This window comes from Salmo trutta, chromosome 34 (assembly GCF_901001165.1).
Source record: "Salmo trutta chromosome 34, fSalTru1.1, whole genome shotgun sequence".
Taxonomy (NCBI): domain Eukaryota; kingdom Metazoa; phylum Chordata; class Actinopteri; order Salmoniformes; family Salmonidae; genus Salmo; species Salmo trutta.
In genome coordinates this window covers 20,437,218-20,507,433 of record NC_042990.1, presented here as the reverse complement: position 1 = coordinate 20,507,433, position 70,216 = coordinate 20,437,218, and the positions used below count along the sequence as shown (strand labels likewise).

Here is a 70,216-nt window from a genome sequence, read left to right as displayed (position 1 = left end):
TACACTGATTGAAGTGGATTTAACAAGTGACATCAATAAGGGATCATAGCTTTCACCTGGATTCCCCTAGTCAGTCTATGTTAAGGAAAGTGTTCCTAATGGTGTTCCTAATGTTTTGTACACTCAGTGCACGTGTACATGGTACAATAAATTGGGGAGAGAGTCTTAAATATCACATACATTTGTACACATGCACTGCATACATGAACTGCAGCAAAGTTGGTTCCTGTTTCAGTCATGTCTTTGGTCATGTTCGCGTGCGTCAAACAAAAACAGCCCAAATGATTGGTTGCCAATAGAGCAATGCAGACGATGGTTGCAGGATGAAGTCAGTGAAGAGCAACTGTAGAAACTGTTCATCCTGCAGCCATCACCTGTATTGTGGGAGGATCTATTGTCAACCAATCATTAAGGCGTTTTTGTTTGACCCACCTAAACGTGACCAAAGACATGACTGAAACAGGAGCCAACTTTGCCACAATTCAGGGATACAGTGGATATGTACAAATTAATGTGATATTTGAGCCTCTCTCTCTCACTAATTGATTGAACAATGTTCACACATACAGTATATTTTCAGTTTGCAAGTGATGTGTGATTTGGGGTTGGAGACTGCCATGTTACAGTGAGCCTTGCTGTAGGAAAACCACATCAGTGTTTGACTTTCGGCTGTTGCAGATGCACCTCCCCCGACTTCACTCCTCAACTTGTCTACAGTCAGTTGCTTTCTCTCTCTCTCTCCTCTCTCTCCTCTCCTCTCTCTCTCCTCTCCTCTCTCTCTCGCTCCTCTCTCTCTCCTCTCCTGCTCTCTCTCTCTCTCTCTATCTCTCTTCTCTCTCTCTCTCTCTCTCTCTCTCTCTCTCTCCTTCTCTCTCTCTCTCTCTCTCTCTCTCTTCTCTCTCTTCTCTCTCTCTCTCTCTCTCTCTCATCTCTCTCTCTCTCTCTCTCTCTCTCTCTCTCAGCTCCTACATGTGTGGGTCAATACTTAATAGATTTAGAGGTCACTCCGATGGATGCTTCCCTCGGATATGATTTAAAAGGGCAAAAGGGATTTTAGTCCATCACACTACAAAACCAAACTATACAATAGGACCACCACTGACCATGCTTGGGTTGAAATATGTTCAAACATGTACTGCCCTTCAAAACTACTCTGAATCCTCAACCTCAGACTAGATATGGTATAATATCAAACCAGCTTGTGGTCACCTTCCTCATGGTCATACATGTCAAATACAGCCAGGGGAAGGGAGGAAGAAAGGAGGAGGAGGCTTATTGTGCCAACCCTCCTCTCACCCCTGAGTTTTCCCCTCTCTCCTCTCCTCTTCTGGTCATGTAGCACTTCTCTGTCTCTCTCTCTCTCTCTGTCTCTCTCTCTCTCTGTCTCTCTCTCTCTCCTGCCTCCCTCTCTCTCCCTTGCATGTCTCTCGGTGGTGAGAGCGAGGTCCAGGGCTGCGTGTGTGTGCATTCTGTTTAAAGGTCCTTGCTGGATGAATGATCAGAGATCGTCACCTTCTAGTTAGTACATTCACTTTCCTGTTCAGGGTTTCTGCCCTCGTCACTGAGCATCAGGGATGAACTGGTACCAGAAATAAGCCTGGCTACTTCACACACACCGGACCATTTTTCTTCCTTAAAAACCTTCATTGTTAGCCAAATAATGGACATTTTGTGCAAAACCCTACATTTTGACAGGCACACTGGGCTAAAAATGGACCAGCCTATCTAGCATTTGCCGGAACTGCCCTGTGGTCAGTCCGCCGCTGCTGGGCATAAAAAATAACAACTCGAGTACACTGATAATCTGAATGCTTCCAACAATTTAATGGATCTTATTTACCAACATTTCGGTCAAGCGACCTTCATCAGGGTGTTTTATTACTGAGCATGCTGACATCTCACATTCTGGAGGGAGATCATCATTGTATAAAGAATGTTACAGGTAATCAATAAAGTATGGCAGAGATATTCAGTCTCTTTGAAAGCCACTGATTCTCCAGAGGGAGGAATGTCTAATCTACTCCTCAGAAGAATGCATGCATCATGGGATAGCTGATCCCAATGCATCTTGGGATGGCTGATCCCAATGGACCACGAAGAGGGTTGTCTATCTGGAAATGAATATGAATACTTTTTAATGTATTAATTTCTGAATTACGGTTTTAAATGAATGCAATATAATCACATGAAAGTGGTTATAATGTTTAGAACTAGCGGCTAAGTAGCGTCTTTGTGTCCATCGAGTGACGGAGCCTGTATCTGACAGCCTATGGAAGAACAGTCAAACACACACACACACAAACACGCACATACACTCCGACACCAGTGAATGGCAGCCCTGTCATGGTAAGTGGACTGTCAGTACAGTCTCTCCTTTCTTCTTCTGCCCTCTAGCTATATAGCCTACTGTCTGCCTCTTGACTGTCATCTGGTCATGGCACACAGGGCAGCTCAGCTCACACAGCAGGTGGTCTATACATACATGCATACTACACTCCATGGCAGAGGATGGAGGACAACTTGACTCAGGAGAGTCTATGTCCGCATCCCAAAAGGCATCCTATTCCCTACAGGAATGGGCCCTGGTATAAGGAAGTGCCCTATAGAGGCTATATGTTGTCAGGAGGGCAGTTTACATGTCTGTGATGGGATGGACAGTCACAAGGCTGTGGAGTATGTGTACACACAATGGATCTGTATGTTAAGCCATGATCTACACCATCAGCGGTTATTTCAAGAACAGATGGGGTTTTTGTCCCCATTCTTTCTTTGTCTCTTCTGCTGTGAGTGGGAAAGTCCCCTGTGTTCCTCTGAACTGATAACTAGGAACTATGAAACGGACACGGAACTGCCAGCTGCAGTGTCCTAATAAAGAAAACATATTTGGTTTTGGTTTTCAGTTCTCAGACCAAACGGAGAGCTTTGATTTCACAAGTGCCCTACTGTTAGCATGTTGTTATTCAACAACAATTCTCTGTCCATGACTGCCGTTATGTATAGTCAGAAGGTTAGAATTACAAGAACAAACAAAGCCCCTCAGATCATGGCTGTGTCCCAAATGGCACTCTATTCCCTATTGAGTGCACTACTTTTGACCAGGGCCCATAGGGAATAAGGTGCAATTTGGGACATATCCCACAGCTAAGCGTCTCAGTAGAGCTCTCCAGATTTGCTATGCGTCTGGTATCTGCTGTAGTAGAGTGCTATTTCTTAACGCTCAGATGGTGAGCAGCTTCAAGCTGTCTCATGGAATTCATTCTTCAATACAACTTGAATTCCTCCCTCCCCTCCTTGGGTGTTCTCTGGACAAGTGTGTGGAATGAGAGAAATGTCAGCTGCCTCATTGGGAAACGCCATAGAATAGAAACAACATAGCCTCGCAATGTATGGAAATGATAGGAATTTCCTGTCTGTCTGTTTTGGTCTGGTCTGGCCTAGTGTAGCATAGGGTAGCCTAGCCATATATATGAATGATAGGAATTGAATTCCCTCAGTCTGTACAATATAGTCACACAAAAGAATGCTCACGTCTGTCTGATATCTACAACTGTGATATGTGGTTGTCTCACCTAGCTATCTTAAGATGAACGTGCTAACCGTAACCGTATGAGTGCACTAACTCTGCATCAGAGCGTCTGCTAAATTTCCAAAATGTAAATGGTGGTCTGGAGGTTGGGGTCGATTTGGATGTCATTCCTTCTCCCTCTCCCTCCCTCCCTACCGCCCTTTGTCTGTGCATCCAGCTGGGAGCCTGGCCAGGCTGTGGGGGGAACATCACTCTTCTCTCTCTGTGTTTATTGTGTTGTTATAGCAGGGTGGAGGGAGGTGACAGGGGCAGACAGAGGAGGTAGAGGAAAACACAATAGACTGGCTGGCTGACGTTGGCCTACGCCGTGTGTGAGTGTATGTGTGTGTGTGTGTGTGTGTGGGTGCGTACGTGCGTGCGTGCGTGCTTACGTCCATGCATCTGTGTGTGTCTGTGTGTGGGTGCATTTGTAGAGGGTGGCAGTGTATGTGTGTGCATCCTGTCCCCTCCCTTGAATCCCTCATATTGTTGTGATGGGGCTGTCCTGAGCAGTGTGCCTTTGCTGTAGACCCACTCTTAATCACTTCCCTGCATTGTGTGTCCCTGCTGAAGGAAGGGGATGGAGAAAGACTGCACTTCCTTTCAACGCAACACAACTGTCGCCTGGTGGCTTTCTGTTTAGGAGAAGTGTATTTTCTGAGGCAGCTGCTGGGGGTGTGTTTTGTACTGTATGGATGTAGAAGTGGTGAGGGAGGGAGGAAGGTTTAGTAACAGGAGGAGGAGGAGGAGAGGAGCGGTGGAACATCCCAAGGGTGTTCGATTTGGAGAGAGGACAGACAACAAGATGGAGAGAGACAAAAAGGAGTAGGAGGTAGAATGTAAAGAGGGAGAGGGGGAGAAGAGGGAGAGAGGGAGAGGAGAGAGAGAGAGAGAAGAGGGAGAGGAGGGAGAGAGGGGAGAGAGAGAGAGAGGGAGAGAGGAGAGAGAGGGAAGGAGAGAGGAGTGAGAGGGGGAGAGGGAGTGGGAGAGAGGAGTGAAAGGGGGAGAGGGTGGAAAGGGGGAGAGGGGAAGAGGGGAAGGGGGTGAGAGGGGAGAGGAAGAAGAGGGGGAGAGGAGGAAAGTGGTGAGAGGGGGAAGAGACGGTCAATAACTTCAAATTCCTCAGCGTACACATCTCAGAGGATCTGAAATGGTCAAACCACACAGACACCGTGGTGAAGTAGGCACGACAGTGACTCTTCAACCTCAGGATGCTGAAGAAATTCGGGCCCTCACAGTGTTCTACAGGAGAACCATCAAGAGCATACTGTCGGGCTGCATCATAGCCTGGTACGGAAACTCCACGGCCGTGAACTGCAAGGGGCTTCAGAGGGTTAAACACGCAGCCGAACGCACCATTGGATGCCCACTGCTTGCCCTCCAGGACAGATTCAGAGATTCAGAGTGTTTAATAGTCACATGTACAGGGTTGCAGGTGTGATTGCAGGATACAGTAAAAGTCTATTGATTTACTCTGCCTCCACCCACCCCAATGGAAATGTGTTTATTCATACTGCTACGGTTGTTATTATGTATATAGAACTATTTATATTGTTGTTGTTGTTGTTTTATTAACACTTGTATTGCTTTATTTCACATAGTCGTGCATAGCCCATGTTGGAGCTCGGAGGATAAGAGTTTCACTGTACCCTGCAAACACACCTGCAACCCTGTACATGTGAATCTGAGTGTGAAAAGAGGGGGAGATGAAAACAGAGAGAAGCAGGAAGTTGTTTGAGGAAGACAGAGTTTAAATAGAGATACCAAATGAAAAGCTGCTTGTTGAAATGCTATCTGGGTAGCATCTTCACTCAATAATTACCACTCAGCCTCTCTCTTTTTCTCTTGTCTTTCCCCCTCTGTCTCTCTCTCTCCTTTTTCTCTCTCTGTCATTGTTTCTTTCTCTCTCTTTCACACACGCACATACCACACAGACACACACACACACACACACACCAAACACACAGATCATCGCCCTTTGCCTGCATGTCCTCACACTAACGCTACCCTCACAGAAGCACGTGTGGCACACTCTCCATGAATCATTAACCATCTGCTGGCTAGGAGGAACAAGGGAGGGGAGGGGAGGAGAGAGGGGAGGAGAGAGACAGGGAAGAAGATTGTTCTCGTTACTAAGTCTTCCTTTTGTTTGGCATGTCTTTGACCCAAAACAAAGGGTCTGTTTCGTTGCCTGCAGGAGGACAGCACAGGGTGGCTGGGAGGGGAGGGATGGAGGGACGGAGAAGGGAGAGAGAGGGGAAAAATTAGACCCAACCAAATCATGAGAAAACAAAAAGAGAATTACTTGATACATTGGAAAGAATTAACAAAAAAACTGAGCAAACTAGAATGCTATTTGGCCCTAAACCGAGAGTACACAGTGGCAGAATACCTGACCACTGTGACTGACCCAAACTTAAGGAAAGCTTTGACTATGTTCAGACTCAGTGAGCATAGCCTTGCTATTGAGAAAGGCCACCGTAGGCAGACCTGGCTCTCAGGAGAAGACAGGCTATGTGCACACTGCCCACAAAATGAGGTGGAAACTGAGCTGCACTTCCTAACCTCTTGCCCAATGTATGACCATATTAGAGACACATATTTCCCTCAGATTACACAGATCCACAAAGAATTAGAAAACAAACCCGATTTTGATAAACTCCCATATCTACTGGGTGAAATACCACAGTGTACCATCACAGCTGCAAGATGTGTGACCTGTTGCCACAAGAAAATATCAACCAGTGAAGAACAAACACCATTGTAAATACAACCCATATTTATGTTATTTATTTTCCCTTTTGTACTTTAACCATTTGTACATCGTTACAAATGTATATATACATAATATGACATTTGTAATGTTTTGGAACTTCTGTGAGTGGAATGTTTACTGATCATTTTTATTGTTTATTTCACTTTTATATATTATCTACCTCACCTGCTTTGGCAATGTTAACATATGTTTCCCATGCCAATAAAACCCAATGAATTGAATTGAAAAAACTGCCTGCAGTCACTGAGGGACCTAGTCACCGAGGAAAGAGGGAGAGAGGGCAAGGTAAAAGGGGGTATACCACTAGCAGCACATCCTTCCAGTGGATGCAGCTGCTCTCCTTGGCCTGGCCACTCGGTCCTTGCTATCAGGGATACTTGGGACACCCAAGTCTGACGTCACCACATTTGAAGTCGACATTTAAAATGGTTAAGGTAAGGGTTAAGGTAAGGGTTAAGGTTAGGGTTAGGTAAGGGTTATGGTTAGGTTAGGGGTTAAGGTTAGGGATTAGGGATGTCCCAAGGATACTGGACAGCACTAACCCTGGCCACTCCCCACTGACCACCCAAGGCCTGGCCCTCACAATCTGCCAAACAGCTGTTTCAATTACCCACCAGGTTAGTCAGCACAACCAGCACACACACACACGCACGCACACACCAGTGGCGGTCAGTGCCGTTTATGATGAGGAAGGACAATTTTTTGTTCATGAGCATGGCCTTATTTCTATTACAGCATATTGGATGACTGTCATTCATATTCCATTCACCCAGTTCAATGTAACATTCATAGGTTAAAGCTACAACATGACACTCTAATTTTCCCTGTACCCATCATGAGGTTGCTACAACCTAGCCTATGAATGAAAGTTTACAACGTAGGTGCACAAAGGGCGAGACAAATTTGAGGTGACAGTGACACATGGACAGACAGTGACATTCAATCCTGTCTTGCACACTCTTGCCTACACCTAGCTGATATAGGGTGTAATCATTAGTCCAATAGTTGCAAACGAGAGTTTCTATTGTACAAATTCAGGTATGTTAATCCCCGTTTTGTTCCGTTTGCTTCCATTGAAGAAATGTTTTTCAACAGATTCGGCGGAATGAATACACCCCTGATCACACGTAAACACAGTTCACTTTCATAGCAGCCACATTGTATTCATTCTCGCATCTATGCGCTCTCCTCCTCTCACCTCTTCCCTTCGCTTGTGGACTTCAATGCACAACACATCAGTTGTATGTGACCAGGCGAAAAAAATCTTTCCAAGCCAAACCTCTACAAACAACCTACATCGTTGTCACAATATTAGCTAAAGTAATGTCATAGTCAGCATAGCTAATAGAACTAACGCGTTAGTAAACCCGCAACAATCATGCAGTAACATTAGTGTACAGTCAGTAAGCAGTTACACTGGTGGGTCCCGGTGGCATTAAATTAGTAAAATCAAAAGCTTACTTTGACATGGAAGAGTTCCAGTGTTATGTTGGAAAGTCATAGCCAGCTAGCTAACATAGCATCCCTCTGTTTGACCAGGGTGTTCCAGTAGGCTAAACTAGCTAGCTAAGTAACGTTAAGTGAAACCGAAGGTGAAAAAAAAGAGGAAATCTCTATCTCTATTTCGCTCTTGCTTCTTTTTCATTTTAGAAGAAATTAATTTGTTCAAAACTGTTCAACTACTGTCTTTCTCTCTCTTTGAGTCAACTACTCACCACATGTTATGCACTACTGCAGTGCTAGCTAGCTGTAGCTTATGCTTTCAGTACTAGATTCATTCTCTGATCCTTTGATTGGGTGGACAACATATCAGTTACATTTACATTTAAGTCATTTAGCAGACGCTCTTATCCAGAGCGACTTACAAATTGGTGCATTCCCCTTATGATATCCAGTGGAACAACCACTTTACAATAGTGCATCTAAATCTTTTAGGGGGGGGGGGGTTAGAAGGATTACTTTATCCTATCCCAGGTATTCCTTAAAGAGGTGGGGTTTCAGGTGTCTCCGGAAGGTGGTGATTGACTCCGCTGTCCTGGCGTCGTGAGGGAGCTTGTTCCACCATTGGGGTGCCAGAGCAGCGAACAGTTTTGACTGGGCTGAGCGGGAACTGTGCTTCCCCAGAGGTAGGGAGGCAAGCAGGCCAGAGGTGGATGAACGCAGTGCCCTTGTTTGGGTGTAGGGCCTGATCAGAGTCTGAAGGTACGGAGGTGCCGTTCCCCTCACAGCTCCGTAGGCAAGCACCATGGACTTGTAGCGGATGCAAGCTTCAACTGGAAGCCAGTGGAGAGAGCGGAGGAGCGGGGTGACGTGAGAGAACATGGGAAGGTTGAACACCAGACGGGCTGCGGCGTTCTGGATGAGTTGCAGTTCATGCTGCAAGAGCTCTGATAGGTTGGAGGATGTCCTCCGGAAGATGTCATAATTACTGTGTAAGTCCATGGAAAGGGGTGAGAACCATGAGCCTCCTAAGATTTGTATTGAAGTAGATGTACCCAAAGGAGGATGGAAGATAGCTGTCCTCCGGCTACACCATGGTGCTACCCTAAAGAGTGCTGCTGAGACTACTGTAGACGTTCTTTGCAAAATAGTGTTTTAATCAATTATTTGGTGATATGTGATGATATTTAGCATAGTTTTATGTAAAAAGAAAAAAAGAATAACTTTTTAAATGTTTTACCATTTAAAAACAAGAAATTCCATAAGGAGGATGGTCCTCCCCTTCCTCCTCTGAGAAGCATTCACTGACACACACACAACAAGGCTGGCTGGCGGTCAAACCCAGCCTCGGGTATTCATATTTAGTCCTGACTGCCTATGTTGGTTGACCACCAGCATAGTTTACTATGGCTGGCCACAGGCAAGTTGTATTCTGGTCAATTGTTGGCTAAAACCGAAAGTCTAATGAATGGTGTTTTAAACTATTATTCTATGCATGTGTGCTGGTGTTATTATACCCTTGAATATTATCTAAGGATTTATCTAGACTCTCGAGGAGTCCATGGCGAGTCTATGGCAATGTGTTACAATGTGTCATTGTGAACCCGCAAATAAAGCTTTGAGCTGAGTGTGTGAGGCAATGTGTGGCAGTATGTTTAGTGGTGGGGGGTAGAGGCTGGTGCATAGCTGCAAGCTGTTACACTCCTGGCTTAAAGAAGCAGCCTGCGGACTCCTTCCAACAGCACACAGCGGCACACACTCACACACTCACACACACTCACACACAATCTTACACGCTCACACACATACTCACACACACACTCACACACACAGTGGCTGAAGGAGCCCATTGTTGCAGCAGGCAGTCAGTCTGGGTGGAAGGAAAAGCACACACACACACACACACACACACACACACACACACACACACACACATCCTCCAATGGAGTCCATTGTCGAGGGAAGAGAGACAAACACAACAAAGAAAGACTGGGACAAAGAGAGGAGCGGAGAGGGCCACTGAGAAAGCAGGAGAAAAGAGAATGGAGAGAATTAGAAAGCGAGAGATGAGAAAGAGAACAGAGGGGGTGTTGTGATGGACAGGTGGAAGGATGCAGGGAGGGAGAGAGGGAGGGGTGAAGCAGTCTGTGTACTATGTGTACTGGTATATTGAATGAATGTCTGGCTATGTGTCTTTCTCTGCTTTATAAGTGGAGAGGGCTTTCATACGTTGTCATTTAGCATGTACGTAGTGGACCACTGATCCTTACTAATGTGATGTATTCCTATAGTAATGTATTGACTGTCTATGGATTGATCACTTGCAGCTTGGGTTCAGGGTTAAGAAACGGTTCTACACCTATATCCACCCTCATGACACCCCCCAGAACAGTATTGTGGATGGCTAATACTTCACCATGCACTGTCAGATACCTGGCCTATGGGCGCTGGTCAAAGTAGCTGACAAATAGAATAGGGTGTTGTTTGACACGCAGCCCTATTGTAGTCATAGGAAAGCAGCAGCTGGGGGTAGCACAGGATTAGAGCTATTTAAGGACCTGCACGTCTGGCTCTGACTCCAGGCCCAGGCACTTTGTAAAGCACACACACGCATGCACACACGCATGCACACACGCACGCACGCACGCACGCACGCACGCACGCACGCACGCACGCACGCACTCATAAACACAAACGACAAACACACACAAACGACAAACACACACACGTACACACCCACACACAACACACACACCCATCCCCCCCTCCTATAGCTGTAGTGTTCATAGAAGAAGAGGTCAGTGAGTACAGTAGCCCAAGGCCCAGATGGTTCTACTTCCCTCTACCATGGAGGATGATGTTATATAATCTAGCCCAGAAGACCAGCCATGTCTGTCTGCCTTCCTGCCTAGCCTAGCCTAGATAGAGAATAGAAAGTGAAGGACAGCGAGAGAGAGAGAGAGAGAGAGAGAGAGAGAGAGAGAGAGAGAGAGAACAAGACAGAGAGCTTTAATTCCATATGTGTTTCAGTCTCACAAATCACCTGTAAGCTATGATGAGGTAGAAGAGTTCTCACAAAATATCCCAAATCCTGTTTAACTACAGGAATTCTCCTCAGCACATCTGGTTGGGGAGAGGAGGAGTGGGAGAGAGGGGAAGAGGGAAAGAGGGGGATGGGTACTATTGAGTAATGGAGGGATGACAGTCTGATGTGTGTCCTTGTGTCGAGGTTAACACAATGTCTGTTGGACATAAGCTGTAGTTCTGACTAAAGCATGCAGAATGGAGATGTCTGTCTGTCTGGTCTGTCTGCTTCTCTCTGTTTAAAGGAAACACACTGCACAGCAGACATGTACACTGTGCTTAATTGAGCTTGTCTGGCCAATGGAGCCAATGGAATAGTACCAAAAGTGCAAACCCAGCTCATCGGGATCACCAGGGCAGGTTCAAGCAAACTCGCAGTATTTGAAAGAGTTGGAATAGGGAACTCAGGTCTGCCGCACAGCCTTCCTCCCATGGGACCCTGCGTCTTCCTTTCCCTGACACCCAAGTTAATTATGTAGCTTAGAGGGTTTCTCCCTTTGGGGATTCAAACCTCTTTCAACATGCTTTGAAAAAGACTTCACTTGCAGAACTTCACTTCCAGGATGAGAAGCAGACTGTGTGTGTGTGTCTCTCCATCTTTCAATTTATCTCTGTTACATCTGAGCTGGGGTTTGACAGTTTGACAGGTCTGATCTGCGAAAGGGGTCACGGCCTAGCCTTTCTGTGTTTTGATGCTGTCGTCCTGCCTGCCGCCTCACGCTGCTACGGCTTCAGACCATCACCAGTGAGACTCCTGCTGTGTTTCTATAGCAGGCAACTTTTCTGTTGGGGTCATTGAGCACCTAAAGCTGCAGAGCTGCTGGTAGGAAAATAGCCTTGTAGAAAGCAGTGTGAGTGCAAGGGACTCTTCATTTGTGCCTTCCAGTGCTGTCTCTCCCAGTAATTACCTCACCCCAACGCCACAGAGACTGGGGCTGAGACTGAGCATTATGCAAAACGTTTTGCTACATTTTAATTTTCGCTACAATATTTGCTTGCCCTACTGAACACAACCATGCTCTGTTTGGTAGCAGGACTGAGGCAGAACACATTCAGCCTGACCCAGGGCTGAGGCCCATCATTAATGACCTCCCTCCCTTCTTCAGCCTGGCCGAGGCCTGGCCCAGGGGAAGCGAGCTGGGAGCTGACTCTGAGGCAATCTGTCGCTTGTTTGTGCCTGTGACATCTGCTCCCATGGGGACCAGGATTAGTTTTCTCCCTGAGAGAGAGAGAGAGAGAGAGACAGAGAGAGAGAGACACAGAGAGAGAGAGAGAGAGAGAGAGAGAGAGAGAGAGAGAGAGACACAGAGAGAGAGAGAGAGAGAGACACAGAGAGAGAGAGAGAGAGAGAGAGAGAGAGAGAGAGAGAGAGAGAGAGAGAGAGAGAGAGAGAGAGAGAGACAGACAGAGAGAGCGCACAGGCACATAAACAGGAATGTACACAAACAGGAATGTACACAAACAGGCATGTACACAAACAGGCATGTACACACACATACTCACACCGACATATTGTATGGGTGCGTATGTATACGTTGGGGAGGTTAATATTTTGATGGCCTCTGTAAAGGTCTTGTGGAGACCTGATAATTCTTAACAAGGCACAACAACACACAGGGACAGTGCAGTGTGCCATGTATAGCAGCTCTGAGAGACAGGAGTAGAGAGAGAGAGAGAGAGAGAGAGAGAGAGAGAGAGAGAGAGAGAGAATGAGAGGAGGAGGAGAAGAGTGGCAGGGGGCAGGCAGGGGAGTATGTGTTTTTCCTGAGTGAAAAAAGATAGCGTGCATATTGGTTTTTCAGTATTCATCACACGTCGACACAGCAGTTCTATGTCCTTAATCACGACTTACACACAGTCAGCTATATAACACTGTCATGGCTACCCATCCATAGAGAGACAGATACCGAGAGAAAGAGACCGAAAGAGACAGAGGGAGAGACCGATAGAGAGAGAGAGACCAAGAGAGAGAGACCGAGAGAGACAGAGAGAGAGACCGAGAGAGAGAGAGACCGAGAAAGAGATAGAGGGGGGAGGGTTTGATAGAGAGATAAAGAGGGAGAGAGAGAGAGAGAGATGCCATGTCATGATAGCATAGGAAGACCCTACTGCTGGTTATGAGGGGACCAAACCATTGCTTCACTTCCCATTGATGTGACACACATCAGCTCTCCAAACATACTGGTCAGTTCTGGAGCTGCCCAGTGTCCCGTGGCCTGCTTGCTGAGTCCCAGCCTGCTGGGTGCATGTTAAGCTGCTCAGAACAGCTCTGATGACACACAAGATACAGGACTCTGTCACGATGCTGAGAGAGAGTTGAGTAAGGGGCATGTCTCTCTCACACACACACGTAAAAGACGTCACACTGCTTGCTTAGCTAGTACCACTTCCTCCTGATTCGGCTCACACCAAGGCTAGAACAGAGGACCTCTGCTTTGCTAGCACACGTGACCACCCTCCTGAAGCACCTTACCAGTCGCGCCACATGAAAAGCTAGCTACTCGCTGGCGCAAGTGGTGCCACTTCAGGCTGAGGAGAACGTTTTACATCTCCCCCATGTGCTACACACACATTTATCTCTCTCTCTCTCTGTCTTGTTTTTCCTAGCAAGCAGAATACATTTTGTTCCACGGTGTTGTGCTACGTTCGTATGACTTGTCACTAGTTCTTAGAACCAAAACAAACAGATTTAGGACACAGATATTGTGTTCTCCCTTCTTCCTCTCTTCCTCCCCTCCTCTCGCTCTGTTTTCTCTTGCTGTGAGCTCTGAGAGAAACAGAACATTCTCAACATTCCAGACGTTCTGATTGGACAGTGTGGACGCAGCTGGCCTCATTCACAACCATCCCAATTTTCATCACAATCATCATCATCGTCATCATCATTTCTAAAGCATGACACCCTGAACTCAAAACACAACTGAATACACCCTACTAACCGTAATGGGTCTGGAAGTATAAACAATATCAGGTCATTGTGTGTTGCAAAGTCCTGAGTAACCTTCACTGAACTCCAGTTATATTCCAGCTATTTGACTTGGCATATTGCGTTCTCGACTGCTGGGCGACAAAAAAGTGAGTTACTGCACCTTTATTCCATGTACACCAAGGTCCATAGAAGGTTGACTTTTTTTCTCTCACAAACAAGATTGAAGTCCAGCAACATGGCAGTAGAAGTGTTGAGTCTACGTGGTTACTACATACTACACCCCTGTCCCACACAGCCAACCGATTACTGTAGAAAGGCACCGATCATATGGGTTGTGGACTGTAGATGTAGCTTAGACCTTATGCAAGAGTACAATTTTACCTCATTGAATGAAATGTTTTGTGTTGTTAAGCATGTACTACGGCGCAAAGTGTTAATGAATCTGTCAGATAGCTTATGTTTCATGAGGCTTCTAAGGATTCATGTCACTTGTTCTTCAGTACAGCTGTGACTCATTGTTACCATTGTGCCTATGCAAACATCCTTCTCCATCTCTCTTGCCCAATCTCTTTAACACACACACACGTGCGCACGACACACACACACACACACACACACACACACACACACACACACACACACACACACACACACACACACACACACACACAGTGAAGCTAGAACACTCCCCCCACTGCTGCCCTTGTTTGAAACATATATCCTGCCTAATTCACTGTTATATAAGACACAATTATACAAGCAATTCACGGGGCTCCTCAAAGACCACGCCCACCTAGCGTCACAAGGGCACTTCAAACACATAGCAGGGAAAGGGAGGGGGCCGGGGAGGGAGATAGGAGATAGAGTGTGGGGGGAGAGAGAGAGGGAGAGAGAGAGAGAGAGAGAGCGAGGGGATAAACTACATTGAGAAAAAAATGGAGGGGGAAAGGTAGGGATTCAAAGCAGTAAAGAAGAGGAATAGAGCTGGAGATCCCTCACAGAGAAAAGGGGAACGAGGGAGGAGAGGGGGGAGATATAGGGTGCTAGACTAGTAACCATTAATCATTACAGTTTATGGAATATTTTTCTTCTCTATACAGCTGCGCTCTTCCATTCCTCTCCTGCTCCTCCAGATATGAGTGTCTACATAGTGGCAAGGCAGCGATGCTGTGTCCAAAAGGCTTTTGCTTCCTCTTTGCAATTCTGTACACTGATCACTGTGTGTCCAGCCTTCTCACACCAGCCTAACATTCCAGTAAACATGTGACTGATCCTCCTCTCCCTAGTACCTTCCCTACCCCCGACCATGTGACCGCAAGCATCAGCTAGCCATCGACAAAGTTGATAAGGAATCGGATATAAGCAAATGAGTTAGGGCAGTGCCAAAACTGTTATTATGAATCATAGCTACCACCGCCCACCCGCGCCCACACACACACACACACCATCCCCAAATGGACAGACATATTGGTTTGCATGTCCGTCTCCTTACCACTAAAGACAGCAAATCAAACAGCTGTTGAAGACGGCAGTGATGTCCAATCATCTGGCCTGGCCATCATGTCTAGGAAGGTCACTAATACAGCCAGCGGTAGGAATTTACCCCCCCCCCACACACACACATCTGCCTCTCACAGAGAAATAGTAGTCCTGTGTGGGTCAATTGGTAAAAGCGTGATGCTAGCAACGCCAAGATCGTGGATTGGATTCCTGCAAGAGTCATATACAAAATGGATGCACATACTGTAGCCTACTATAAGACCTCTATACCAGGCGGTGTTAGAGGAAGGCCATAAAAATTGTCAAAGACTACAGCCACCCAAGTCATACACTGTTCTCTCTGGTACTGAGGCGCCAAGTCCTGCACAAAAAGGCTCCTTAACAGCTTCTAGACATAAGACTGCTGAACAGTTCATCAAATGGCCACCCGGACTACTTGCATTGACCCCCTTATTTTATTAGTATTTCTTGCACTGACTCTCTTGCACAGGCTCGATGTACACTCACTGGACTCTACCCACACACTCATAAATACTAAAATCAAATCAAATCAAATGTATTTATATAGCCCTTCGTACATCAGCTGAAATCTCAAAGGGCTGTACAGAAACCCAGCCTAAAACCCCAAACAGCAAGCAATGCATGTGAAAGAAGCACGGTGGCTAGGAAAAACTCCCTAGGAAAAACTCCCTAGAAAGGCAAAAAACCTAGGAAGAAACCTAGAGAGGAACCAGGCTATGAGGGGTGGCCAGTCCTCTTCTGGCTGTGCCGGGTGGATATTATAACAGAACATGGTCAAGATGTTAAAATGTTCATAAATGACCAGCATGGTCAAATAATAATAATCATAGTAGTTGTCGAGGGTGCAACAAGCACGTCCGGTGAACAGGTCAGGGTTCCATAGCCGCAGGCAGAACAGTTGAAACTGGAGCAGCAGCATGGCCAGGTGGACTGGGGACAGCAAGGAGTCATCATGCCAGGTAGTCCTGAGGCATGGTCCTAGGGCTCAGGTCCTCCGAGAGAAAGAAAGAAAGAGAGAAAGAGAGAATTAGAGAGAGCATATATAAATTCACACAGGACACCGGATAAGACAAGAGAAATACTCCAGATGTAACAGACTGACCCTAGCCCCCGACACATAAACTACTGCAGCATAAATACTGGAGGCTGAGACAGGAGGGATCAGAAGACACTGTGGCCCCATCCGATGATACCCCCGGACAGGGCCAAACAGGCAGGATATAACCCCACCCACTTTGCCAAAGCACAGCCCCCACACCACTAGAGGGATGTCTACAACCACCAACTTACCGTCCTAAGACAAGGCCGAGTATAGCCCACAAAGATCTCCGCCATGGCACAACCCAAGGGGGGGGCGCCAACCCAGACAGGAAGACCACGTCAGTGACTCAACCCACTCAAGTGACGCACCCCTCCCATGGACGGCATGGAAGAACACCAGTAAGCCAGTGACTCAGCCCCTGTAATAGGGTTAGAGGCAGAGAATCCCAGTGGAAAGAGGGGAACCGGCAAGGCAGAGACAGCAAGAGCGGTTCGTTGCTCCAGCCTTTCCGTTCACCTTCACACTCCTGGGCCAGACTATACTTAATCATAGGACCCACTGAAGAGATAAGTCTTCAGTAAAGACTTAAAGGTTGAGACTAAGTCTGCGTCTCTCACATGGGTAGGCAGACCATTCCATAAAAATGGAGCTCTATAGGAGAAAGCCCTACCTCCAGCCGTTTGCTTAGAAATTCTAGGGACAATTAGGAGGCCTGCGTCTTGTGACCGTAGCGTACGTGTAGGTATGTACGGCAGGACCAAATCGGAAAGATAGGTAGGAGCAAGCCCATGTAATGCTTTGTAGGTTAGCAGTAAAACCTTGAAATCAGCCCTTGCCTTAACAGGAAGCCAGTGTAGGGAGACTAGCACTGGAGTAATATGATCAATTTTTTTGGTTCTAGTCAGGATTCTAGCAGCCATATTTAGCACTAACTGAAGTTTGTTTAGTGCTTTATCCGGGTAGCCGGAAAGTAGAGCATTGCAGTAGTCCAGCCTAGAAGTAACAAAAGCATGGATTTATTTTTTTTCTGCGTCATTTTTGGACAGAAAGTTTCTGATTTTTGCAATGTTACGTAGATGGAAAAAAACTGTTCTTGAAACAGTCTTGATATGTTCTTCAAAAGAGAGATCAGGGTCCAGAGTAACGCCGAGGTCCTTCACAGTTTTATTTGATACGACTGTACAACCATCCAGATTAATTGTCAGATTCAACAGAAGATCTCTTTGTTTCTTGGGACCTAGAACAAGCATCTCTGTTTTGTCCGAGTTTAAAAGTAGAAAGTTTGCAGCCATCCACTTCCTTATGTCTGAAACACAGGCTTCTAGCGAGGGCAATTTTGGGGCTTCACCATGTTTCATTGAAATGTACAGCTGTGTGTCGTCCGCATAGCAGTGAAATTTAACATTATGTTTTCGAATGACATCCCCAAGAGGTAAAATATATAGTGAAAACAATAGTGGTCCTAAAACGGAACCTTGAGGAACACCGAAATTTACAATTGATTTGTCAGAGGACAAACCATTCACAGAGACAAACTGATATCTTTCCGACAGATAAGATCTAAACCAGGCCAGAACTTGTCCATGTAGACCAATTTGGGTTTCCAATCTCTCCAAAAGAATGTGGTGATCGATGGTATCAAAAGCGGCACTAAGATCTAGGAGCACGAGGACAGATGCAGAGCCTCAGTCTGACGTCATTAGAAGGTAATTTACCACCTTCACAAGTGCAGTCTCAGTGCTATGATGGGGTCTAAAACCAGACTGAAGCGTTTCGTATACATTGTTTGTCTTCAAGAAGGCAGTGTCATCCTCTCAAGATTCGATATAGGCCGATAGTTTTTTATAATTTCTGGGTCAAGATTCGGCTTTTTCAAGAGAGGCTTTATTACTGCCACTTTTATTGAGCTTGGTACACATCCGGTGGATAGAGAGCCGTTTATTATGTTCAACATAGGAGGGCCAAGCACAGGAAGCAGCTCTTTCAGTAGTTTAGTTGGAATAGGGTCCAGTATGCAGCTTGAGGGTTTGGAGGCCATGATTATTTTCATCATTGTGTCAAGAGATATAGTACTAAAACACTTTAGTATCTCCCTTGATCCTAGGTCCTGGCAGAGTTGTGCAGACTCAGGACAATGGAGCTTTGGAGGAATACCCAGATTTAAAGAGGAGTCCGTAATTTGCTTTCTAATGATCATGATCTTTTCCTCAAAGAAGTTCATAAATGTATTACTGCTGAAGTGACAGCCATCCTGCATTTGCGAATGCTGCTTTTTAGTTAGCTTTGCGACAGTATCAAAAAGAAATTTCAGATTGTTCTTATTTTCCTCAATTAAGTTGGAAAAATAGGATGATCGAGCAGCAGTGAGGGCTCTTCGATACTGCACGGTACTGTCTTTCCAAGCTAGTCGGAAGACTTCCAGTTTGGTGTGGCGCCATTTCCGTTCCAATTTTCTGGAAGCTTGCTTCAGAGCTCGTGTATTTTCTGTATACCAGGGAGCTAGTTTCTTATGACAGATGTTTTTAATTTTTAGGGGTGCAACTGCATCTAGGGTATTGCGCAAAGTTAAATTGAGTTCCTCGGTTAGGTGGTTAACTGATTTTTGTCCTCTGACGTCCTTGGGTAGGCAGAGGGAGTCTGGAAGGGCATCAAGGAATCTTTGGGTTGTCTGAGAATTTATAGCACGACTTTTAATGCTCCTTGGTTGGGGTCTGAGCAGATTATTTGTTGCAATTGCAAACGAAATAAAATGGTGGTCCGATAATCCAGGATTATGAGGAAAAACATTAAGATCCACAACATTTATTCCATGGGACAAAACTAGGTCCAGAGTATGACTGTGGCAGTGAGTAGGTCCAGAGACATGTTGGACAAAACCCACTGAGTGGATGACGGCTCCGAAAGCCTTTTGGAGTGGGTCTGTGGACTTTTCCATGTGAATGTTAAAGTCACCAAAAATTAGAATATTATCTGCTATGACTACAAGATCCGATAGGAATTCAGGGAACTCAGTGAGGATCACTGAATATGGCCCAGGAGGCCTGTAAAACAGTAGCTATAAAAAGTGAGTGAGTAGGCTGCATAGATTTCATGACTAGAAGCTCAAAAGACGAAAACGTCATTGTTTTTTTTTTGTAAATTGAAATTTGCTATCGTAAATGTTAGCAACACCTCCGCCTTTACCGGATGCACGGGGGGTATGGTCACTAGTGTAACCAGGGGGTGAGGCCTCATTTAACACAGTAAATTCATCAGGCTTAAGCCATGATTCAGTCAGGCCAATCACATCAAGATTATGATCAGTGATTAGTTCATTGACTATAACTGCCTTGGAAGTGAGGGATCTAACATTAAGTAACCCAATTTTGAGATGTGAAGTATCACAATCTCTTTCAATAATGGCAGGAATGGAGGAGGTCTTTATACTAGTGAGATTACTAAAGCGAACACCGCCATTTTTAATTTTGCCCAACCTAGATCGAGGCACAGACACGGTCTCAATGGGGAAAGCTGAGCTGACTACGCTGACTGTGCTAATGGCAGACTCCACTAAGCTGGCTAACAGCCTGCTGCCTGGCCTGCACCCTATTTCATTGTGGAGCTAGAGGAGTTAGAGCCCTGTCTATGTTCGTAGATAAGATGAGAGCACCCCTCCAGCTAGGATGGAGTCCGTCACTCCTCAACAGGCCAGGCTTGGTCCTGTTTGTGGGTGAGTCCCAGAAAGAGGGCCAATTATCTACAAATTCTATCTTTTGGGAGGGGCAGAACACAGTTTTCAACCAGCGATTGAGTTGTGAGACTCTGCTGTAGAGCTCATCACTCCCCCTAACTGGGAGGGGGCCAGGGACAATTAATCGATGCCGACACATCTTTCTAGCTGATTTACACGCTGAAGCTATGTTGCGCTTGGTGACCTCTGACTGTTTCATCCTAACATCGTTGGTGCCGACGTGGATAACAATATCTCTATACTCTCTACACTCGCCAGTTTTAGCTTTAGCCAGCACCATCTTCAGATTAGCCTTAACGTTAGTAGCCCTGCCCCCTGGTAAACAGTGTATGATCGCTGGATGATTCGTTTTAAGTCTAATACTGCGGGTAATGGAGTCGCCAATGACTAGGGTTTTCAATTTGTCAGAGCTAATGGTGGGAGCCTTCGGCGTCTCAGACCCCACAGCGGGAGGAGTAGAGACCAGAGAAGTCTCGGCCTCCGACTCCGACTCGCTTAGTGGGGAGAACCGGTTGAACGTTTCTGTCGGGTGAATAAACGACACCGGCTGAGCATTCCTACAGCGTTTCCCTCCAGAAGCCATGAGAAAGTTGTCCGGCTGCGGGGACCGTGCTAGGGGGTTTATACTAACGTTACTATCTGTACTTACTGGTGGCACAGACGCTGTTTCATCCTTTCCTATACTGAAGTTACCCTTGCCTAACGATTGCGTCTGAAGCTGGGCTTGCAGCACAGCTATCCTTGCCGTAAGGCGATCATTCTCCTGTGTTTTATAAGTACAATGAAACTCCAACACACACACACACACACACACACACACACACACACACACACACACTCCTTCACACTCTTCACATACGCTGCTGCTACTCTCTGTTTATTATCTATGCATAGTATCTTTGCCCCTACCTTCAAGTACATATTACCTCAATTACCTGGACTAACCCATACCCCCGCACATTAACTCAGTACCAGTACCCCTTGTATATCGCCTCTTTATTGTTCTTTAATGTGTTACTATTTTTCCTTTAGTTTAGCAACATTTTCTTGCTTTTTTAAACTCTGCATTGTTGGTTAGGGGCTCGTAAGTAAGCATTTCACTGTAAGGTCTACACCTGTTGTATTCGGCGAATTTGACAAATACAATTTGATTTGTACGTTGCTTTGAATAAACGTCTCTGCTAAATGGCATATATCAGGAAGATACGTCAACCAACCAGTAGATATACAGTAGAACCAATTGGATATACACTATGCAAGGGAATGATATAAAGGATACCTTGGGATAGTATAATACAATATGTGAAACCTGCAGCTCATGTATGCACCATTATACTGTACTGCCAAGGTCATAGAGGAATATATAGGTTAGGAAGACCCCACACAATGTAACATCCTAGAAGATTTTATGGGATTTGTTTTTCAGCATGAATATGTTTTTGTCCCTCTCTCTTTTCCTTTCCCCTCACCAGCTGCATCACGTTGTTCTGTTGGGCCAGGAAGACATCCAACCAGCTGCATCATGTTGTTCTGTTGGGCCAGGAAGACACCCAACCAGCTGCATCATGTTATTCTGTTGGGCCAGGAAGACACCCAACCAGCTGCATCATGTTGTTCTGTTGGGCCAGGAAGACACCCAACCAGCTGCATCATGTTGTTCTGTTGGGCCAGGAAGACACCCAACCAGCTGCATCATGTTATTCTGTTGGGCCAGGAAGACACCCAACCAGCTACATCACGCTGTTCTGTTGGGCCAGGAAGACACCCAACCAGCTGCATCATGTTATTCTGTTGGGCCAGGAAGACACCCAACCAGCTACATCACGCTGTTCTGTTGGGCCAGGAAGACACCCAACAAGCTACATCACGCTGTTCTGTTGGGCCAGGGAAATGAAACAGTCATATGCTGGCCTTTCCCTCCCCCTCTTTTCAGCCTGTGATATAGATATGAATGAGATATGTGGGGGATGAGGCTTTAAATATTATCACTGTGTCCTTGTCCTCTCTCTCTCTCCCCACTCCTCTCCCTCTCATCGCTCCCCACCCTCACTGCCTCTCTCTCCATGGCAGCAACAGTAGTTTGATTCATGATTTGTGTTATCTGTTCTCCAGGAACCACCAAGCCCAGCTGTTCCAACAGTCACCTTGGAGCAGGAGGCTAAATGTAATTAGCCAATGGATGGGAGAGTGGGAGACGGGGCCTGGGTTTGGCTGTGTATGTGTGTGTGTGTGTGTGTGTGTGACACTCCAATATGACAGTGCGATATCGCACCATGTATAAACCCCCTGGTCGAATGTCATCCTCTCAGAATAATCAAATGAGATTAAAGTCACAGTGGGTGGAGGAGAACAGCCCCACACACCCACACTCACACCCTTCACACACACGCACACACTACCATGACTATTAGCTGGGTTTTGGTTGTTCTGATGTTGATGAGATAACATGTGTGGATACATGTGGCCGTCCTCCTGAATCGGGACCCTAGGGAGATAGCTGTAGATTAGAAAGTGAGAGAGAGATGGAAAGAGAGAGAGAGAGAGAAAGACAGTGAGAGAGAGATGGAAAGAGAGAGAGAGAAAGACAGTGAGAGAGAGCAAGAACACACAGTCCTCACTACCCATCCCCCCTTACACACATACTCACTCTATCAGCCTGGTCAGTGGTATGCTCTGAGCATGTCAAGGTAATCCACACCACCATTAAAGAGCCTCCACTAGGTCTGACCCCTACCTTTATTACAACCCAGCCTGACCCGAAGTTATTACTCTTTTCCCACCCCCTATGTTGTTACCTGCACTTCCCAGTCTCCAGCCTCAGACCAGGGAGGGAGGTTTTCATGAAAAACATTGAGAAAGGGATGAAACCTTGTTCTTTTCTTTTATCACACAAGGCATATGGAACTTAGGCCTAGTACACCATGTGGTTAATCAGCTGCCGTGCTGCTTTTCCATTTCTAACCAGAGGAAATGGCTTGTGGAGGAGGCAGGCAGCCAATCAGCCAGTCACACTGTGGGAGTTTAATGAGATCATTGCCATGGTCAGATTCCATATTAAAATGGACTCATTAGGCGTTACTACCCAGAGACAGGGGCCTGATGATAATATTCACTAGCGTAGGATGACTGTTTCTGGACTAAAGGAATCATTTAGCCCAAGGAAGTTCTGTGGTTGTCACCCCTCTGGTCCAGTCGTCAGTCAGACACTCCAATACTCAATGCCCAGGGTTGTGTTCAATATAGATGAACGTTCTGAAACGGGGAGGTATTACCTGAACACATATTTTCATTGTCTGTTACTAAATGTTTTCCTACTGTGTGCCATATTGGAATATTGAAGATAACCCTGCTCTCCTGTATATTGGCCAGTGGCGACCCGTCATTCAGGGCAGGTGGGACAGAGCCCCACCTGTTTTGAGCATCACCTGTTTAGCAAAAACAAAATGGAAATGTCATGTAATTTTGGCATTATTACGTGTCACATATCAGTTTGCAAACTACGTAAAAAATGTTAATAATTATTGAGTTAATAAAGCCGCATACCAACATGGTGTCTTTTTTGCTTTCTTCAATAAGGCAGCTCCAAAATTCCGGTGTTTGAGCCTAGCTCAGTGCTTTCTGTGGTGGTGGGGCAGCCAGCGGAAAATACTGCGCGTAGGGGTTGGTAAGGTTCTCTAGTTGCGCCATGATTGGCTCAGTGTTCTGTCACAGATGGGGACGCTAAGTCACCGCAAATTCTACGGGGAGAGCTCAAAAATTCAAGCACCTTGGGTGCTGCCATAGAAGTGCCCATCCAAGAAGGCTCAAGGTCATTGGTCACAGATAAAATGATGTCAAATCACGTTATATCTACCATAGCTTTGATTGGTCTGATCATGTCAACATCATACTTTCTAAATCTTAGCTAGCAAGCATGCAGTCATCATGAATCAAGTCGACTATCTACTGGCAAATTCTTTTCAATCCTTGTCATTTGAAGAGAAATAATGAAGAGAAATTATAGATCAAATGTATCGGTGCTCATCGGCCATTGGACATATACATTACACAACAAGTTAGAAATCACAAATTAAACAATAAGTGGTTTGGAAGGAATGAGTGACTAACTGCAAGTATTGCAAAACAATCACTAGCCTGCTATTCAGTGGAGTGGCTGTGTGGTCCAAATCTGGGTTTAAAGGTTTCTTTTCAATCCAGCATGACTTCTGCCACGTTAAAAACAACTTGAAACTTCAAACTGGGAAATCTCAGACTTCATTGAGTTCAAGACAACTGGAAACTCTGAAAAAACTAGCTCTGACTGGGAAAATAAGTTTTCAACAGTCATCCAACTTGGAATTGCAAGTTGGAAACTCAGGCCTCTTTCTAGAGCTCCGACCTGAAGATCACTGACGTCATGATTCAACCTTGATTTTTTTCCAGAGTTCCCAGTTGTTTTGAAAGCACCATAAATCCAGAGAATGCCAGACTTTGATGACAAAGTTGGATGACAGAATTTGCCCATGAAGGACCACCGTACCACCTTCCTGTTCAAGTGAGCACAGCACAACAAGATGAACCCAAACATGTAATGTATGTTGCTGCATAAATGATATGCTGTAGCTAAGAAAGTAATACTAAGTGTATGTTGTGTAGTAAGCTGTTGGTAGCCCATGTGCCTCACCCTAATCATTTGGTCCTAACAGCCCATGTGCCTCACACTTATCATTTTGTCCCTTTTCCTTTCATAATTTAGCCTACTGTTCTGACTTGGTGGTGGACATGTAGCCTTTAGCCTGTTTTAGAGAAATGTCATCAAATATTGAAAGAGCTTTCATTGTCAACTTATATGCCCCCTTTATTTATCCTAAAATTCTGACTTGGTGTACAGGGAAAATACTGTAAGAATGGCTCATGTTCTGAATTCTGTCGCTGTACATTTCAAAAGAGCTGAACAAAATGCATTCGGAAAGTATTCAGACCCCTTGACTTTTTCCACACTTTTTTAAGTTACAGCCATATTTTAAAATTGATTAACAAAAATGTCCTCATCAATCTACACACAATAGCCCATAATGACAAAGTGAAAACATGTTTTTAGAAATGTTTGCAAATAAAGCCTAGCCTAATTTATCTACTTCAATTGACTGATTTCCTTGTATGAACTGTAACTCAGTTAAATCTTTGAAATTGTTACATGTTTATATTTTTGTTCAGTATACTATCCCCCATAGTAGAAAAGTGTACGTATTCTATTGGTCAGCTTGTCGAGAAAGAAATAGCTCAGACTCTGGGACAGTTGTGGGAAGGTAGATCCCAAATCCATATAACCAGTAGGCCTAGGCCACATAAAAATACGTTTACAATTATTGAATCTGATGCAACAGATCAGAACATTTAGCTTAAAATGTTGAGAAACTATTATTTCTTAACATTATTAGCACGTCAATGCGCACAAGGCAGTAGGCTACGCGCAAATCTGCATTTGGCAATGAAAAAAAGTTGAAAACCAAAGAACATGAGAGAAATAGGCTACATGTTTCAATGCATGTGGAAGTCTTATAAAATAATTGCCTCTTCTGATATGGTCGAATTTTGCCTAGGCTGCTTTGAAGCAAGGTAAAACATGCCTCATAATTTGTAGTAAAACATTCAGGTTTCAAACAATGAAGTAGCTATATGTTTTCAAAATGCGTACTGCCTCCAGATCATTGCAAAGTGGTGTGTGAAGCGCTGATGAAGTCTGCCTTCCGTTGTCTATTCATTTGAACCGCGAATGGGAAGCTTGCTTCAATTACCAGTTGAGAAATAAAAAGAGTAGCTCTTTTTAATCTTGCATTTAGAACTGTTGCGCAATGATTGGGCTTATAAAAGCGCTGCCTGACAGGCTCTGTATCTGTATGCTGTGCAAGTGTGATAAATAAGATACATAACGAATATACACACGCACCAATTGAATTCCACTAAATTATGCAAATTAACTCATAGACCGATATGCATGACCACTCAAATGTATTTACATCAACTTCTATTTCCATCAATGAATAGGCTGAAAACCATTATTTCTAAATTGTATTTTTTTCCCCTACACTCCCAGTGTGAATTTTAGTTATCTGCATTTCAACAACAAAAAATGTACCTGCTAATGGAAATGCACACACACACACGGAGCCAGTGTGTTGGAGTGGAGTCAGTCATCATCAGACATCATGTCAGTCAGTGTAGTGCTCCTATGAATCACTATGAGTCACAAGGAGATCATGTAAGATGCACCACTCTGTCCTGCCCAGGAAGCTCTATGAGGGGATGGTTTGTTTTGGAGTTTGCTACATAAGAGAGGGTGGCCTTTGTCTGTTCAACTACACTGAACTGAAACTCACCCTAAAACATGTGCTTTTACTCCCCCCACAAATTATATTAGCCGACTCCTGCTGTACCCTGATAAACTGCCTGCATGCTTGGAAGCACATCAACATGTCACTGGCAAGAAACCATATTGATATAATGTAGCAATGCTCCAAGAAACACACAAACTCCAAAAGGACTCACATAGAATAGAGAACCATTTGTACAAACTGGCTGCTTGTTCATCAGCCCCATACAAAACTAAAGGTGTAATCATACATAAGAAACTCAAAATCACAATCCTTGGCAAAGGTGAAGACCAAGAAGGCAGAATCACTTTCCTTAATTATATCCAAAATGGAACGAAAATTGCCTTTATTAATATGTAAGCTTCATGTTTTATGATTCTCCGAAGAGCATATTGTTAGAATTAATTGAATTCCAACTGGATATTGGGACAGACATGAATGCCATTTTGGACATGTGGGACAAATCTAATAAGACCAACAACAATCCACAGGCAACTAAGGCTCTCCAACATATACTCTCTGATTACAACCTCATTGATGCCAGGCGAGCTCATAACCCTAAAGCCAAAGAGTACACTTTCCATTCAAACAGGCACAAAACACTCTCCTGAACCCATTTAAATACGATTATCTACTACTCTATTTTCTTCAATCACGACAATAGAAATTTGGCATATGAGCCTATCTGATCATCATGCTTACTACTTACTGCCTGTTACACATTTCAGAATTTCCTAAAAGAGCCACAAGATGGTGCTTTAATGTTTCCTTACTACAAAATCATGACTTTCTGTGAAGATTTTTTAACTGAATTGAATGAATTCATAATAATTAACAAAAGTTCAGTCAATGACCCCTGGATTCTATGGGATGCCACCAAAGGCGTTATTAAAAAATAATGCAACTGCATTTGCATCTGGGTTGAATAAATCACAATTAAAGAAGATATCAGAATTTGAAATGTTGTTAACTGTGATAGAGCGTTCTCAACAAACACTAATTTCAGACCTTGGTAGCTGATACTCTTTCCAAAGGCAAGACAAAAGAATTAAGAACTCCTCTTTCAACAGAGGTAGCCACCTCGCTGGGAGACCAAATCACTCTCAATGAACTCAAAAGGACATTGGATAGCATGAATAAAAGCAAATCACCTGGATGGGACAGTATTCCTCCTTAGGTCTATTTAAAAAATAAATAAGTTAAATAAAGGTTAAATTAAAATAAATAAAGTGTTTAAATCAATTAGGTCCACTATTGCACAAAATGATTAACAAAGCCGTTCACAAAAAAGGTAAACATGCCACCCAGTGTTCTCACTATCTTCCCCTATCTTTGATGAACATAGATATTAAACTGTTTTACAAAATGTTGTGGTTCTGTCTAGACACTTACTTACCCAAATTGTTCCACACGGACCAAAGCTGGTTTGTTAAAAAAAATACTTTTATCCCCGGATTACCTTAATTGACTATTACATATCTTAAATGCTTCATCAGAAACAACAGCTTATTTCTCAATACAGAAAAAGGTTTTGACAGACAAGAATGGCCATATCTCTGGTCTGTCTTGGAACATATGGGAATTGGCTCCAATTTCATGAATATGATTAAAATGCTTGATGCCAATGCCTCAGCCATAGTTATAAGAGACAATATCTTCTCTACTCCGTTCAGAATCACTAGAAGCAGCATACAAGGCGATCCAAAATTCATAATGCCGTTTTCTAAATGTATATGGCAAGGTAGGCTAAAGGATCCCGGGAAAAAATTAACAAACCTATAAAAAGGGAAAGACGTAGGAGGACTATCCGTACCAAACATAAATAGTATTTCCAGGCACTAGCATCTCACCCAGTCCTAAATTGGTTGAGACATGATTTACCCCCTGGCTGAGTATAGAGAAAAATATGGTGTCTCCTATTGCCCTGGAAGAGGTGATCTTCACTGATATATCCCTTAAACAATGCAAACTATGCTTTGGTTCTATTATTGCTCCCAGAATTTCTATTTGGCGCAACATTTTAAAACAATGTAACTGGGAATCAAAATGGCATGCTCCTACTCCAATATTTCACAATAATGACTTGCGATCTGGAGGGCTGCCTTTTGCATCCCCCCAACGGTCCAAATGTGTAATCCATACCCATGTCAATATCATGGACAGTAATGGTTTGAGAACATTCCAAGATTTGAAAGATACATACACATTACCAAGCAAATACCTTTTTCTATATTTACAATTTATGTCAGCTATGCTGCCTATGGAGTCCCTTGGGAAACCCAACTACCGAACCATCTAATGATGATATTTAGAAATAAATGATCTGGTCAACTTTTGGAAAGCTCATAGTCTGAGGTAGCCATTAAAAAAGTATGGTCCACAGATCTATACTGAATCTGAACAAAGCTTTATCTGGAACAGAATATGGAAAAATATGTCCTTGGCATCCCGTAAACAGAAACATCAACAGTTTGCTCACAAACTGTTTTTAACACCAAGGAAACAGTTTATGATGAAATTGGCCCCAACTCCCATCTTTTCACTGTTCCCAGAGTTTTTATTTAACTAGGCAAGTAAGTTAAGAACAAATTATTATTTACAATGACAGCCTACCCCAGCCAAACCCAGATGAAGCTGGGCCAATTGTGCACCGCCCTATGGGACTCCCAATCACTGACAGATGTGATACAGCCTGGACTTGAACCAGGGACTGTAGTGACACTTCTTGCACTGAGAAGCAGTGCTTTAGACCTCTGCACCACACAGGAACCCTGAATTAGGTATGCACATTCCTCCATTTGATGTGGGAGTGCCCTGCAGTTAAATACTTATAGGGTAAAGTTTATTTTAGTGCATGAATGTAAATATTCAATTATTTGCATCTATTATGTTACTTAACGATGATAGCTCCTTGAATCTCTCCATAAATCAGAGACGATTACTGCTGGCAGGCAGCACTGCAGCAAAAAAATATGTTGGCTCTTAGAAGGCAATCACCTCACTCTCTCCCCATTTGCCAGCGGATAAAGTTACTATTAGAAGTTATAAAATTTGACAGTGAGAAGGAATGGTGCTAGTCATAGAACAATTGAGGCCTGGACAAATATACTTGACTTTAAAGTCAAGTATATTCCGTTTCTGCATGGCGCAATGGTCTAAAGCACTACATCTCAATGCAAACGGCATCACTACAGTCCCTGGTTAAAATCTAGGCTGTATCACATCCAGCTGTGATTGGGAGTCCCATAGGGTGGTGCACAATTGGCCCAGTGTTGGCTGGGGAAGGCTGTCATTGTAAATAAGAATTTGTTCTTAACTGACTTGCCTAGTTAAAGAATTATCTCAGCAAAAGCCCAACACTTACAAATTAACAATTCATAAAGCCCAACACAAACATGTAAGGGATCATGGATTCACCTGGTCAGTCTATGTCATGGAAAGAGCATGTGTTTCTAATATTTTAGACACTCAGTATATATACCTATTTTAATCTTTTTTACTTTCTTTGCTTTCAGGCCCACGAGAAAGGGTTGATATGGGGAAGGTTTTCTCTGGTCTCAGGGAGGGGTGGCGGGAGGGTGAGGGTTGCCTGATGAGCAACCATAGTTGCTAGGGGGTGGGAAGGTTTCGGGAGAGGGGGGTGGGGGAGTTGGGTGGAGACACGGGAGGTTGGGGGTTGAGGCCCACTTCTTTTCGTTTATACTGAATGTATTATTACTTAAACTCTGTATTTTTTCCCCTTCTTCTTCTTCTTTTGAGTGGCAGCCTACTAGTACATGTTTCATAAATGTATCATTTGAAATGGATAATGTACCTGTAACCCCCCCAACAAAAAATAACATAACAAATAAAAATGTGATAAAAAAAAAATTACTCAAATCTGCCAACCTGCCCCCAGGTAGAACAGATGAGTATGAAAGTGGATGTGATCTTGTGTGTTTACATGTAAACATAATTATAAAGGCCTTAGGTACCAGGGGTAGAGCGAAGAGGCATTGCACCACTATTGTACTCCCTCCATTGCAGAATATATAATATACTTTTCAAAAGATGTATATGCATTAAAGACAACGTTTATTGTTTCCTAATTTATTTATTGCGTTTTTCTGCCATGTACAGCCCGTCAAAGCAGCCACCACGGATTTTAGATGGAGCAATACTGTCACCTGCCGGTTGCCCCACTAATTATCAGCTGTAAACACTTACCTCCACCATCATGTGGACTGTTCAGCGTATTTTTTACATTTTATTTAACCTTTATTTAACTAGGCAAGTCAGTTAAGAACATATTCTTGGTTACAATGACGGCCTACCAAAAGGCAAAATACCTCCTGTGGGGACGGGGGCTGGGATTAAAAAGGAAAAAGAAATAACATAAATACAGGACAAAACACACATCACGACAAGAGACAACACTACATAAAGAGAGACCTAAGACAACAACATAGCAAGACAGCAACACATGACAACACAGCATGGTAGCAACACAAAACATGGTACAAACATTATTGTCGTTTGCTGGTTTGTATCGGACATCATTTGACTATTTTACTCACAATCATGCAATTATTATAAATATGTAGACATAACAAAAATAACAATATGCAATAACGATTGGCATATTGATATAGCTTAAACCCTGAAGAAAAAAGACAATAGTTACATTTCCAGCGTGGTGCGTGCGCAGATCCGACGCAACCGTGACGTACTCGACCACAAGGCCACTCTTGCTTAGTCGCGCGTCTTTTTCTGTACTGATCTGGTAGAACATTTGGCCAGTCAACACGTGTTGGAACTTGGAGTGGATGGATAGTCAATTCTAATTAAGTAACTTTTTTTATTATTATTCAAGATTTGAAGGAAGAATTTAAATGTATATACATTGACAATTTTAAATTAATCAAGTCCAAATATTTACCATTTGACCGCCTTACACTATTTAGTTTTGGTGAGTTGAAAAACATGCTTCCTTTGTGAACACCGCAGCGCTGAGGTAGCCTAGCCTGCTCTTAGCTTGTTAGCTCAATTGACGCGATGGAGTCAAATATTTGTAGAGCTCGTTGTTCTATCTGTGATGGAATCCTCGGGCTAGGTGACCTTGGAGTCCGCATTTTATATATTCCTTGTACTGTATTATGACAGGGTTGGTCGCATGGTACATCAATGCATTGTCCTGGGTTAGGATTCAGTTTAGCTAGCTATCCGGCTAGTGTGGCTAAAAGTTATTGATAATGGAATAGGATATCAAGCTAACTGTTCTGTAGATAACGTTACTTTATATGTTGCAAGTCCTTTACTGTTAGGTAACTTGTGTTACAACCTTTGCACCTGGCTAACTGCAATGTTTACTAACGAACTCAGTTGTTGTACATTGTTGCATTTACTTGGTGGTTGTATCCACAGAGTAGATATTTTCGATTTTAGAAAAAAGTAACGTTGATGCCTTCGATGCGCGCGCCCTCTTTGTCCTTTATTTCTCTGACCGATGTAACGTTAGCCACCACGCAGGTATCACTGTACGGTCTTTGCATGTACTGTACTATCGAACGATAGGAATCAGCAAGACCCCCCATCCTGAGGGGAAGGAATGTTGATTACAAAAAACTCTTGGGCATTTTTTCCACCATCTCAGAGGGGTAGACTTGCTTGGTTGAGCAACACTAAATGAAAAAGACAGGGCTAACGTTTCTTGCTTCAGGGCACAACGGCAGGAGATGGCATCTAGGTGTAGGATACCTAGAATCCTCCGAGTCGGACTTGGGATTCGAACCAGAAATGTTCCAGTTGCTGGTGCACCTCTCCAGCTTCTAGACTACCTGCCGCCTCAAGTAGCTACTAGAATCAATTAACTACATTACTGTAATCCGTATTATTGTCTCCTACCCAGTGCCACAATGAAGTACATCCTGGTCACTGGTGGCGTCATCTCAGGCATCGGGAAGGGCATCATCGCCTCCAGTGTGGGAACCATCCTCAAGTCATGTGGTCTGCGTGTCACCGCCATCAAGATTGACCCCTACATCAACATAGATGCAGGGACCTTCTCTCCGTACGAGCATGGTGAGCTCAGGAAATGTTCTGTATTATAGAAATAGTGATTTTAAGATCTGTCTTGTGTGTATGCTGTGTAACTTGGTGAGTCCAGGGTCATGAAACAGAAGAAAATGCTAACAAACTATTATAGGTTGAAACGACACTGTCAATGCAATTATATGCCATGATGAGGCCTCCTAAGTACTATTCTCTGTTTGTTATGGAATTACTTTCTTTGCTCAAGCACAGTTGTCGGAATCAGAAAATGTTATTGCCATACAAGAAATGTTACTAGGAATGTATGTTGGTGTCCTGTGTACACAGAAGGGTACATCAACATCAATAGTCTAGATCCCTCAAACTCACCTCTGGACCTTGAAGTCAGTTCCACCCCTCCCGCCCCTCTAATCAGGGACTGATTTTGACATGGGGCTCAAGGTGTGTGTAATTAATTACCAGGTCAAACAGAAAACCAGCAGGCTCTGGACCTCGTAGGGTAAGAGTTTAATACCCCTGGTCTAGATCAACATCGATACAGATGGAGACATGAACATCTATTCAAATATACAGAATCCTGTCCCTCGCTCTGTGTCTGCGTGTTGACTAGGGTTTTAACCATACCACTCGACTTCTTCCGGGTGAGGTGTTTTAACGCTGTTCCTCTGCTCTCCCTCCAGGTGAGGTATTTGTGCTGGACGATGGGGGTGAGGTGGATCTGGACCTGGGGAACTACGAGAGGTTCCTGGACATCAGACTGACCAAAGACAACAACCTGACCACTGGCAAGATCTACCAGTCTGTCATCAACAAGGAGAGGAAAGGAGACTACCTGGGAAAGACCGTACAGGGTAAGACTACCTATAAGACGGTGCGGGACAAGGGCTGGGATGACTTGTAGAAACTATGTATATACAGGGGTTAAAGGAAGAGCTACCAATCTGTCATCAACAAGAAGAGGAGACTACCTGGGAAAGACTGTACATAGTCATGCTGGGAGAGAGACTGGGTATACAGGAGTTCAGTCTCTTGTTGAATAGTTGATATGCATTTGATTTAGCTTGACATGGCAGTTCTGTCCAATATCCTATGAAGAACCAATAACAAAAAGGAAGGATATGAGCTATCAAGTTCTCTTGTCACGTTCTCTGCATCTCCAGACTAACTGTCCCTGTTTGGTGTGTCCTTGCAGTGGTGCCCCACATCACTGATGCCATCCAGGAGTGGGTGATGCGTCAGGCCAGAGTACCTGTTGACGATGACGGTGTGGAGCCTCAGATCTGTGTCATCGAGGTAAAAGATTATGGTTAACACTGGTAGATCAATGACTTCCAGAGAACCTTTATTGGTTTGATAATAGTGTGACATATGTTACTTGAGGAGTCATTTCGGGCTGGGTAGTTACTAGTTGTATTCCTGTGTAATTGTGTATCCCGGTATGTCTGTTTTTATGTGTGCAGCTAGGAGGCACCGTGGGAGACATCGAGAGCATGCCTTTCATCGAAGCCTTCAGGCAGTTCCAGTTTAAGGTGAAGAGGGAGAACTTCTGTAACATCCACGTCAGCCTGGTCCCACAGCCCAGTGCCACAGGAGAGCAGAAGACCAAACCCACTCAGAACAGTGTCAGAGAGCTCAGAGGACTCGGCCTGTCTCCTGATCTGGTGAGTTTAAATGAACCCAAGTTTTTCTAATCCTAGCAAGCCGTCATAACCACTTTTCTGTCCATTTGTACATTTAGTGCAAGGATTGTCTGTTAGCTAATTGTGTTTGTTGTCAATTCCCTCCAGATCATGTGTCGCTGCTCCACTCCCCTGGAGAACTCTGTCAAAGAGAAGATCTCCATGTTCTGTCATGTAGAACCTGAACAGGTAAGACCTGATCGTACATTCACACACTAGGATGAAACGACACTGGCTCAATAAATCTTCCCAGTGATTCCTCACATCCTACCTTGTCACCTCCTTCTCAACTGTATTAGAGAAGGTCCAATACATCTCCCCTTGGAGGATGTGAGGAATCAAGGAAAGATGAATAAAGAAGCACTGAAGCCTCTAGTTGTGACTGAGTGTTAGCTCTCCCCTCCTCTCCCAGGTGATCTGCGTGGCAGACGTGTCGTCCATCTACAGAGTGCCTCTGCTACTGGAGAACCAGGGGGTGGTGGGCTACTTCTGTCAGAGACTAGACCTTCCTATAGAGACACGCCCCAGGAAGATGCTCACCAAGTGGAAGGAGATGTCTGACAGGTGGGTGTGTGACAGGTGTGCAGGCAGGCAGTCTCTGGGACTGGTAGCGCTCGATTATTTAGACCAGGGCTCAGTTTCCCATGCTTAAGATGCTTTTGGGAAACCGGGCCCTGGGCTGTTAATTGTCGGTTCTAATAAGGGACCGATTCAGACCTGGGACACCAGGTGAGGGCAATTAACTACCAGGTAGAAACAAAAAACAAGTGTGTCGACCCTCCAGGACCAGATTTGAACAGCCTTGATTTAGACCTACCACGTTTGAGTTTGACCTCTGGATAAAGAACTACATATCTGGATGAGAAAACTACAGAGATATGTAATGATGCTGTTTGGGTTGGTTGCTCTGCCTATTCACCTGTTCTATTGCAGCACTATGGAGTGACCTGTATTCAGATGATTGGTGCTTTAAGCCAACTGGGAACTCTGAAAAAGGGGGTCAAATCATGACGTCGGTTATCTTCAAGTTGGGAGCTCTAGAAAGATGTCAGAGTTTCCGAGTTGGATGACCGTTCAAATCTATTTTTCTCAGTTGGAGCTACCCCCCGAGTTCCCAGTTGTCTTGAACGCACTGAAGTTGGAGATTTCAGAGTTCTCCGTTTTGAACGCGGCATATAACTTTGCCTATGGTGTTTTTGAATCCCAGGTCAGACAGGCTCCTAGAGCAGTGTTCTATAGCCCTGGTGGGGAAATACACCAAGTTCACAGACTCCTACGCGTCAGTCATCAAAGCGCTAGAACACTCGGCCTTAGCCATCTGCCACAAACTGGATATCAAGGTAAAACACACACACAGCCAGGCTAAAACACATGTACAAACTACACACTTGGAAAGGCACTACTGGCTGGTTTCCTGGACATATAATAAGACTAGTCCTGGACTAAGAAACACTTTCAATGTAGAAAGTGCATTCTAGTCCAGGATTACGCTTAATCAGTGTCTGGAAAACCAGCCCTACATCCACAAGCATCTTAACCCCTGTGCATGACAGTGCATCTTTTTCTATTTAGTTTCTTACACAGCAAGGCTAAATTATACTGTTCCTCTGGCTTGGATGTTCTCAGGAATAGGTTTTATTTTGAAGAAGATTGCTGCTATAAAGTGTGATTTCATGTTTAAGTCTTACTTGTTTGTGCAGTCATGTCAACTATACTGAACAAAAATATAAACGCAACATTTAGTGTTGGTCCCGTTTTTCAAGAGCTGAAATAAAAGATCCCTGGAATGTTTCATATGCACAAAAAGCTTATTTTGCAAAAATGTTGTGCACAAATTTGTTTACATTCCTGTTAGTGAGCATTTATCCTTTGCCAAGATAATCGATCCACCTTGACAGGTGTGGCATATCAAGAAGCTGATTAAACAGCATGATCATTACACAGGTGTACCTTGTGCTGGGGACAATAAAAGGCCACTCATGTGCAGTTTTGTCACAACACACTGTCACGGGTTTTGTTTTGGGGGAGCGTGCAATTGGCATGCTGACAGCTGGAATGTCCAACAGGGCTGTTGCTAGAGAATTGGGGGGGGGGGGGTGCTGCTGAGGAGTGTTCTGTCTTTAAAATCTTTTGTGGGGGAAAAACTCATTCCGATAGGCTTGGCCTGGCTCCCCAGTGAGTGACCTGGCTCCCTAGTGGATGCCCACCCATGGCTCTACCCCTGCCCAGTTATGTGAAATTCATAGATTAGGGCCGAATGAATTTGATTTAAATTGACTGATTTCCTTCAATGAACTGTAACTCAGTAAACTCGTTTGAAATGTTTGTGTTATGCATTTGTTCAGTATTGGATAAGCTACGTCCTATCGGGTCAATAGCAACCCATTCTCATGTCTCCCCCTCCCCTCGTCTATTTTTTTCTCAGTATATTGACTCAGCAGACCTGGAGCCAAACACACTGAAGGAAGAGCCTGTGAAGTACCATGAGGCATGGCAAAAACTCTGCAGTGCTGAGTAAGTATGGTAGGGTCCGCGGTAGAAGGTCTAGCGGTGGGATGTGGCACCTTTTATGGTATTGTTCTCCAATCCTCTTCTTGTACCCCCAGCCAGTTCTACTTATTTTATGTACGGTAGTCCAGCACAGCTGATTCATCCAGTTGAATAGGGTATGCCTGAACTTAAACACATCAATTAAGTACACGTGGCTGGGCGGGACACGGGGAGAAACACTGAGATATGGCATCACAGGGGGTCAGATGGACTGGTAGAGAACAGGGTCAGTATTGTGACTATGTTCATGATGATGGTGTTTCCCTCCCTCCACAGTGGCATCCTGGTACCTGGAGGGTTTGGAGTCAGAGGGACCGAGGGGAAGATCCACGCCATCAACTGGGCACGCAAACAGAAGAAACCCTTCCTAGGTAGAGAATTGTCTGTATCAGTGGCAGGCAGCTACGAGGATGCAGTCTTCACATCAAGGAACAAATTACACCTGAGGATGGAATTTAAAGCTTTCCATTCACATTCCTTCATGTATGTGCAGTGTTAACCTGACTCCTATGGGTTTACAGGTGTGTGTCTAGGGATGCAGCTGGCTGTGTGTGAATTTGCCAGGAATGTGCTAGAATGGGAAGATGCCAACTCCACAGAGTTTCATCCCGAATCAAAGCATCCTGTTGTAGGTTCCACCTTCATAAGATCTCCCCTCCCCTTTACTGGTCGTGAAGGCCAACAAACAGAAATCTGATTCCTTACTGGTTCTTTAGGTGATTGACATGCCAGAACACAATCCTGGGCAGATGGGTGGGACCATGAGGCTGGGAAAGAGACGGACCATTTTCAAGACCACCAACAGTATACTAAGTAAGAGACCAAACTGAGAGTAAAGTCACTGTCATAATCACACACTATACAGTGCATTCAGAAAGTATTCAGACCCCTCGACTTTTTCAACATTTTTCTACGTTAGACTTATTTTAAAATTGATTAAATAAAACATTTTACTCATTAATCTACACACAATACCTCGTATTGAAAAAGCGAAAACAGGTTTTTAGGATTTTTTGCACATTTATAATAAAATAAAAAGATACCTTATTTACAGAAGTATTCAGACCCTTTGCTATGAGACTTGAAATTGAGCTCAGGTGCATCCTGTTTCCATTGATCTACCTTGATGTTTCTACAACTTGATTGGAGTCCACCTGTGGTAAATTCAATTGATTGGAAATGATTTGGGAAGGCACACACCTGTCTTTATAAGGTCACACAGTTGACAGTGCATGTCAGAGCAAAAACAGAGCCATGGGGTCGAAGGAATTGCCCATAGAGCTCCGAGGCACAGATCTGGGGAAGGGTACTATAACATTTCTGCAGCATTGAAACGTCCCCAACAACACAGTGGCATCCATCAATCTTAAATGGAAGAAGTTTGGAACCACCACGACTCTAGAGCTGGCCTCCGGGCCAAGCTAATCAATCTGGGGAGAAGGGCCTTCGTCAGGGAGGTGACCAACAACCCAATGGTTACTGGCAGAGCTTCAGAGTTCCTCTGTGGAGATGGGAGAACATTCCAGAAGGACAACCATCTCTGCAGCACTCCATCAATCAGGCCTTTATGGTAGTGGCCAGACGGAAGCCACTCTTCAGTAAATGGCACATTACAGCCCGCTTGGAGTTTGCCAAAAGGCCCCTAGAAAGAATCTCAGACCATGATAAACAAGATTCTCTGGCCTGAGGAAACCGTTAGAACTCTTTGGCCTGAATGCCAAGCGTTACGTATGGAGGAAACCAAGCACCATCCCTACGGTGAAGCATGGTGGTGGCAGCATCATGCTGTGGGGATGTTTTTCAGTGGCAGGGACTGGGAGACTAGTCAGGATCGAAGGAGAGATGAGTGGAGCAAAGTACAGAAAGATCCTTGATGAAAACCTGCTCCAGAGCGCTCAGGACCTCAGACTGGGGTGAAGGTTCACCTTCCAACAGGACAACGCCCTTAAGCACACAGCCAAGACAATGCAGGAATGGCTTCGGGACAAGTCTCTGAATGTCTGTGACCCAGCCAGAGCACGGACTCGAACCTGATCCAACCTGTGCAGCGACACTCCCCATCCAACCTGACAGGGCTTGAGAGGATCTGCAGAGAAGAATGGGAGAAACTCCCCAAGCGTGTAGCGTCATACCCAAGAAGACTCGAAGCTGCAATCGCTGCCAGATGTGACTCAACTAAGTATGGCGTAAAGGGTCTGAATACTTACGTAAATATATTTCAGTTTATTTTTAATGAATTTACAAAAATTTCAAACCCTTTTTTGCTTCATTATAGGGTACAGATTTGTAGATTGATTAGGGGATAAAACTATTTAATCCATTTTACAATAAGTCTAAGGTAACAATGTGGAAAAAGTCAAGGAGTCTGAACTTTCTGAATGCACTGTACCTGCTGTTTCTCATTGCAGGAAGACTTTACGGAGACGCTGAGTATGTGGATGAGAGACACCGACATCGCTTTGAGGTTCATGTTCACACCACTTTCTCTTTATCCTCTCTGGGCTAGGTACCTACTCAGCCAGTTGAATCCCGTGGCGCGTTATTCAAATACCTTAGAAATGCTATTACTTCAATTTCTCAAACATATGACTATTTTACAGCATTTTAAAGACAAGACTCTCGTTAATCTAACCACACTGTCCGATTTCAAAAAGGCTTTACAACGAAAGCAAAACATTTTAATTTAATTTAATTAGATTATGTCAGCAGAGTACCCAGCCAGAAATAATCAGACACCCATTTTTCAAGCTAGCATATAATGTCACATAAACCCAAACCACAGCTAAATGCAGCACTAACCTTTGATGATCTTCATCAGATGACAATTTTAGGACATTATGTTATACAATACATGCATGTCTGTTCAATCAAGTTCATATTTATATCAAAAACCAGCTTTTTACATTAGCAGGTGACTAGCATGTGACTAGCATTCCCACCGAAAACTTCTGGTGAATTTACTAAATTACTCACGATAAACGTTCACAAAAAGCATAATTATTTTAAGAATTATAGATACAGACCTCTATGCACTCGATATGTCCGATTTTAAAATAGCTTTTCGGTGAAAGCACATTTTGCAATATTCTAAGTAGATAGCCCGGCATCACAGGGCTAGCTATTTAGACACCCAGCAAGTTTAGCACTCACCAAAGTCAGATTTACTATAAGAAAAATGTTATTACCTTTGCTATTCTTCGTCAGAATGCACTCCTAGGACTTCTACTTCAATAACAAATGTTGGTTTGGTCCCAAATAATCCATTGTTATATCCAAATAGTGGCGTTTTGTTCGTGCGTTCAAGACACTATCCGAAAGGGTAAATAAGGGTGACGAGCACGACGCATTTCGTGACAAAAAAATTCTAAATATTCCATTACTGTACTTCGAAGCATGTCAACCGCTGTTTAAAATCCATTTTTATGCCACCTTTCTCGTAAAAAAGCGATAATATTCCAACCGGGAAATTGTTTTTTATTACAAAGAGAGTGAAAGTAAAAGCATGCTATCCCCTCATGCACGAGCCTCAGCCTGATGGCCCTCTGATAGAGCACTTGCCAAACGCGCTAATGTGTTTCAGCCTGGGGGTGGAATTATATCGTTCAGCTTTTTCCCGCCTTCTGAGAGCCCATGGGAGCCGTAGGAAGTGTCACGAAACAGCAGAGATCCCCTGTTTTGGATAGAGATGATCAAGGAGGGCAAGAAATGGTCAGACAGGCCACTTCCTGTAAGGAATCTTCTCAGGTTTTTGCCTGCCATATGAGTTCTGTTATACCATTTAAACAGTTTTAGAATCTTTAGGGTGTTTTCTATCCAAAGCCAATACTTATATGCATATTCTAGTTACTGGGCAGGAGTAGTAACCAGATTAAATCGGGTACGTTTTTTATCCGGCTGTGCAAATACTGCCCCCTATCCCCAACAGGTTATATACCTTCTCTACATTTCACTAGTGTTTGTGTGCTTACCTTGTTTCCTGTCTCAGGTGAACCCGGAGCTGAAGGATCACTTTGAGGGTAAAGGCTTTCACTTCGTGGGTCAAGACGTAGAAGGAGAGCGAATGGAAGTCATTGAGCTAGACGGTAAGTGTCCCCGGGATCATGTGTATGAGAGGACAAAATGTTTTTGGTCTGCACATACCTTTTTATACTCACACCTCACCTACAGCTCTTAACCACCTCTCCTCTGCTTTTATTTCTAGATCATCCGTATTTCGTAGGGGTGCAGTATCATCCTGAGTTCACCTCTCGCCCCATCAAACCATCGCCTCCCTACTTTGGCCTCCTACTGGCATCAGCCGGGAAACTACAGAGCTACCTACAGAAGGGTTGCCGTCTATCTCCGCGGTAACCGAATATTCACTCAGTAGGGCATTGAATGTTACAAGAACTGGCTCAATGAAATATTGTGCCGTGGAACGTCGACATTTTATAGTAAAAGTATGCCGTTCTAATACATTGTTGGATGTGTAAGTAACGTGTCATTTGAATACCATCTCTCTGTAGGGACACGTACAGTGATCAGAGCGGCAGCAGCACCCCAGACTCTGAAATAGCGGAGTCCATCTCACAGGAATTTGTGTGACTGGTAAGCAACACTAAAATTTCGTTGTCAGTTTGGATTCTAGGCTACCCAAATTTGTCTGGAAACATTAATCTGCCCACAATTTCCTCTTACAGAGGGAAAGGAACAGCTGAAACAGGGAATCCCTTTTTCACATGGAGGACCAAGACAAGGGCTAAATTAGCTCTTAAGATATTTTCCTGAAAGGGATCGTTAGTATGTGTATATGCAACTGTCAGTTGGGTCAAACATGTCTCACAAGCAATAACTGTGACTGCTGTTTAATTCCCTCAATGGATTGGTGGGGAGTTTCTTTTCATTGCAAATTGAAACACTTGAGCGCCAAGTTACAGGCTGAATGACCCAGAGATCTACGCTGGTGGGCAGTCCTGTTGTCCCCTAAACACATTGTAGGGGTTGGCTTCTGGTTTAAAGGTGCCCCCCAATATTTATGACAAATGAGGTCTTTGTACATTTCATCTTTATTTTAGTCAAAGGGCTTTACAAGTATAGAGACAAATATTTTCCCATCACACATTACATAGGTAGTTGTCAACCTGGCTCATGGGAAGTGATATAGGACCAGGACACATTATTTAGCCATCTTGAAAAACATGAATAACACACAGGTTAATGTGAAGGGTGTTCATGGAAGGATGTAGGCCTTATCCATTTGAGCAGCAGCTACATACAGACCCTTAGTGGAATTCCCACTAGAGCATAACAGTTAATGTGATTGATGCTATGCTGGCAAGAGAAAGCCCTTATGGCATATGACAGGCCTCATCCATCTTTTAGCAAGACCTGAAAATAAAAAGTAATGTTTTAGTGGCTGGAGACAATTTGTATTATACACACTTTGAAGGTGCCGTTCTGATCTCAGTCCCATATCCGCATGTTTCATCCAACAGTCACATTTAAAGATATCAATCATTGATCAGAACACACCAGAGACTGCACAGATGATTCAGTGATTAGCATGAGGCAAAGCATGACATACCTTAACCCTGACTACAGGTATATCAACGTTGAAGTGTAATTGGTAATTTCACCCAGAGGCAGTTGCAAGACCTGCAAATGAAATAAATGTCAGCTTCTTGATACACACACTACATCCAAGGATTTACTGTGATTTAAGTCCCATATCCACATGTTTCATCCAGTAGTCACATAAAAAGGTATCAGCATTGATCAGAACATAACAGGCCCTCTGAAGAAAAATCACAAGCACTTATCCCCCAAAAAATGACAGTTCTGTATATACCTACAGATAGACATTCCATCAAGGGACCTGGATTGGGCCATTCCATCTCAAGTGTTGAGGCACACTTGTACCTACATACCTGCAGAAAGACATTCAGCAGTGCAAAGTAAGCTTTAACAGCAGGATTTACATTGGTGGAACTATCAAAGCAAAATTACTAAGGTTCAAAGATGAAGCTAAACATCTGTAGGACAGTAGAGTGACTACCTCAGGCACAGAGAGGCTAGGACAGTCAAAGACTCCCCATTTCTCTGGCATACACTTGGAGAACCAGAGGCTACAGTCAGAGCCCGGGTCCTTAGGATAGCATGCTATCATGGGGACCAGACAACACTTGTTTTAAAAGAAAAATCCTTACCAGCCGTTCAATCCCAAGGTGATTGGGTCGTCACCTCTGCCATTTCAGTTGGTACGAGACCTGATGAGAAACAAAGTGACAGTCGTGGGATGATCGATCTAGGCTCATTTCCATTCCAAAGCATTGAGGATGTTTCTAATTCATTACTACTTTCAATAAACAGGCTCAGAAGTTGAATACTGGAATGTCTACATTTATCATTTCACCAGGTAGGTTAAATTATCAAGGCAGTGAGGGCAAGTGTGTCACAGCCAGAATGAAAGGCAGACATTTTGAATTACCTTCAGAATGTTCAGTGGTTAATTCTCAAGCCATCTGAGGTTATAAACCTATAGAGAAAATTGAGTCAGGAGACAGCTACATGTTTTTTTACATAGTAAAACCACACAATTTGCTCTCATTGCAATATCTTGGCTCAGACGAGTACTATAAGTTCTCATCAATGAGGTACTCCTCTAAGTGAGGGCAAGTTTGTCATCACAGCCAAAAGGTTAAGAGATTTTTAGAAAATCAGAATTACCTCCAATTAGAACTTCCACTGGTTCATCCTAATCCCATTTTATAGGGTCTTCAGATTGACTAATCCTGTAGAGAGCATTAGAAAAATAGGATCAGGTAGAGAGATACTTCGTTGTATAACCAAAACCACACAATTTACATTCAGTTAAATCAATGATATATCTGGGCTCAGACGAGTACTAAGAAGTTCTCAGCATCGAGGCATTCCTCTAAGTGAGGGCAAGTGTCTCATCACAGCCAGAATGAAGGATGGTAAAACGTCTTGAAATCATCCAGCATAAACGTACCTTCTGCATATCCATTTGTTAATCCACCGTCTGATCAGAAGATATCATTGGGCTTCGAGCCATAAGGAAGCAATCAATTAGAAAAATTAGTCCATCATATGACCAATACATTTACATGTTCTACGTACAATGGTGCCTGGAATGTCCTTCCCCTTAATGTTGCTGCGTCAGTTACTTTCGAACTGTACAGCGACCGTCGGTGAAAGTGTTGTTTTTGGCATCTTGTTGACCATGTCTGCTACAAGAATGCAGGAACGGCTTCGATAGGTGCCTGGGTTTTGAATTGGGTTGTACAGAGATCATAGTTCATTGACACTGCTCACCTATTCTGCAGTAGCAATGCAGCCATATTGGGTTGAGCAGGGTTCATCGTATGCGGTTTGTCCACCTAGAAGCAGAGATCAATGATGAGGTAGTCAGTATGGCTAACCTTAACCAACTAGCTGTGTGGGCCTGCACTCACTGCACGAAATCTAACAATTGCTAGAATAACCATCTACGCAATGTGACATGGTTAGCCATAGTTGCTGGCTCACAGAAGGAGAAAGAAAAAAGTTACTGTTCTTTCCCAAATTGTTGCTGATAAGTTACACCCTCACAGCATCCGTCGGTAAAACCATGGCTCCTTTGTTGACCGAGTCAGCCAGAAGAGTGGACTGAATCGGCTTCGATAAGGGCCGCGAGCAGCAGCGGCCACGTGGAAATCACAGGCCAACATAGCTAACAATGAGTATCAAACTAGCGTAGGTAAGCATGTTCGAAATGGTACATGTAACTTCACGATTAACATTAGCTTGTCCACAAGGTTCACAGCAACTACTTTAATTGCTAACGTAGCTGGCTATATAGCCAAGTAGATCACAAGAACGTGCAGGTCCCGCCGGAAGTTAGTCTACCCGTCCTAGGAACCGAAAGCAAAACGCTAGAAAACCCATTGAAACATTAAAGTACATGCTTATCCAAAAACATGTGATATTGGTAAATAAGTTGAACATCTTTCACTTGAATATAAAAGGTGATGTCAGGCGATAACTCTTTTGCTGGTAACTCACCTTTGCATTTAGCTTGAACTGAAGAGAGAGAGAAAATCCGCCGTCTATTGGTTTATATAGTGGGGGACAACATGGCGATTGGTCCACATGTGTCACATGGACGAGATGTATGACGGTATATGACGTTCGCCATAAATCATAGACCGCTATCAACATAGCTACCAATGCTAAAATGTGGCATAAATTAGATAGCTAATGGCTACTGATAAGACAAACAATAAATAATGAACAAATAATACAACGAAAATAGAAGGGGTAAAAAAAAAATATACATGTTTGAAGAGAGGCAAACAAAAAAAATTCACTTGAAGCTATTGCTAATTTATTACACCTGGTCAATGCAGTTCTGACCAAGACAAATCAATGGATTGCTGCCAGTGCCAACACTTGTGATTTTTGGATTAAGGCATCTGAGGTTGATAAAGGCCACACACTAGTATTTATTCCAGACGTCCTATGCCTATACGAGTTGGCAACAATAGGAAATTACACTTCCGGATTTGAAAATAGATGTGTAGGTCTGTAGGTGATAGAAGAATTTGTATGTTTAAGATAATGACTAAAGTATTCCACCCTGAAACCATATATAATTGTATGAAATGTGTTAGAGTCATAATCCAATAATGTGTGTGACTAGACCTTTTAGACTAGGCCATTGTGTTACTATTTTGCAATATGAGCAGGGTATAGTTGAGACATTCAAGGACAACTGAACTGTCGACTTGTGATAACGGTGAAACTAATAACTGGAAAGAGGCCTCCCCAGCCTAGGGAGGAGAGCAACTGTTACAAACGGCTAGGCTTGCAGAAGATAATAAAACATGTTGTAGAAGTGTGATAAACAATGTATGTGAACTGTGGAAAAATACAGCCCACCTAAAGCGAGGTGGAGTTTCTACTGATGTGAGTTTATTTGTGTGTGTGCTATAAAAAGACTGTGTTCTCATTATACATTTTAGTAATTTAGCAGACGCTCTTATCCAGAGCGACTTACAGTAGTGAATGCATACATTTCATACATTTTTTTTCTCCGTACTGGTCCCCCGTAGGAATCGAACCCACAACCCTGGCGTTGCAAACACCATGCTCTACTAACTGAGCCACACGGGACAATCCCACAAGGTTCACAGCAACTTTTGAAGACAGAGCGCTCTCTGAATAAAGAATGTATCTATTACAGGCTGAGACTGTCTATTTCTTTGAACTGGAGCTTTACAACCTTCGGGAATTAGACAGAGATATAAAATAGTTCAGTTAAAACATTGAGATATAAATTCTCGTGACAGTGGGACATCTATGCAATCGAGGTGTATATTGTTAGTAGGCCAATAGTGTTGAAAGTGGTTACTTTAATCAATGCTGTTAGGCAAGCCTAAGTGAGAACTAAATTTCAACTGAGCAAAGTCAACAACCCAACAAACGCACACACTGACTGACGCCAAAAACCGGTCTCAACATTTCAGCACCAGGGACAGTTCCATGACTGCTGCGACTAAAGTTTAATTGAAAAACCAGGATTTAATTGCCTTTCGAACGGACTTAACACAACAAATACAAGAATATCATGCAATGCATATCACAATTCGTGTACATCGCAGGAAATAGTTTCGCCTACAGCTCATGCTATGCAGTCATGGCCATGTCAAGTCAATAAGCAATTTATAGACGGACCAGGCATTGGCTCCATGGAATTTCACACCAATTTGAGAGTCGGATAACAGCTTGCCTTATCATCTGCTATCTAACTATATTTTCACACTGTATAGGCCTCACGTACGATTCATATTTTCATTATCGAAATTACGCTTCGTGGCCTTGGCCCATAGGCTAGAATACAATACAATAAGGCTATAGAGTTGTCATAACATAAATGTGACGTATTCTTTTTATGGTGATGTTCTGAAGCAATGGGCCGTATAATAAAGCCCGTGCATGGACCTGGGTAGGTAGCCTATCACATGACTGCAGCACTATCGCTCTTTGCTAGCTGGCGCTCCCATCTCTGTCTGACCAGAAGGCAATAGGCAGCAGCAGTCACTGGCTTTGTAAACACAACGTGCTGCGCAGCTTTGTTTCAGAACCACCACCATTGTGGGTCTCTCTCTAGCCATGTCATGGATATTTTGTGGCAATATCAGTTCAGGATAATTTTGCTCGGAGACTCGACGGTAGGCAAATCGTCTTTGCTGAAGCGGTTTACAGATGGAATTTACAGCGATGTAGCGGATCCAACCGTCGGTGTGGATTTTTATGCCCGTTCGCTAGACATCGAGCAAGGGATTAAAATCAAGCTTCAACTGTGGGACACGGCTGGACAGGAACGATTCAGGTGAGATGTAGACAATACATGTTATCCTAGGCCTATATCTGTTATCAAAAATCTGTTGACAAGATCATGTACTTCATTATTTCCATCAGTATAAATTAACCGATTTGTATCAAATAAGTAACACGCACCAGACCTCACGATATCTATTGTGATCGGTTTACAATTTTTGGTGAATAACAGTGGAGAAAAATATTCGTTTTTATTGTCTCTCTAGTCACCCACAGAGAAACGAGGTCAGTAATCGTCAGTCATGTTTTACCCTATGACTGTAATAACTGTGGCCCCTTACTCCAATCTCCATCATAAAAACAGTCACCAAATTGTGGCGCATCATCAGTTACATTCATTCATGGATGATGGGCAACAACCTCGCCTTGATATTGTTTTGTGTAATACACTAATTAAATATCCCTTTATAATACAATGATAAGAAGGTTTTGATGCCTGTCTTTGGATGGATATCACTCAAATCCAGTTATTCTGTAAGTGTCGTTTGTTGCTGCTGAGATGGCCTGTAAATCCGCAGGCATGTCTCTCTCTCTCTGTTACATACATGTTGTAATGTGCCTCTTTGTAGCCTAGTCTGCAATGCCCAGACATGTACAGTAGCCATCCAGGAGCCAGTATATTGTAATTGAAAAAAATATGTAAACAACATAATTCATTCCCCACTGATGCCTGTAGTCTCAGATACAATTCCTCTAAGATCATTATAACTGTGTTTGCAGACTCTGCTCTCAGATTTCCGTTTCCTCTTGAAGCCAAACCTGCATGTCCCTGACAGCATATTATGGAAGAAAGACTATTTTCTCCTAGGAGGTTCACAGTACACACCTAAAATAGATTCTCAGTGGCATGAATGAACTATCTCTACAGGTCTGTACTGTTAGTTATCATTCCTTTGTAAGCCACAAGTGATGTTTTTCCCTGGACCTGCAAGGAGTCGCGGATCTTGTTATGCTGTTTTGCCAACTCCAATATGGCTGTTGTCATGCTATGAGTGTAGTTTGGTTCAGGGTTACACTGAGATTCAAGTCAGCATTGTTTAAATTCCCGTTACACTATGGGACAGAGCTGAATTGTAACATCTCCTACTCCATCTTCCAGGTCCATCACTACTTCCTATTACCGTAACTCAGTGGGCGGGCTTCTCGTGTTCGACCTGACCAATCGCAAGACCTTTGACCACGTGAGGGAGTGGCACAAGGAAGTGAGCGAGCACATTCTGCCTCACCACATGGTCTACATTCTGATTGGCCACAAAAGCGACCTAAACAAGGACCGGAAGGTGACGCGGGACGAGGCTGAGCAGCTGGCGGCGGAGATGGGGATCCGCTATGTGGAGACATCGGCTAAGTGCAACAGCAACGTGGACCGGGCCTTCCAGCTGCTCAGCAGGGACATCTATGAGCTGATGAAGATGGGGGAGATCACCACGAGGGACGGATGGGACGGGGTGAAGAGCGGCCTCACCACCGGGGTCCTGTACCCGGGCGAAGAGGACATTGAGGTGGAGCCGAGGGAGAAGAGCTGCAACTGCTGAGAGACTGATCCTCGATCTCTGACCCCTGACCTCATCCATGGTCATGTTCATTAGGCACCAAATGGAAGAAAACGGACTGAAAAAGAGAGGGACTACTTGGAATTGTCCATTAAGAAACGCACATTTTTATTTTCCGTTGCGAAACATTTTAGGAAACGTGTTCCGATATGTGCCCTAATAAACACGACTCATGTCTCCACTGTTGTTCCCCCTCTCTTATCTCCACAAGTATCTCACATCGTCTCACAGTTTAGTCAGTTTCCCATCGAAACTAAGCCACAGTCTAAAGTGAGGCCCTTGTCCTACGACATCATCATCACGCGTCAACGTGTCACCCTATGCTTAGTGTAGATAGGATGCCAGTCCTCTCTGTATCAGTTCCTACAGAGGTCAGGTCAGCTGTTTTCTGATGGGAGTACACGATACACATCCTGTAGTACACATCTTGATGTGACAAAAGCTTCTCTACAAACACAAAAGTCTGAGTCTTTAGGCCAAACACCAGTGTAAATCCTTGCAGTGGAAAAGCATCATCTAAAGTACAAAAATTAGCATCACCTGGGTAGCTTTGGGCCCAGTTAGGTAAGGCAGACACAGAGGCTGCATTTTCACAGGCAGCCAATTCTGATATTTTGCCCAATTATTGTTCATTTGACCAATGAGAAAAGGCCTTTTGCCAATAATTGGGCAAAAGATCAGAATTGGGCTGCAGCCAGAGACACCTGTATGAGAGCGATCAGGCCTTGAGTTATTCCAGTACGTATCCTATTCATTCCTGGATGCCCTTTGCTGCCGCAGGAGTTACTGGAGTCTCAAGCAGGCAAGGTCTGGACTTGTGAACAATGCATTATTGCGGTCTGGCATCACTCCCATTACGTTGTTGTTGGTTGGCTCCTGTTTGGCTGTGCGTGTGTGTGTGCATATGTCGTTGCTCTGCCTGCAGTCCCCTGAGACTGTACATCATGTTCGGTATGGTCGTTTTGGCGTTAAAAGGTTACTGATAATAGGCAGGGAGAATAAACTGTACTCTGTATGTGTCACCACAACCCTCCGTCCCCTGCTAATCAATATGGTCCTGTAGACTACTAATCTATGTAAGTGCACATAAGCCAAATCATTTTCATGTTGCATCATGTTGTAGACTTCCTACTTCAGAGCAGACGAGTAATGTTTTCAACATTTTTAAAAACACATCTATCATTTGTAGTACATTGCTGAAGTCACAAACCATTTGGTTGCCACTCTTTGTATTTGTATACTATATGGCATATTAAAAAACAAAACAAACCTTCCAAGGTGGGTCTTCAAGGGGGAAAACTGGAGAGAGGTATTGGCTGACTTTAAGACTGCTCACATGGGGCTTTTGTAGCCATAATAACAATTTATTGGCATTATTACATTATCTGGTTGAGAACATGACATTTCGGCCCTAATGGCTTCCATGCTCCATCAGAATGGTTCCGATATCAAGACAGCCAGAAGTTTGCACTGCTCTGACTATAGGCCCTTTCTGCTTGCAGAGAGGCACAGGAAGATAACTCTAGTTTCCTTTGGCTACTACCTCTATACAGCAAACCCCAGTGCAGATAACAGTTGCGCTGAGACTTGGCTGTAGATTCTGGTGTTACCATAGGAGTGTACAGCCATGGCTCAGGGCCTAGACAACCTCCCTCCTTCCTTCCCCTCAGCTCACCTTGTCCACCTCTCACCAGCAACACACCTCACCAGACACTTCACACACTGTAGATGACAGGAGAGACATTGTACATTCAGGATATTGTGTTCTATGTTGGTTTTGTGTTTCAGTGGTCATTGGGCAAGTTCCAGGAGCATACGGGCTGTATCATGGTCATGCGACTTGACTTGTTGAAAGGAATGTCTAACTAACTAATCTTTTGGAAGCCTTTATATACAATCTGGCAAACAATTTACAAAGCCTCTTGTCAAAATTTCTTGACAACAGTATGCATTTGTCTACATGCAGTCCTTATGTTTTGCCTCTTGCTTTACAAAGTCTGATGCAAACATAGTTTAGTTGTTCCCGCACTGATGGGTTTAACCGGGTTTATAGTTATGCAGTGGTCCATTTTTTAGCTCTAGTGAACATTCACAGACTTTGATTAAACCTCTGTTATCACAGGTCATAACCCATGTCTCATTTCTTTAAAAGTTAAATCAGTTGGCTAACTAATATCTATGACAATCTGTATTGATCCATGTTCTTGTTACAGTAAGGAAGGACACATCTACAAAGAGAAGGAAATACCGAGGCCTAGGGAGAAGAGACATGCCCTTTAAATGAACAAAAACAGTCTTGCCTGGGAATGTATAGAAATTGAGAATTATATTTTTCAGACATGGTTTCAGAGGTATGATAATGTAGGCTGCTGTCTGTTTGGTCATCGCAATTCAACTCCTTTTGAAAAGCAGCAAATCTTTCCATTCTAATCCACATAGGAAGTTAAAGTCAAATCATGTTCCTTATAGTATGTACCTCTTTAATTTTTCAGCTTTGTGTGTAATTTATAACAGGGTTTCTTTTGTACAGCTGTATTTTTAATGCTTATAATAATGATAATATGTGCTGTAATACAGCTGCTTGTCAGTGAATGCAACATATTCCTGATCACTGAATTTGATAAGGAATCTTATTGGCTGTATTGTTACATGAGATATGAAGAAAACAGAAAATAGCAAGCTGTGGTGATGATGATGCCGATGACGGTCTATGAAAAAAGTGTATCTGGAGAAAGGCCCATGTCACTGAGATGGAGCACCAGCTATATTCAACAGCCTACTCAGGCTAAAGGACTTGAAAGAAGAGATTGAGCTTGGTTCTTGGATCTTGACACGTTGCCAGTCGAACTAGAAAAGTTTAGATTTTAGAGCAGAAAAATGCAAAATAATTGATATTTTAGAAAGTGTTTAGTTGATTATAAGTAATAAATGGCAATTTTCATTGTGATGATAGTTATATCATAATACTGTAACTCGAATATCAATCGACAAAACAATCTATTTAAATCTGTAGTATCCAACAGGTCCTTGATAGTACAACAACATATGACAAATCACTAATGCATTTGTCTTGCAAATTCTGTTTTTTGGCAAGCTTGGAACTAGACATTGCATCACAGCAGTGCAGTTGATGCCTCTATTTTGCCTCTGACTAAGTCTGATCACAGTTCACAGCCTGACGGAATAAATGTTATTTATTTTCTATTCTAAATGTTCTGGGCAAGGTACTCTACTGTTAAAGGGGTATTCAGTCAATAAACAATATTATGTCCATGGTGCCATATTATGATTGACCATCTCCATGCCAGGGTTGTGGCGTCCTCTTTTGGTAACAACAGAACTGCATACCTGACCCACTTAGCTGAATCACAGTGCAAATAAAATACTAAACTTCAACTAATAAACATAAAACTGTGTATGGTAATAATAGTGATGGTGTGTTTTAATTTTCATAAGTCTCTGTTGAAAATCACAACTGTTAATTGGTATAACTAATCAATAACAACAATAACGGATTAATATCACTTGTGGAAATGAAGCTGTTCACTGATATTGCTTTCACTTGTACCCTCCACTGCTGTCCAAGCTCACCTTAAGAAACCATATATAGACTTATGGTAGAAACAACCGTGGTTCTCAATGAAACATCTGGAGTGAGGAAATGCAGATACACACAAGTTAAAGGTGCAAATTCATTAAAATGACAGTGCAAATCCCTCTGTGCAATTTCTAATGTACATTTAGTTTAGCTGAGCTGTATCATATGGTTTTGTAAGCTGTTAAAATGTGTGATTATTTGATATGTGGTGAAAGATAAAATAAATGTTATGTTAAATTAAAGAAAGACTTGTTGCATTTATATGATCATATCTTTTTAAAGTTAATTATTTTATGAAAGTGACAGTAAAGGTATTTTGTAAGCCTACTGAGCATGGATTTTGGACTGGTACCGAGTCTAGATTGGTCTAGATCAGGGATGGGCAATCATACCAATAGTAATACAATTAAATAAAACATTGGAACTCGTTATGGATGTGGGTACTTGAACCACGAGCCACTGCGGCCCCTCATGATGAGATCCGTTTTTTGGATTTGAAAAGAAATGAATGGTATATGGATGGACACGCCAGTACACCGATCCAATATTTGTACATTTGCGGGGGAGTCGTGAACGAGTACACACTTCAGGAGGAATGGGACGCAAGAGGGTCGGTGGTAGTGTCGATTTGGAATAAAATTGCAAGGTCAGCCTATCTATCCCATGATGCTTTGCGTCAGGAAAAATTACAGATAAATGAAATTAATTCTGTTTGATTCAATGCTATCTCTTGTTTTGCCATCTAAAATATGATTTAAATACATCACAAACAGAACATGTTTCGTAAAATAAAGGTAATTATATTCTCTATCCTGACTGAAGTCCCTGTGTTCAGAGACCGGATTGTAGAACTGTGTATTTTAACGTAAAAAAGGGCTTCTGCTATGTTTAGCACAGGGAAGGTGGGGATTCACTACTTTTCCTGCGGAATCTATATCAAGAGATTTCGGAAGCATAATTTTTACTTTCTGGGGTTGCGAATGATCGTGAATCTTTGCGCCCCAATATGTTGTACAAATAAAGTGGTGATTAATTATTGTGCGGCACCTGTACAAACACAGACAGGCCTGTGCCACTGGTCCACAAAATTAAATATTCAATCGCTAAAGCAGGTCGTAACCCGAACGTCAGTGAAATAAGTGATGATTGCCGTCAAACATTTTTTTTTTTACAGAGACTGATTGTCAACAGGCTTGTGTTTTATGTTTGACCTATTTTTGGGGAAACAGCATGCATGACTGGCGAGCCGCGCTATATCTCAGGAAGTGTAATTGCACAAAGTGCGCATGCCCAGCAGCTTGTAGGGATGTATTCGACTTCGTAAAAACGGTAAGGAAAATCAGAACGATGGCTTTGTAATTTTAGGTTTATTATAAAGGCGAACTGATTTATATGCTAGGTAATGTCTATCTCCACGTAGAGTTTGGTATTTGTAAAGGGGCAACACCCCGGGCTCGCTCTGAATGGCGGGGCAACGCCGTCGCTGCGTTGTTGTTTTCGTGTACGTGCTGCCGCACAGGGACGTAATTTTGAAGGAGCGGAGAAAAGGAAAAAGTTGAACGAACGGGCGCACGCTTGTTCAGAAAAAAGCGTCACGTAACCGCCGTCACTATGTAAATATCCAAGGTGGCTAGTAACAGCCCAGCCTCAGGTTGCTTATTAAGCTCCAAACCTCTGCCCAAAGTCTATTACTTTAGTTAGCCTAGCCATCTTGCTAGTTACAAGCCGCCACCGTGCTAGCAAGATAGTACATTGTCATTGCATGGGCGTAAGCCGTTCATATATATACCTCACTGGTGTAGGCTATTCGGGCAAATGGTGCATTAGCAGCTATCTATCTATGTTAGGCCTGATCTTATGACTAACTAATGCACTGCACTGCCCATACCCGTAGAGAAATAGTGAAAACATGCTGTGCATGAAGTTTAACTAGTAGCTAGCTAACGCAACGTTTCTGTGGGTATGGGCAGTGCAGTACACTAGTTTAAGTTAGGAGATCCGGTGTAACAATAGCTAGCTACTAGTTAAAAGTTATGCACAGCAAGTTTTGTAGAGATCAAGTAGAAAAGGAAACTAGCTAGTAACCATGTTGTGCCCCCTTTTCTAAATATAACTGAGTAACACTTTGGAGGTGAAAATGCTGAAAAACCATACTGTCATTGGCTGAAACTTTGAGGCAATGGAATCTGTTTACGGGCATGGTCCGCCCTAAGAGCATCTTATCCAGATTCTGCCCTGTCCAGTCTGTCCTCCTGTAGTCTTTCTCTCACACACACATTATTCTAATCTACTTTATTTGTAACCATTGTGCTCTTCTTCCCTATAATCACCTGGGGCCTTCAGTAGGCTACACTGGGAGGATGGCACAAACCGAGGTGACAACGGTCTCCATGGGGGACCTGGTGGTGATAAATGCTACTGATGAAGAGAATGGTGATGATGAGGACAGCAACACACAGGTCATCCTCCAGCTACAACCAATCACAGCAGGGTAGGTACACACTGATGTTTACTTGGGCCTGATTAGGGGAAAAGGGGACAAGACAAGTGTAAGAGAGTTGGTTTCGGTGAACCATGCTCACATGTTTGCTCCCCAAGCTAATTGCCCAGGCTTTACTTTAGTGAGCTAATATAGTCAGACCCCGCTTTGTTTTTTGCCAACATTTTCATTTGTTGTGTTTCATTTTCCCCTTGCAGTATGGAAGAGTCAGGAGAGACAGACACAGCTGTGGAGGCATACCCAGGTAAGGAATATATATATATATTACACATATATATATATATATATATATATTACACATAAATAAACACAAACAAAGTATATCATTAAAAAATGTCCTTCAGAAGAAGCCACAGTTGATGGGGAGGAGGTAGAGCTGGGTTATCCAATCACATGTGGAGAGTGTAAAGCTGTGCTGCTGGTCAAGAAGTTTGTCTGTCCTGGAATAAACGTCAAATGTGTCAAGGTTAGTATTGTCATGGTCATTGTATTTTCTACAGAAATCATCAAGTTTTTCAAATGTTAGTATGCAGAGAAGGAACAGCTCAGCCTGCCAGCTATTGATATACTTATAATCCTGTTTGTATAGTTATATGTTTGTAATCCCAGTGAACAGGTATGGTTCCTTTCTAAACTCTCTCCCAATAACGTCTGCCTCATACAGTATGAAGACCAACTGATCAGTCCAAAGCAGTTTGTCCACATGTCTGGGAAAGCTACACTGAAGGACTGGAAGAGAGCTATCCGGATGGGCGGGGTCATGCTCAGGTGACCAGAGTCGACCAGTCCCAAATCAACCCCTAGCCTCTAGCCCCTAAGCACTTGTGCAGAGATCTGAGATCATTAGATGGGTATAATCTAGAGGTAGTTTGAAGTTAGAGAGGTGGGCCAGAAACTGGAGGGTTGCCAGTTAGGGTCCCAGGTCTGAGGGGAAAATCAACCTGAGGTGATTGATGTAGACGATGTGTCCCTTCTCGTCCCTCTGTCTTTCCTCACTCTTGTCCTTCATCTAAAAATCTCTCTCCTTCAGGAAGATGATGGACTCTGGGCAGCTAGACTTCTATGAACACAGCACTCTGTGCACCAACACGTGTCGTAGCACCAAGTTTGACCTGTTGATCAACAACACACGCTTCCCCCCTGATGGCAGCGGACTCACCACACCCATCTCCTCACAAGGTGAGACCAGACACACCTCTCACTGAGGGCTGTAAAGATCTCAGGTTGTCTGTGGCAAAAACAATTTAAAAGTTTGTCAGGCAGTTATTTTCTGTAAGGAACCTTTTAATCCTATTTTTTCCCATTTAACTTGTTGTTTAATTGGTGATATCGTACACATGTACATTAACTTGACATTTTAATTGGGATATATATACAAGTTTGGAATACAGTATCAGTCAATAAGCATCCAGGACCTGAACCATCCGTGTTATTCTGTGTATTGAATATTGTAAGTAGTGTAGCTGACCATGTCTCTCCCTTGTTGGACATGTAGCCCAGGTGGTGATAGGTAATGGTGGCCAGGTTGCCATGACAACAGAGGAGAGGTCAGAGATTCTGACCGGAACAGTGGAGTGGAGTTCAGGGGCTGTAGCCATGGAGACAGAGAAGAAGGAAACCAGTGAGATATCAGGTGTGTTCTTCACCCAAACAGCTCCCACTAGTGACTATTGACTGTAGTTGCACTCACAACTCTGATGTCAAATATATTGAACAAAAATATAAATGTGACATGCAACAATTTCATTGATTTTACTGAGTTACAGTTCATATGAGGAAATCAGTCAGTTTAAATAAATTAATTCGTCCCTAATCTGGCTCCCGAGTGGCGCAGCGGTCTAAGGCACTGCATCTCAGTGCTACAGGCGTCACTACAGACCGGTTTGATCCCGGGCTGTATCACAATCGGCCGTGATCGGGAGTCCCATAGGCCGGTGCACAATCGCATCCAGTGTCGTCCGGGTTAGGGGAGAGTTTGGCCGGGGTAGGCCGTCATTGTAAAATAAGAATTTGTTCTTAACTGACTAGCCTAGTTAAATAAATAAAAAATATCTATAAAAAATCTATGGATTTCACATGACTGAGGACACAGATATGCATCTGTTGGTCACATATACCTTTAAAAAAAAAAATGGGTCTCACAATGGTCCTCAGGATCTCGTCACAGTATTTTTGTGTATTCAAATTGCCATTGATAAAATATAATTGTGTTTGTTGTTCGTAACTTATGCCTGCTCATACTATAACTCCACCTCCACTATGGGGCACTCTGTTCACGACGTTGACACCAGCAAACTCCTCGCACACACCAGGGGTCTGCGCTTTGAAGCCGGTTGGCCGTACTGCCAAATTCTCTAAAATGATGTTGGAGGCGGCTTATGGTAGAGAAATAAACATTACATTATTTGGAAACAGCTCTGGTGGACATTCCTGCAGTCAGCATTTATTGTCCCCAGCACAAGGGGCACCTGTGTAATGATTATGCTGTTTAATCAGCTTCTTGATATGCCACACCTGTTAGGTGGATGGATTATCTTGGCAAAGGAGAAATGCTCAGTAACAGGTATGTAAACAAATTTGTGCTCAGAACCTGAGAGAAATGTTTGCATATGGAACATTTCTGGGATCTTTTATTTCAGCTCATGAAACATGGGACCAACACTTTACATGTTGCGTTTATATTTTTGTTCAATGTAGGTTTCTGGTCATTATTCTTGTATCAATCTAAGGTTCATACCTGGGTCAATTACATTATGTCAGATACTTGCTATTCCATGGAACCAATGGAATAATATCCAAAGTGCAAACTCCGCCCACCCTATATGCCGGTCAAGCTAAACCAACCACATCTCAAGTATTTGAAAGTATTGACACATGTAATTGACTTAAGGTCTTTCTCATCTCTCTCTACCTCATTACTCAAATGGCATATAAACTACTTTGAATTCTGCTCTGTCCTTTGTTCCCCCAGAGGAGACGTTGAACTTCTGGAAAGGCATAGCTGACGTGGGCCTGATGGGGGAGGTGGTAGACAACATCAGGACAGAGCTGCTGGAGATGCTGAGAGGAGTGCAGCTACGCAGCGAGCAGGCAGCCATGCAGGACGCAGGTGGTTACTGGCACCTAGTGCACAGGGGATAGGGTACAGGGTACCGGTACTTTCTAAGGGTATATGCATGGTGTCACACAGGTGCATTGTTGGTTTCTGTTGATCAAGTCTGGGGATTAAATAAAGTAAAGTCTACATTATGGGTCTTTTGTGGAGCATCCCCCAAAATAGGGGACACATTTTATGTCTTGTTGAATTGTCTTACTGTAGTAAGTGAATAAAGTTTACACTTCTTTGCTTTGATTAATTGATTGACTGATGATGTGTTGTTACAGACGATGTGAGTGGGAGAGTGAGAGAGGGGGGAGGGGGGTGGGTGGGTGGATGGATGTGTTGTTACTGACCATGTGATTGGTTGCCCACTGATGGATTTCAGATTCCTGTCTGGTAGAGGTGGCAGTGTTGAGTAACCTGGCCCAGGTGTTTGGCCTGCTGGACTCGGTCAAACACATCCTGAATGTAAGGAGAGAACAGACTGACCCTGGAGAGGAGCAGGTCATTAGCACACTGACCAGTGAGTAATGATCAATTCAGTTTTCAATTCAGTAACTTCAGGCAGATGAAGCGAGATTGAGATATGTATATAAATATTCCTATGATGTTTTGTTCTGGATCATTTCCATTTTAGTCATTTTATTTCATCTCAATGGTCAGGAAACAAAAAAGCCAAGTCTACATTCAATAGCAAAGATGGACCTGTTTTGGATCTTGCCTCAAACTTGCTAATTGATATGGTTGATTACTGTAGAGCACCATCTGAGTCATTTCTAACTTCTGACTGATCTCCACAGACCTGGAGCTGCAGCTGGAGGAACAGAGACGACAGCAGCACTTCAGAGCTCAGCTCTGCCACCCCCAGCCCCACAACAACATCAGTCACACCCCAGGAGGCAAACCCACCAAGCCCAAGGCCAAACGACCTCGCTTGCAGCGGCCAGCCTCCACCACCCTCCTCACCTCTTCCCTTTCCCAGCCCCAGACAGCCACCCTGCAGCCCCAGCAGTTCACTGTACTTTCCCCCATTTCATTCTCTTCCATGGGCCAGCCCTTCTCCCTGTCTGGCTTGTCTGGCCTGTCAGGCCTCCCCATGGCCACGCTGGGTCAACAGAACAACACGGTGACCCTCCACACCCTACCCGCTGGCTCCCAGACCTTCACCCAATACATCACCACCATGGTTGGGGCCGACGGCAAGACAGAGACCCTGACCCTCCAACCGTCCCAAGGGCTGACGCTGGTGGGCACCACCCTCCAGGACCCAAGTCAGCTGGGAGGAACCATGATGAGTCCCTTGGAGCTGGTCCAACTCACCCAGGGAGGGGTGCCCGTCAGTGGGGAGATGATGGTTGAGCAGCCCGTGGGCCAAGTTGTGGAGAGTGGGACAATGGTACTCCACCAGGAGGGGATGGTACAGGAGGGATTGGTGGAGGGAGTAGAGGACAAGAGCCAGGCACAAACGACCGTGACCGAGATCGACCCTGCACCGGGCGACCAGGACCAGACCATGGGGGCGGTGATGGAGCTACAGCTGGCCCAAGAAGGAAAGGCTGAGGTTAGGGAGGAGGGTTCCGCCAAGGTCGTCCATGGTGGGATGGATGTGACCATGGTCTCGGAGGAGGGTGAGGGAATGGTGGTTCAGGGGGAGTCAGAGGATGCCCAGGGGGAGGTTCTCGAAGCTGGGCAGCAGAGCCAGGTAGAGGGGGTAGAGCTGGATGCTAACGGGCAGATCTCATGCCTAAGGATAATGGTGATCGAGGAGGGGACTCAGGAAGAGGACAAGGCCAAATGACCCAGCTCTGCTTGGCAGACAGAGACAATACCCTCTCCTCTCCATGTTGCCATGTGAGACAGTAGGGATGGACTAGCCTGGTTCCAGATATGTTTGTGCTGTCTTGCCAACTCTCTGTGACAATGATCATAAGAGCTGGCAAAACAGCTGGGTGGATTCATAGTCAGAACATAAAAGAGCATGCAGGCAGACTTGTGGTGTGAGTAAGTGTTTTGAACTATGCTATTTACACAGAGAGCTGCCAAAGACCTAGCCTTCTTAGAGAAGCTGTGGTCCTTAGCAGCTAGGCCAGAGTGTCCATTATTTTCATTGTTGTTTCGTTCATTTTTATCAAAACGACAACACAGCAAGGCACGGTATCTTATGTTTGTTTTGTAACACGTGTGTTACCCTTTTGGTGTGTGTGGCTAGAGGTCTACTGTGGGATGACCGCAACAGTTCTAAAACAATAAAGTCTGCACTATATTTCTTTCATTAAATAGAAAGCATACCACTCTTCCTCTGTGCAGCTTTTGGGATGAAGTCTTTTCTGCAGTTTTGGAAAACAAAACAAAGATATGTTGAGCTCACTGTTGTCAGTTCTGTGAATCGACACTTATTGTATTCTTCACTGGAAGCCTTTTCTTTTCAAGATTTGCATAATTTTTCACGTGATTGACTGTATGGCGATAAATGCAGTAGATGTACAGTATCAGTCAAAAGTTTGGACACACCTACTAATTAAAAGATTTTTCTTTATATGTACTATTTTCTACATTGTAGAATAATAGTGAAGACATCAAAACTATGAAATAACACATGGAATCATGTAGTAACCAAAAAAGTGTTAAACAAATCAAAATATATTTGAGATTCTTCCAAGTAGCCAGCCTTTGCCTTGATGACAGCTTTGCACACTCTTGACATTCTCTCAACCAGCTTCACCTGGAATGCTTTTCCAAGGAGTTTCCACATATGCTGAGCACTTGTTGACTGCTTTTCCTTCACTCTGCGGTCCAACTCATCCCAAACCATCTCAGTTGAGGTCGGGTGATTGTGGAGGCCAGGTCATCTGATGCAGCACTCCATCACTCTCCTTTTTGATTAAATAGTTCTTACACGGCCTGGAGTTGTGTTTTGGGTCATTGTCCTGTTGAAAAGCAAATGATAGTCCCACTAAGCTCAAACCAGATGGGATGGCGTACCGCTGCAGAATGCTGTGGTAGCCATGCTGGTTAAGTGTGCTTGAATTCTAAATAAATCACTGATGGTGTCACCAGCAAAGCACCATCACACCTCCACTATGCTTCATGGTGGGAACCACACATGCAGAGATCAACTGTTGACCTACTGTGCGTCTCACAAAGACATGTCGGTTGGAACCAAAAATCTCAAATTTGGACTCATCAGACCAAAGGACAGATTTCCACTGGTCTAATGTCGATTGTTCGTGTTTCTTGGCCCAAGCAAGTCTCTTCTTATTATTGGTGTCCTTTAGTAGTGGTTTCTTTGCAGTAATTCGACCATGAAGGCCTGATTCACGCAGTCTCCTCTGAACAGTTGATGTTGAGATGTGTCTGTTACTTGAACCTATCCTCTGCTGCAGAGGTAACTCTGGGTCTTTCTTTCCTGTGGCGGTCCTCATGAGAGCCAGTTTCATCATAACTCTTGAGAGTTTTTGCAACTGCACTTGAAGAAACTTTCAAAGTTCTTTAAAATTTCCAGATTGAGTGACCTTCATGTCTTAAAGTAATGATGGACTGTCGTTTCTCTTTACTTATTTGAGCTGTTCTTGCCATAATATTGACTTGGTCTTTTACCAAATAGAGCTATCTTCTGTATATCACCCCTACTTTGTCACAACATGACTGATTGGCTCAGACACATTAAGAAGGAAATAAATTCTACAATGAACTTTTAACAAGGCACACCTGTTCATTGAAATGCATTCCAGGTGACTACCTCATGAAGCTGGTTGAGAGAATGCCAAGAGTGTGCAAAGCTGTCATCAAGGCAAAGGATGGCTACTTTGAAGAATTGTATAACACTTTTTTGGTTACTACATGATTCCATATATGTTATTTCATAGTTTTGATGTCTTCACTATTATTCTCCAATGTAGAAAATAGTAAGAAATAAAGAAAAACCCTTGAATGAGTAGGTGTGTCCAAACCTTTGACTGGTACTGTATATGCAAGTTCCATAGAGAACAACACATTTCTCTCCAATGCATTTTCTTTCTCTGTTTATGATTTTTAGTGTGTGGTTATTTTGCCTCACAAGTTTAATAGACAGAAATGGACCTAAAGTTAAAGTATGAATAAGATGGTTATTTATGTAAGTCAAAGTAGAATAACAGGGACTCTAATGTCAAGCTGAACAAAATGCTGTTAACACTTCAGGAAGGGGGTATACATACGGCATTCATAACACCTTTATGAAACCATTCATAACCATTTACTAGCCTACGGATATTGTTGCACTCATTTTGTCTAGGGGTCCTAGGCCTAGTTACATGGTCTGTAACCTGAATTAATATTTGCATTTATGTGAGAAGTCAGTGTTTGAGGCGGCATGTAGCCTAGCGGTTGAAGGAGTTGGGACACTAACAGAATGGACGCTGGTTCAAATCCCTGAGCCAACTAGGTGAAAAATATGCCGATGTGCCCTTGAGCAAGGCACTTAACCATAATTGCTCCTGTAAGTTGCTCTGCATAAGAGCGTCTGCTAAAAGACTAAAATGTAATGCTTGCAGTATCATTCATAACAACCTTCATAAAGTGTTACCCAAACCGCTGCCCAGCCTAGAACAAATAACAAAAGATCTTACTTTGTTTTCTTTACTCATAATAACATGCAAAGTTCCATGATCCTGATCGCTTTCAGACACAGAAGTGCTGTGTTGAGACAGAAATGAATAAATCCATTCAATTATTTTGGTCAATGAATGTGAACAAACTTGCAGGGTATTTGAAGTTAACTAATATATCTGTAATGACCTGTTCTATAGTTAACTTTTCAAGCCTTGAGTAAACAGAGGTTATTTCCATAATGACTTTGTAATGTGTTCCAATATTATTCAAAATAAAAGACAAATAAATTGGTAGTGGTTGGTAGTGGTGTGGTGGTTGGTGTGGTGGTTGGTAGTGGTGGTTGGTGTGGGTGTGGTGGTTGGTAGTGGTGTGGTGGTGGGTGTGGTTGTTGGTAGTGGTGTGGTGGTTGGTGCGGGTGTGGTGGTTGGTAGTGGTGTAGTGTTGGGTGTGGGGGTTGGTGTGGGTGTGGTGGTTGGTAGTGGTGTGGTGGTGGGAGTGGTGGTTGGTAGTGGTGTGGTGTGGGTGTGGTGGTTGGTAGTGGTGTGGTGGTGGGTGTGGGTGTGGTGGTTGGTAGTGGTGTGGTGGTTGGTGGTGGTTAGTGTGGGTGTGGTGGTTGGTGGTAGTGGTGTGGTGGTTGGCAGTGGTGTGGTGTTTAGCAGTGGTGTGGGTGTGGTGGTTGGTAGTGGTGTGGCGATTGGTGTGGGTGTGGTGGTTGGTAGTGGTGTGGTGGTTGGTGTGGGTGTGGTGGTTGGTAGTGGTGTGGTGGTTGGTGTGGGTGTGGTGGTTGGTAGTGGTGTGGCGATTGGTGTGGGTGTGGTGGTTGGTAGTGGTGTGGGTGTGGTGGTTGGTACTGGTGTGGTGGTTGGTGTGGGTGTGGTGGTTGGTAGTGGTGTGGTGGTTGGTGTGGGTGTGGTGGTTGGTAGTGGTGTGGGTGTGGTGGTTGGTAGTGGGGGGGTGGTTGGTAGTGGGGGGGTGGTTGGTGTGGGTGTGGTGGTTGGGAGCGCACCAGTCATGTTCTGTGGAGGAGGAGATCCAAAGGAGATGGAAATTGATGGATCGGCCACACCCTCTTAAAGCCCCCCTCCAACATCACCAGGCAAGCTCTGTCCTGGATCCAGCTAGGGACCTCAAACTCAACTCTGGACCTCGAAGACAGTTCAACAGAGTTTTTTTAACTGTTCCCCTATAATCAGGGATTGATTTAGACCTGGGACACCAGGTGGGTGCAATGAATTATCAGGTATAACAGAAAGTCAGTAGGCACCGGACCTCATGGGGTAAGAGTTGAATACCTCTGCGCTAGGGAAATAGAAGAGAGGGCATCCACAAAACACCTGCAGGTGAGCGCTTGAAGCAGATGCCAAAAGATCCGGCATGGGGTGGAATGAGCTGGAGAAGCCCAGAACAGAGTGTTATAGAGAGGAGTTGTCAATTGCCTGCGTAGGGTATTCAACAGAGGTGTGGACTCGAGTCACATGACTAGGACTCGAGTCAGACTCGAGTCACAAATATGATGACTTGCAACTCGACTTTGACTTTAACATCACTGACTTGTGACTTGACTTGGACTTGAGCCTTATGACTCGACCTGACTTGATACCCTCCCCAAGCCCAAATCTAAAAAATTATGCTATTAAAAAAAGTGTGCAGCGGATCAACTCTTCATTTAACAGATTACAGTTTGAATCCAATCAAATTGTGCCAGCTGAGAAAAAGTTGTGCGTGGCAGTGCAGAGGAACGTCGGCGGGTGAATTCAGATGGAGCCCTTGGAAAGATGATACCAAAAATTATTATTTTCAGATATAAAGATAACGCTGTATCAACAAAAAAAACTATTGCAACTTGCAAAACATGTGGGAAGAAAATTACAGACAGAGGCAAAACAATTTCCAACTTTGTTCGACATTTGAAGCTGCACAAAGAACGGTAAGTTGTGGCTAATATAGCCGACAACTATATATTTTATTACTTTACTGGTGTATCATGTAGGCTAACGTAACGTTAAATCAATGAGCCTCCACACAGTCAGTCAGTGTGGGAACGTGATCATTGCACCCAAGATTGAGCTACAACTGGCTGGGCAGTTGGTAGCCTAAATCCTGCCTGATGTTACTGCTGTTCCTAAAACCATTGACATACGTTAGCCTACTGTAACCACACAGAGAGAGGGAGAGTGTGTGTGTGTGTCTCATGGCTACCTATATATTTCCATGGAAATATAACGTTTATTTGGAAAGTAATAAATATATAGATATTTTTACAAGTTTTCATGAGTTTATGACTTGAGACTTGACTTGATACTTGAGACTTAACTCGGATTTGCCTGTGTTGACTTGGGACTTGAGTGCTAAGATTTGAGACTTACTTATGACTTGTAAAACAATGACTTGGTCCCACCTCTGGTATTCAACCTACGAGGTCCGGAGCCTGCTGATTTTCTGTTCTACCTGATAATAAATTGCACCCACCTGGTGTCCCAGGTCTAAATGAGTTCTTAATTAGGGGGAAACAATGAAAAAATGCAGTGACTCTCACAGGAGGCTGATGAACGGGAGGACGGCTCATAATAATGGCTGGGACAGGGGAAATGGAATGGCATCAATCACATGGAAACCATGTGTTTGATGTTTTGATACCATTCCACTGATTCTGCTCCAGCCATTACCACAAGCCCATCCTCCCAAATTTAGGTCCCACCAACCTCCTGTGGTGGAACTGGCTTCGAGGTCCAGAGTTGAGTTGAGGGGCCTGCTGTATGCTCCTAAAGAAAGAAAGGAAGGAAGAAAGTCATGTCATTATATCACCACTAGAGAGCAGTAGAGGTCTATTTCATTGCAGGTTGCAGAGCTTGAGTCAAGGATTGCTTCTGCCTTATCCTGCATTAATATAGACAGCACGCATAAACTGTCTGGACACTGGATTCTTTCTATCACACCCACTGCTCTGCAGGCTTTAATCCGCCCTGTCATGTGATGTATCCATGAAGGGCGTGAGACTGGTCGCAGTGCGATGCTGGCACCTGGGCCCTGCTGGTTATGATATGGGATGTCTTCCTTACACTGAACAGTCAGAGCGTCTGAGGGCTGGGCATGTAGGTAGGAGTAGTGGTGCACAGGTCAGCTGTTTGTTCACTTGCACCCACCTGCAATTGTTGATAACCCATCCATAACCGCCGGACTATATGAAAAACAGCTTCTATCTCAAGGCCATCAGACTGCTAAACAGCAATCTCTAACTCAGAGAGGCTGCTACATTGAGACCCAATCACTGGCCACTTTAAAAATGGATCACTAGTCACTTTATACAATGCTCTCTAAATAATGCCACTTTAATAATATTTACATATCTTACATTACTCATATCACATGTATATACTGTATTTTATACCATCTATTGCACCTTCGCCATCGCTCATCCATATACTTACATGTACATATTCTCATTCACCCCTTTGGATTTGTGTGTATTAGGTAGTCGTTGGGGAATTGTCAGATTACTTGTTAGATATTACTGTTAGATATTACTGTTAGATATTATTGTTAGATATTACTGCACTGTCAAAACTAGAAGCACAAGCATTTTGCTACACTCGCATTAACATCTGCTAACCATGTGTATGTGACAAATAACATTTGATTTGATTTAATCAATCTTAAAATGATCTACTTTGGTTTAGATACAAGCATCATGAAACCTCTAACACAATATATTATTTTGACTTGGTGAAAATCTGTTTTTTGGACCTTACTTGCTTACCACTTTTTCCATGTGGTTTCTTTTTTTAATATATTTTTTATTTCACCTTTATTTAACCAGGTAGGCCAGTTGAGAACAAGTTCTTATTTACAACTGCGACCTGGTCAAGATAAAGCAAAGCAGTGTGACAAAAACAACAACACAGAGTTACACATAAACAAACATACAGTCAATAACACAAAAGAAAGAAAAATAGAAAATCTATGTACAGTGTGTGAAAATCTAGAAGAGTAGGGAGGTAGGCAATAAATAGGCCCTAGAGGCGAAAATAATTACAATTTAGCATTAATACTGGAGTGATAGATGTGCAGATGCTGATGTGCAAGTAGAGATACTGGGGTGCAAAAGAGCAAGAGGGTAAGTAATAATATGGGGATGAAAGGAAGTGTTGGCTTTGGGGATGACCAGAGCTGGACCGGGTGCTATGGGCGGGTGTTGCTATGGTGACCAGTGAGCTGAGATAAGGCGTGGGCTTTACATAGCAAAGACTTATAGATGACCTGGAGCCAGTGGGTTTGGCGATGGATATGTAGTGAGGGCCACCCAACGAGAGCATACAGGTCGTATTGGTGGGTAGTATATGGGGTTTTAGTGATAAAACGGATGGCACTGTGATAGACTACATCCAGTTTGCTGAGTAGAGTGTTGGGGGCTATTTTGTAAATGACATCGCCGAAGTCAAGGATCGGTAGGATAGTCAGTTTTACGAGGGTATGTTTGAGTGAAGGAGGCTTTGTTGCGAAATAGGAAGCCAATTCTAGATTTAATTTTGGATTGGAGATGCAAAATGTGAGCCTGGAAGGAGAGTTTACAGTCTAACCAGACACCTAGGTATTTGTAGTTGTCCACATATTCTAGGTCAGAACCGTCCAGAGTAGCGATGCTAGTCGGGCGGGAGGGTGCGGGCAGCAATCGGTTGAAGAGCATGCACTTAGTTTTACTAGCATTTTAAAGAAGTTGGAGGCCACGGAAGGAGTGTTGTAAGGCATTGAAGCTTGTTTGGAGGTTTTTTAGCACAGTGTCCAAAGAAGGGCCAGATGTATACAGAATGGTGTCATCTGCGTAGAGGTGGATCAGAGAATATCCAACAGCTAGAGCGACATCATTGATATATACAGAGAAAAGAGTCGGCCCGATAATTGAACCCTGTGGGGGGGTTGGGCAAGTTGCTGCAGCCGGTGCTGAGATGTTGACCAGGGTAGGGGTAGCCAGGTGGAAGGCATGGCCAGCCGTGGAAAAATGCTTATTGAAATGATCGATTATCGTAGATTTATCGGTGGTGACTGTTTCCTATCCTCAGTGCAGTGGGCAGCTGGGAGGAGGTGCTCTTATTCTCCATGGACTTTACAGTGTCCCAAAACCTTTTGGAATTAGTGCTACGGGAAGCTAATTTCTGTTTGAAAAAGCTAGCCTTAGCTTTCCTAACTGACTGAGTATATTGGTTCCTCACTTCCCAGAAAAGTTGCATATCGTGGGGGCTATTCGATGCTAATGCAGAATTCCACAAGATGTTTTTGTGCTGGTCAAGGGCAGTCAAGTCTGGGGTGAACCAAGGGCTATATCTATTCTTAGTTCTCCACTTTTTGAATGGGGAATGCTTATTTAAGATGGTGAGGAAAGCACTTTTGAAGAGCAACCAGGCATCCTCTACTGACGGGATGAGGTCAATATCCTTCCAGGATACCCGGGCCAGGTCGATTAGAAAGACCTGCTCTCTGAAGTGTTTTAGGGAGCGTTTGATAGTGATGAGGGTTGTCGTTTGACTGCGGACCCAGTACGCATGCAGGCAATGAGGCAGTGATCGCTGAGATCCTGGTTGAAGACAGCAGAGGTGTATATAGAGGGCAGGTTGGTCAGGATAATATCTAAGAGGGTGCCCATGGTTATGGATTTCGGGTTGTACCTGGTAGGTTCCTTGATGATTTGTGTGAGATTGTGGGCATCAAGCTTAGATTGTAGGATGGCCGGGGTGTTAAGCATGTCCCAGTTTAGGTCACCTAACAGTACGAATTCTGAAGATAGATGGGGGGCTATCAATTCACATATGGTGTCCAGGGCACAGCTGGGGGCAGAAGGTAGTCTAAATCAAGCGGCAACGGTGAGAGACTTGTTTCTGGAAAGGTGGATTTTTAAAAGTAGAAGCTCGAATTGTTTGGGCACAGACCTGGATAGTATGACAGAACTCTGCAGGCTATCTCTGCAGTAGATTGCAACTCCGCCCCCTTTGGCAGTTCTATCTTGTCGGAAAATGTTATAGTTAGGGATGGAAATTTTAGGGTTTTTGGTGGCCTTCCTAAGCCAGGATTCAGACACAGCTAGGACATCCAGGTTGGCAGAGTGTGCTAAGGCAGTGAATAAAACAAACGTAGGGAGGAGGCTTCTAATGTTAACATGCATGAAACTGTTATGTTCCCCAGTTTCTGTGTTATGGTTTTGTATGTGTGTGTTTCAGGATAGCTTCCTGAAATTCCCCCAAGCAGCTGATTGGTCGACCCCATTGCTAATTGGAGCTGACCCCCGCCCCCTCGTCAGGATACAGCTGTATCCCATTAGACCCCTTCTCCAGCTATATAATCCAGTGTTCTGTTGCTCAGAAGAGAGCTGAGGTTTATATCATATGTTGGTTGTTCCTCAGAAAAATATTTGGTATGTACTATGTTAGTTGTTGCTGAGAGAGCTGATGGTTGGTTATGTTCTATGTTAGTTTGTTGCTCAGTCAGATAGAGCTTATTTGAAATCCTGTGTTTCTGAGAGTTTTGATTATTGAAATTGTTGGTACTTTCTGTTTCATTTGTTCCCAGGGGGGAAGGGGAAGGCACCAAGGGAGTGGGAATCCTTAGCTATCAGAACTTCCAATCGTGAAAGATGTTGTTGTTCTCGACATGATTAAAAATGATTTAATCAAAACTACAGTATGTCATGAAAACAACAGTGTAGACAGCACACTGATCTGTTGTGCGCTCTGATGACGTCTGTTGGGTGATGACGTATGCTCTCAATGGCTCACTTAAAGGTGCATAACTCAGTGTCCTATGTAGAGTTTGTTTCAAAACTATGACATACCGCTGCTGTGTGTGTGCAGTGAGGGTTCCCTCCTATTATTGCACTAGCCTGGGTAGGTTACCCTTGTGTTTCTCTCTGTGATTACACACACACACACACACACACAAAATAGACCTTGTATCTGTGCTCAACCTCTCAGCCGTTTGCCTACGTGCGTGGGCAAACCGAACTCCAACACCATCATTAAGTTTGCTGACGACACAACAGTGATAGGCCTGATCACCGACAATGAGACAGCCTATAGGGAGAAGGTCAGAGACCTGGCAGTGTGGTGCCAGGACACCAACCTCTCCCTCAATGTGAGCAAGACAAAGGAGCTGATCGTGGACTACAGGAAAAGGCGGGCCGAACAGGCCCCCATTAACATTGATGGGCCTGTAGTGGAGCGGGTTGAGAGCTTCAAGTTCCTTGGTGTCCACGTCACCAACAAACTATCATGGTCCAAACACACCAAGACAGTCGTGAAGAGGGCACGACAACACCTTTTCCCCCTCAAGAGACTGAAAAGACATGGGTCCCTAGATCCTCAAAAAGTTCTACAGTTGCACCATTGAGAGCATCCTGACCGATTGCATCAAAGCCTGGTATGGGAACTGCTCGGCATCTGACCATAAGGCGCTACAGAGGGTAATGTGTACGGCTCAGTACATCACTGGGGCCAAGCCTCCTGCAATCCAGGACTTAAAATAGGCGGTGTCAGAGGAAAGCCCATAAAATTGTCATAAAATTGTCTGTTTATTATCTATGCATAGTCACTTCACCCCTACCTACATGTACAAATAACCTCGACTAACCTGTAACCCCGCACATTGACTCGGTATTGGTGCCCCCTGTATATAGCCTCGTTACTGTTATTTTATTGTGTTACTTTTTATTATTTTTTACTTTATCTTTATTTTCTTAACTCTTTCTTGAACTGCACTGTTGGTTAAGGGCTTGTAAGTAATCTTTTCACGGTAAGGTCTACCTGTTGTAT

General features: G+C 43.8%; 3 protein-coding genes, 1 long non-coding RNA gene and 7 other non-coding genes across 16 annotated transcripts; 4 read left to right on the top strand and 7 right to left on the bottom strand.

Moving 5' to 3' along the window:
• Positions 1–31,177: 31,177 nt before the first annotated feature.
• Positions 31,178–41,556, top strand: LOC115173766 (CTP synthase 1). Of its 2 annotated transcripts, none has more exons than XM_029732139.1 (17): positions 31,178–31,267; positions 32,328–32,500; positions 33,151–33,321; positions 33,663–33,763; positions 33,931–34,131; positions 34,258–34,338; positions 34,562–34,713; positions 35,357–35,489; positions 36,575–36,663; positions 36,976–37,070; positions 37,221–37,327; positions 37,416–37,512; positions 39,108–39,163; positions 40,685–40,781; positions 40,901–41,045; positions 41,205–41,286; positions 41,379–41,556. In XM_029732139.1, the coding sequence occupies exons 2-16, from the start codon at positions 32,335–32,337 to the stop codon at positions 41,281–41,283; spliced, it is 1,770 nt and encodes a 589-aa protein (XP_029587999.1). In that variant the 5' UTR covers positions 31,178–31,267; positions 32,328–32,334; the 3' UTR covers positions 41,284–41,286; positions 41,379–41,556. The 2 variants fall into 2 exon arrangements, with proteins under 2 accessions (XP_029587999.1, XP_029588000.1); XM_029732140.1 differs by having other exon boundaries at positions 31,227–31,388.
• A 169-nt stretch (positions 41,557–41,725) lies between these two features.
• LOC115173767 (uncharacterized) lies at positions 41,726–44,827 on the bottom strand. Of its 2 annotated transcripts, none has more exons than XR_003871663.1 (9): positions 44,743–44,827; positions 44,014–44,078; positions 43,691–43,742; positions 43,405–43,469; positions 43,166–43,213; positions 42,885–42,944; positions 42,527–42,605; positions 42,263–42,333; positions 41,726–42,066 (listed from the first exon to the last, which is right to left on the bottom strand). It is a non-coding gene; the product is annotated as an uncharacterized LOC115173767 (long non-coding RNA). The 2 variants fall into 2 exon arrangements; XR_003871662.1 differs by having other exon boundaries at positions 42,531–42,605.
• Positions 42,134–42,204, bottom strand: LOC115174181 (small nucleolar RNA SNORD99). Its single transcript, XR_003871760.1, has one exon. It is a non-coding gene; the product is annotated as a small nucleolar RNA SNORD99 (small nucleolar RNA).
• LOC115174177 (small nucleolar RNA SNORA44) lies at positions 42,709–42,840 on the bottom strand. Its single transcript, XR_003871756.1, has one exon. It is a non-coding gene; the product is annotated as a small nucleolar RNA SNORA44 (small nucleolar RNA).
• LOC115174184 (small nucleolar RNA SNORD103/SNORD85) lies at positions 43,294–43,372 on the bottom strand. Its single transcript, XR_003871762.1, has one exon. It is a non-coding gene; the product is annotated as a small nucleolar RNA SNORD103/SNORD85 (small nucleolar RNA).
• Positions 43,565–43,645, bottom strand: LOC115174167 (small nucleolar RNA SNORD103/SNORD85). Its single transcript, XR_003871746.1, has one exon. It is a non-coding gene; the product is annotated as a small nucleolar RNA SNORD103/SNORD85 (small nucleolar RNA).
• Positions 43,830–43,965, bottom strand: LOC115174168 (small nucleolar RNA SNORA16B/SNORA16A family). Its single transcript, XR_003871747.1, has one exon. It is a non-coding gene; the product is annotated as a small nucleolar RNA SNORA16B/SNORA16A family (small nucleolar RNA).
• On the bottom strand, positions 44,247–44,372 carry LOC115174169 (small nucleolar RNA SNORA16B/SNORA16A family). The gene has a single exon (XR_003871748.1). It is a non-coding gene; the product is annotated as a small nucleolar RNA SNORA16B/SNORA16A family (small nucleolar RNA).
• A 1,886-nt stretch (positions 44,828–46,713) lies between the features above and the next one.
• Positions 46,714–52,460, top strand: LOC115173765 (ras-related protein Rab-39B). The gene is made up of 2 exons (XM_029732137.1): positions 46,714–47,071; positions 48,179–52,460. Exons 1-2 carry the CDS (start codon positions 46,857–46,859, stop codon positions 48,612–48,614), a joined length of 651 nt encoding a protein of 216 aa, XP_029587997.1. The 5' UTR covers positions 46,714–46,856; the 3' UTR covers positions 48,615–52,460.
• Positions 52,461–52,772: 312 nt separating this feature from the next.
• LOC115173764 (glucocorticoid modulatory element-binding protein 1-like) lies at positions 52,773–60,126 on the top strand. Of its 4 annotated transcripts, none has more exons than XM_029732134.1 (10): positions 52,773–53,024; positions 54,574–54,721; positions 54,928–54,974; positions 55,075–55,196; positions 55,395–55,498; positions 55,761–55,909; positions 56,226–56,363; positions 57,702–57,839; positions 58,216–58,353; positions 58,631–60,126. In XM_029732134.1, the coding sequence occupies exons 2-10, from the start codon at positions 54,591–54,593 to the stop codon at positions 59,626–59,628; spliced, it is 1,965 nt and encodes a 654-aa protein (XP_029587994.1). In that variant the 5' UTR covers positions 52,773–53,024; positions 54,574–54,590; the 3' UTR covers positions 59,629–60,126. The 4 variants fall into 4 exon arrangements, with proteins under 4 accessions (XP_029587994.1, XP_029587996.1, XP_029587993.1 ...); XM_029732136.1 differs by lacking the exon at positions 52,773–53,024 and adding an exon at positions 53,419–53,559 and having other exon boundaries at positions 55,078–55,196; XM_029732133.1 differs by lacking the exon at positions 52,773–53,024 and adding an exon at positions 53,419–53,559.
• Positions 53,099–53,234, top strand: LOC115174179 (U11 spliceosomal RNA). The gene has a single exon (XR_003871758.1). It is a non-coding gene; the product is annotated as a U11 spliceosomal RNA (small nuclear RNA).
• Positions 60,127–70,216: the final 10,090 nt, after the last annotated feature.

What these genes read in the sequence shown, in the direction of transcription:
- LOC115173766 (XM_029732139.1), top strand. Translation starts at nt 32,335, where the DNA reads ATGAAGTACATCCTGGTCACTGGTGGCGTCATCTCAGGCATCGGGAAG. An exon ending in CTTCTCTCCGTACGAGCATG is followed by an intron (nt 32,501 to 33,150) that starts GTGAGCTCAGGA and finishes CTCTCCCTCCAG; the next exon opens with GTGAGGTATTTGTGCTGGAC. An exon ending in CCTGGGAAAGACCGTACAGG is followed by an intron (nt 33,322 to 33,662) that starts GTAAGACTACCT and finishes GTGTCCTTGCAG; the next exon opens with TGGTGCCCCACATCACTGAT.
- LOC115173765 (XM_029732137.1), top strand. Translation starts at nt 46,857, where the DNA reads ATGGATATTTTGTGGCAATATCAGTTCAGGATAATTTTGCTCGGAGAC. An exon ending in GCTGGACAGGAACGATTCAG is followed by an intron (nt 47,072 to 48,178) that starts GTGAGATGTAGA and finishes TCCATCTTCCAG; the next exon opens with GTCCATCACTACTTCCTATT.
- LOC115173764 (XM_029732134.1), top strand. Translation starts at nt 54,591, where the DNA reads ATGGCACAAACCGAGGTGACAACGGTCTCCATGGGGGACCTGGTGGTG. An exon ending in AGCTGTGGAGGCATACCCAG is followed by an intron (nt 54,975 to 55,074) that starts GTAAGGAATATA and finishes AATGTCCTTCAG; the next exon opens with AAGAAGCCACAGTTGATGGG. An exon ending in GGAAACCAGTGAGATATCAG is followed by an intron (nt 56,364 to 57,701) that starts GTGTGTTCTTCA and finishes TTGTTCCCCCAG; the next exon opens with AGGAGACGTTGAACTTCTGG.